This window comes from Diadema antillarum, unplaced genomic scaffold (assembly GCF_040938485.1).
Source record: "Diadema antillarum isolate AM-2024a unplaced genomic scaffold, OU_Dant_1.0 seq00001870_RagTag, whole genome shotgun sequence".
NCBI lineage: Eukaryota > Metazoa > Echinodermata > Echinoidea > Diadematoida > Diadematidae > Diadema > Diadema antillarum.
In genome coordinates, this window is record NW_027272539.1 from 767477 (window position 1) to 839565 (window position 72089).

At 37.0% G+C, this 72089-nt stretch overlaps 2 protein-coding genes across 2 annotated transcripts; both read left to right on the top strand.

Annotated features, from left to right (window-relative positions):
- Positions 1–869: 869 nt before the first annotated feature.
- LOC139712879 (placenta-specific gene 8 protein-like) lies at positions 870–51184 on the top strand. Its single transcript, XM_071624659.1, has 6 exons — positions 870–954; positions 32445–32548; positions 44927–44982; positions 45736–45826; positions 48113–48252; positions 50630–51184. The coding sequence occupies exons 2-6, from the start codon at positions 32527–32529 to the stop codon at positions 50741–50743; spliced, it is 423 nt and encodes a 140-aa protein (XP_071480760.1). The 5' UTR covers positions 870–954; positions 32445–32526; the 3' UTR covers positions 50744–51184.
- Positions 51185–57792: 6608 nt separating this feature from the next.
- Positions 57793–61919, top strand: LOC139712878 (uncharacterized). The gene is made up of 4 exons (XM_071624658.1): positions 57793–58023; positions 58762–58855; positions 60664–60800; positions 61326–61919. The coding sequence occupies exons 1-4, from the start codon at positions 57883–57885 to the stop codon at positions 61431–61433; spliced, it is 480 nt and encodes a 159-aa protein (XP_071480759.1). The 5' UTR covers positions 57793–57882; the 3' UTR covers positions 61434–61919.
- Positions 61920–72089: the final 10170 nt, after the last annotated feature.

The following is a 72089-nucleotide window of genomic DNA, read 5'->3' on the forward strand; positions in this document are numbered from 1 at the left end:
CATTATTTATTTATTTATCAATTTATTCATTCATCTATTTATCTCTATCTATCTATCTATCTATCTATCTATCTATCTATCTATCTATCTATCTATCTCTCTATCTCTCTATCTATTATCTATCAGTCTATGTATCTATCTATAGGCCTATACAAAGCTGAAAGAACGGTGTGTCAAAAACGTTCTTATTTGGGATGTCAAAATGTAGTACGTTGTATCACCATGTATCATTAGAGATAGATAGATATATAGATAGAGAGAGAGAGAGAGAGAGAGAGAGAGAGAGAGAGGGAGAGAGAGAGAGAGCTGGGGGGGGGGGGGGGGAGGGGTGGGGATAGCTCAATTGACTCCCAAATCAGCTTAAGACGGGCACACCTCACTTGTCCGACATTGATTTGACAAGTTTATTCAAAGACCCAGTGATACATCATGCAGAAGTCTTTGAGAAATGTAAAGAGATATTGGGAATGGGGAAAGAGAAAATGAAAGGAGGGATATTACTGAAATGCGACCCTGGGGTAACCTTATGATCTCTAGCCATTGACATCAATATCTGTGCTGAGAGAGGGAGAGAAAAAAAATACAATCATTTTTCTTCTTCTTTTCTATATGTGAAGGGAATAATGGAATTGTTCCCGATATCAGACAGACGCTATTTACTCATAACGGTTTGGCTATTGTGGTGTTGAATAGACTGGCTGTAGCGAATACAGGCGTGGGTTTGACTACGGAGAGAGGCTGAGAGAGAGGGAGAGATGGAGAGATGGAGAGAGAAAAAAAAAACTGAGGACAAAAAACCTACTTCTGCGAGTAATAGCAAATGTGATTCACTGCGTTTTGTATCGTCTGCAACAAGTACACGGTTATACAGCACAAGGCGGGAGCTGTTCCTCAACGCACGCGCATTATTGACAAAGTGCAGATCTTCACGGAGTAACTACATCACCAATTCAGGTGAGTTTTTCTGTTAAATTTCATCGTTTTCCCCTTTTATCTCTTCATCAATTCCTTTAGCCATACCACTGCGTTGCTCCTCAAGTAATTGAGCAAGGCAATTGTGGAAAAGAAGGTGCATATCTGATTTGATGGTTTCCGTTTTCTTTCTGGTGTTGGTAGTATTAAAAGGGAGTGGCTGGGTTGTATCTTGTTTATTCTTTACGGGGCAGCCTATGGTAGGTGGCTTCACATGGGCGTTTTGCTAACGAGCTAATTTTGAAAGGCCCAATCAACGCTCTCCAAAGAAGTGAGATAGGAATTTGATAGTTGATGTATGCACACATCGTCTTGTATGTCTGCCTTTGCTTTGTCTTTCATTGTAAGCGATAATTACTTGATTTCCCTACATTCAGAATGAAAGTCTGGCGTAGGTCTTGCTATATGGGTAACGTGAAATCATACTTCTTATTTTGTGGGGTATCTCGCAGGTGGTTTATCATGGTATATCATATCAATATTGATCATATCATAGCAATGAGAATATCAAATCATAAGCTCCTGTTGTTGGCTTTTCATGTTATTACTATGCTGCAGTTATGGTGAAGTTTGCAACGGTGATGATTCAGCGGGTCATATAGCGATGATGCGAGTAATGCAGAAGGTGATGGTGATCGTTGATGATGATGAGGATGATGATGACAATGATGATGATGATGATGATAGTAACGTTGCCATGACGATAGCGATTGTACAGAAATTCTTGGGGGTCATTGTAGATGACAAACTTTCCTGGAAATCACATGTTGATAATGTTTGTAATATGATATATATAATATAAGCATTATAAATATATAATAGATTGAAATTTCATATTCCCCCCCCCCCAAAAAAAAAAAAACATTACTTATGTTATATTCGTCGTTAATATTGCCTCATTTTAATTATGGAGGTTTAGTTTGGAGCAACACGCATCAGAATTTACTTGAAAGAGTGTCCCTCATGCAAAAGAAAGCTCCCCGCGTTATCTGTCATTCCCCTGTACTTTCCCATACAAATATGTTGTTTGCCTCTAACAAGCTCTTAGACACAATTAAAGATCTGTTTTTGTTTAATTTAGGGCAATTTATGTACAAGTATAGCAACAATTTGCTTCCTTCTATGATATGATTCCATGTTCCTCAAAACTCAATCATGTCATGAATATCCCACCAGGCGTTCCAATGAATTTCATTTGCTCTGTTATCAAAGGAAGTGAAACATATGTTTTGTTGGAAAATGAAATAAACTTTGAATTGAATTGAAATAAATTTAATTCATTTCAATTTGACTCAATCTAATTCAGTTCATTGCATTTCAATTCAATTCTATTCAATTCAATTTAATTCAGTCAAATTCAATTCAATTCAATTCAGTTCAATTCGATCAATTCCATTCAATTCGATTCAAATCAATTCAATACATCCCAATTCAATTCAATCCAATTCAATTCAATTCAATCCAATTCAATTCAATTCAATTCAATCCAATTCGATTCAATTAAATTCAATACGATGAAGATATTGGTGATGGTGTTAATGATGATTAAGATCACACCACTGATGATGACGATGATGATGTCGCAAGGATGTCCTCTACTTTGGGAATTTATGTCTCTTGTAATGATATGGATAGTGTTGTTATGACCAGGACAATGTACACAACAATGGTAATCAAGATAAGAATATTCATTCTATAATGGCATCGATATCTTAGTAATTACGTTATTGATGAGACTATTGTGATAATGACAATATTGGTTGAAATGACGCATTACGGTGGAGCTATAGTATTATGGTAAAGGCCGCTTTGATGATAAGGTCTTCTGGTCACTTGTTGGTGCATGGTATAAGTTGATGTTTTAAGTGTTGACAATGGTTATATACTATGGTAATAATGACAGCCGTGTCATAACAAAATGACGAGGACGATGTCGGCGATGATGATGACGGTAAAAAAATATGATAAAAATGATGGTTCTGGTAACAATGGTGATGCTACACTGATTACGTCGATTAAACATATCGTAGCGTTGATACTGGCAATGTTTTGAACGTATAAGATGATAGCTTTGAATGCTAGGGCGAGGCTAGAGTTGTCACAATGAGTGATGATTCAGGGTAATACCCACGCTATTCATCATCACACTAAACATGGCACAATGCTCTATCCCCCAGCACGCGATTTGCTCTTCATAAACAACATTATGATTATAATGCCGTCCTGTTCAGCTGGAATAAAGACATTTTACAACAATATGTATTGTGAGAGAGGGATCATACTGGATTTCCGTGTTGCTCTTCGGAAAACACTGAATGCAAGCTAGCGTGCCCATAATTCTTGTGATGCCTGCGCATGCATTACAGTCGTTGTCCTGCCTAATTTCCCGGACATAAGATGATCATGTTTGAGTTGAGTTCCAGTACACTTATTAAAATATGAAGAGTTTGTTCGCAAAAACCGATAAGTCTATATTTGGCAAATGGAGATATTTGCGATTAAAGGTCAAGAAAAATAAAGAGAATAATTAGAAAATTTGTGCTTCTTTTGTTCATAACTTCAAAAATGTGCCTTTATATGTAGTGACCAATATGTCATTTAAAAGGTATTATTTTGTACTTTATGACAGAGATCGTACTTCAAAATCTTCAAAAATGGACTTATCGGTTTTTGCGAACAAACTCTTATGTATGCACATACATTATGAATGTATGTATACGTACATTCAAACAGAGTATAACTTAATCGTCGCATGAATTATACCACGGTGAATAAATGATTAAAGATCATGTGTGCTATAACCATTTAAATCTGGCTGGAAGCAGGTAAACCAGGTGAAACCAGATGAAACCGGATGAAACCAGTTGACACCAGATAAAACCATGTCAAACCGAAAAGAAATGTGCTTATGAATGCGTAGAGTATACAGCCCGCTGTGAACGTATTGAGCAGAATCGTTCACTGTTCTCGCCAACTTCGAAGGGGAAATCCGATCTTGACACATGATGAACACATGGCACGTACCAGTCCATGACATTCAGTCATCTTTCACCTGCCATATGCTATACAGAAGGTGGTGGTAGAAGCCTTTATCCACGCGAGAAAAGATGCATCTATGCAAAAAAAAGTTTCACGATTTGTCTATTCGTGTTCATCAATTATTACTTCAAAGGCACCAGAGGGAGGTTATACCAATGATAAATCTCATTTCGCTTTGTATACATCGCTGCAAGAACACAGATTCATGTTAATGATAATAATATTTGAGGCTCCATCCTTTTCTATGAAATTAGACAAAGGGATAAAAACGCCGGTCCTGATGTGGAAAATATCCCTCAATGCTGCATACAAGTGTACAATCTTTACGGCTAGACCTGCAAGACCTACCAGCTGCAATAGCTTTCAGTATTCTTATCTAAATAGAGCTTATGGGCTTATTGTAATACAGTAACAATGATGTGTCAGTTTGTGTCAGTATTGCAAGATTACTGACGAATAAAAAAAAACAACTCCCAAATTTCATCTTATTTGAAGTTTATAAGTTAGTTTTATCTATTCATTTATTATTGAAGCGATCCGTGACTAATCAGTCAATTCAATTCAATTCAATTCATTTATTTCATCCTCATTTTTCTTCCAACAAAACATAACACAAGGTAAATCAGAAAATCTATCATAAGCATATATACATGAGATACAAACTGGATTTCACAGTGAATACATTGTTAAAGATCAGAGCGCAGCTAAACATATATCAAGGCTATAGATGTTTCCAGATGTACAGAGCATCAATTAGCCATACATGAACCATCGCAGATGTTATCCAACCTCCTGATATGTTATATGTTCTTTTCCTTGGATATTAAAAAGAAACAAGAACCTGCAACTGATTATCATTATCACAATTTTTTTTTGAAAACAAACAAACAATGGAGGCACGTCACCAACACGATCGATATATTAATGTATTCAAGGAATGTATCACATTGAATGCATCACACTTCTTCTTCATCATCATCATCATCATCATAATTCACTTTACTTTTATTCGTATCTGGGCAAGTCCAAGATAATGTCCCCTCAGATGCTCAAAATTCATCTTGATTTAATCAAAAAGTTATTGATATCACGTTGTAGCCAAAGAGTTAAATTACATATTTCCAGCAAAGAAAATATTTAATTATGCAAATTTATGCAAGAAATATGACCTTAATTTGCATAAATCAAAAACAAACCTTACGTATGGGACAAATTGAAAATATTCATCTAAAATCAGTTGAATTTGTCCTTGACCTAGTTCCTTTATGGACATGACCCTTGTATGAGCTAGTATGATTTCCAATAGGTAAGTCAAGGTCAGCACATTAATTATGCAAATTATGCTCTTTCCCAGAACGAAGTGTCCCATACGTAAGGATTTGAGTATGTTTTTTTAAGTTTTTTCTGAAGATTTGTAACATTGACCAATCATACTTTAGGAAGTTCTAATTTATTCATTTTAACTCCAGATTAGCAAAACTAAATGTGGAAATTTAATTAGTCCTTCATCTTATAACTAATTAAAGTTTGCTTACGTATGGGACAAATGCCTTACGTATGGGACATTACATGCAAAGTAAATGGGACATTACATGCAAAGTAAATGGGAAAACCGCCTTTTGACATGGATGCTATATGTCCTTACATTTGTTTGGTTAATGGTTATCTTTGCACCTACTCTGAAGGATATGTCTGTATATCTACCTCTCCTACTTTAGTTGACCTCAGGGAGAGTGTAAGAACAGCATTATTGAGTCATTCTATGATTAAGAAAGGAAAATAAAGAATATTCATTTATACCTGTATTTTCTTATTTTCATTACAGGCTGTGCAGCTGGTCGTCAATTAACATTCCTCCTTTTAACATTTTGATATTGGACATTTTCTTAATTCAGTTATCATTTTCAACTTTACCTCTCTACAAAATGACTTTGTCCTAGAGAATGGGATTCTCTGAGTGTCATTTTAGGTGCAGTACACTGTTCAGCATGTACTACAGGCTGTACAGCCTAAAAAGGGAAATCAAAACAATTGTGCTTGTGGCGCTTATCAATGACAACATTACAGGTCTTACTGAAAAGAAAAATCACTTGAGGTGACAGCAGGTAACTTTGTCATTACTTGAGTTGATAGCAAAGGATAAACCCTACGAGAATACTTTTTACTTTGATATGATGTTTAATATTTCAACTGCACACCCTCAGAATATGTCATGACTTATCAAGGTCATGAACATGATTTCTGAAAATCCTGTAAAATGAAGACTATAGTTTACATTTGCCATGAACCACAATATCAATACTGGTTCTGTGGTTGGAGTGCTAATATCACAAATTACACAAACAAATAGGGAATTCAGTTTTCTTTTCTATATTGTGTTTGAAGAGACAGATGTGCTCTGAGACACCTTCATCAACTCATACTTACATTGTACTTTGTACCCCACATCTACACAATTATCAACAAGCATTGCAATCTTGTAGTGTATGATCAAATTAAGTTATTAGAATTTATCAAAATTGTAAGTTTCAGATCAGTGAGTTACTTAAGTGTTTCAAATCTAGAATTACATTTTCTCTTAAGATTATGTACAAATGATAATCTTTCCTGTATCACTACACAAGCATACAGTATGTATGTACAAAGTATAAACACAAATTTTGTCGTCTTTGGTTTCATAGACCTGAAGCCAAGCAATTTGAAAAAAAAAGAAGCCAGCATTGGCACCTACATTCTTCTATCTCTTTGTTCTACCAAGGCTTTTTAAATCTAAAAGTTTCATTAAAATTTGATTGATTTTGCAGAAGCTAAAATTCACATGGCAAAACATGATGATTACAGTGCAAAATTAATCACTCTTCTTGTTGTTTTGTTTTGTGCTGCATCTCAAACAATTACAAAGCTCTATAAAAACTTAGACAACTTGCAAGGTAAGCCTAGAACTACTAAAAGTACCCACTTCAAACTGTATTTGCAAATTACACTGTACATGACATTTGATTTTACAGTTGAAATTATCAAGACTACAAATTAGGCATGGTACATGTGCATGTATGCTACATCAAGGTCGCAAGCTAGAATTTGCACATTTTTTTTTTTTCATTTGATAAAAAATATTGACCAGAGTATTACAAATGGGCTAGAAATAGAGTGTCAGTATACTGTATCTGTATGTGTAGACATCATGAGGACAGTGTTAATGCATGACGGATTCCAAACTAAGACATTTAATTGTAAATTGGTAATTACTTTATTTGTCTTATTTTAGCTTTTGTTAGGTATCTGAACCGGGAAAGTACCCACTTAGAAGTCTATTTCATTTGTTACATGTTGTAGTATGATTTGTGGAACAGAATATGACACTATGGGAAAATTTAAAGTTATTCCCATGAATACACTTGTGCACTAAAGACAAATGTCCCATACGTAAGTTGAGCCATGTCCCATACGTAAGGTGTACTTTCGTTAATTAAACGAACTTCATGAAAATATGCGCCATTCTTTTGCAGTGAAACTTTGCTGAAAGACACTTCAGTATTGTACCTTTCTTCACTTGTAAATAGAACTTGATCAGTAAGGTACTTTCAGAGAATTTTCAATTCAAACTTTATTTTGAAAAATCCAGTTTTTCTCTGGTCCCATACGTAAGTTGCCATGTTTTTCTTAATAAAATAATTAACCCAAGGTCGAATGACATCAAAGTTCAACACAATATTCTTCTCAGGGCTACCAGTCCTCCTGATGATTAACAGTAAAATCCAAGTGCTCCTTCATTACTTTTCAGAGGTTTGAAATCTCTGAATGTCCCATACGTAAGGTGCGCGATATCTTGGACTTGCCCATCTATATGCACTAGAATATAGAACATAATGCATTTACAATGTATTATATTTTGTAGTATTTCACCATTTCGCAAACAAAATACGTATGTGTATGTAGACAGGTCCCTGGGCTGCCACGTGCTATAGGTTTTTCTTATAGTGGCAGTCCTTCTTCCGCATAATTTCTCAGGTAATTATTTGGAAATTTAGAAATTTGGTAATACGAGTTATATTTTGTGAATGGATTTAATTTACACATCAATTTTCCTTCTTTGAATCATGTACATTGTAATCTGCTTACTGATATTCTGTATGACATTACTGAAAAGAATCTTGATTTATGTATGAAATTGTGTTGGAAGAAAAATCAATCAATCAATCAAACAAACAAACAAACAAACAAACAAACAAACAAACAAACAAACAAACAAACAAACAAACTTTCTCTATCCCCCCCCCCCGACACGCATACATACTTTTAAGATACCTATAATTATGCGAAGCAATTCCACTCCAAGGGAAGATATACGAAGATGCTTAGCAGGGGGTGAAGACCAATTAAAACACGCATAGGCCTATGATAGATATACCTATACTTACCTCCATGGAATTCATATTTCTATGCATTTCATACGCATCACACACAATGTGTTCTCCATCAAAGTATATTATCATATCCATGAGTCCTACACACAAACATCTGATAAGTTGCATAACACACACAACAAGATACTTCTGGTAATAGTATCCTAGACATAATAACAATAATAATATGAAATATTTATTTAGCGCTTAATACAACACGTTTCGAAGCGCTTTACAATGCTTAACAACCAAACAAACAAACAGACAAATCAGCTTACAATAACAAATATACAAATGCATACAGGGCCTACATAATCATTAATTCTGCTCTAAAAATAAATGAGTTTTAAGTTTCTTTTTGAAGATGTCAACGGAGGTGGAGGTCTGATTGTGAGTAGGGAGACATGAATCGGATTTGTTGTTATTGTTGTTGTTATTTCCCCTTTGGCATTTATTTATGCAAATTATGCCCATCTTTGCCAGGGTATAGCAACAATAACCACCGATATCGATCTGAGGAAAACACGTTGCCATGGCTACGGAGGACAACGCACAGCAAAGCGATGCGAATCACAAGGTTGAGTCAGTGCTGGCGTATAGTCTCACCTCAATGATAGTTGATTTGTTTTTCAAGTTTTTTTATTTTCATAATTTACATTTCCTTTTGTATCTTAGATATTCGTCCTGGAATGGTAATGCCAATGCCATCATCTTTTTTTTTTTCTTATTACTAATTTAAAGCTCTTACAATTACCTTTCAAAAGAAATTACTGATGTGGTCTATTTATGTCATATTTCAATTTGATAAGGACGATGACCATCCAACACATTACAATACGAAGTAATAGCTACCACAATATGGAGAATACAAGGATTTAAGACAGTTAAAAATTAATGCAAAATTGATGCATGCCATCACTGTTTTCCTGCTTTTACAAAGGAAAATTACGTAATGTGCTATTTCAACTTGTTTGATAATCTTGAATGCCGCTACACTCTCTCCGTTATCAGGGTGGACACGAAAAGCAACCTTTTCACATAAAATAGATACTTACCCATTACGACTTAAAGACTTCTGTCATCTGTTGTCGAGGGACCGAAAACCTTGAAAAGATGATTGCAAAAAGATAAAAGAGCAGTTAATAGGCTACATCTATGCTTTTACGTTTTCGTCCTGCATCTCGACGGACGATTTGCCCAAATTCGACATTTTTTTTCACCAAATAGACGCAGCAGTGCAGTCAGTAAAGGTGTCGTAGAAAAAAGAAAAATATTAGCGTTGCTTTCGTTTAACTTCTTCATTGCCTTTGTGACTGCGTATATTTGACACGCTATGAGACATTGTAATGGGCAAATGATACAGTATCTGTCACTGTAATGTGTGTGTGTGTGTCTCTCTCTCTCTCTCTCTCTCTCTCAGATTCTCAAGGTTTCGCCCTTCTATCTGCTTCTGGAAAAGATTGCTCGATAATACACAGGCCTACACTGACTGAATGAATAATAGATGAATAGTCGCGCGCATAATCAAGGACAAAGTTATTTTTCAAAATCTCATCAAATTTACGAAATATGATGATTCCGAAGAGGGCGTTACCGAATATTTGCATTCAATCGTATAAAGTACAGCTTATTATTTCAAGCGGCCGACACGAATAAATGCTAAATTTTAATGCCATAATCAAGCGAATCCTGATTTTTTTTGAGCCACCTCCAACGATGTGATTGGAACCGTGGTATTTTGTCTTGATTTGACTATTTGTCACATGATTTTTGAAGAATTGTCATCGTCACAGCTGAGGTTCTAGTAAGCAATTATGCAAATATATACATGTACAGTCAAATCTGCCGTAGAGGTCACCTGTCTGTAGCCGAACCCTGTCGCATACCCTCACTAAAAGCAACGTTAAAGGACAAGTTCACCTTCATGGACATGTGGCGGGTACAGTAAATGCAGCAATTTCAGTAGAACACATCAGTGATAGTTTGAGGAAAATCAGACAATGTGTTCAAAAGTTATGAATTTTTGAAGTTTCTACTCAGTCAAGGCTGGATGAGAAGACTACTATAGCTTGTGATGTCACATGTGTACAACGATATAAAGAAAGAATAAAGAAAATTCAACATATTTACACTTTTCTGGCATAACAAAAGAACACTTGACTTTTCTCTTTCAGAAGGAAGGGGGAATGATATTACCCTTAACATTTATGTCGGTAAAAAGTCGAAGAAATTTGCACTTTATTCAAAAATTGAAATTTTGTGAAATTCTCTTTCTATTTTCTTTATATCGTTGTACGCATATGACATAATACACTGTAGTAGTCTTCTCATCCAGCAGTGACTGCGCAAATACTTTAAAAATGCATAACTTTTGAACGGATTGTCCGATTTCCCCCAAACTTTCACACAATCAACATGTATATGAAGGTGGACTTGTCCTTTAACCCTAACTTTAACCCTAGCGAGTTTAAATTCCTGGGGGGGGGGGCATTATGCCCCCCCTTCAGATCTCGGCCGTTGATCTCGCGATCGCCGCAAAATTTTGCAGGAACATAAAGCCGGATGTAATATACAAGACAGTTAAGTTGAATTTTCCAAAAATGTGCATTTACTATTTTAAATTAATTAATTATACAAATATATGCAAAAAACCTCATTTTCGTCTGTAATTGGCTTATAAAAGCTTATGGAATGCTGATTTTTGGTGTAAATATTCCTAGTGACATTCCGAACATTTGTGCGTAAAAGAAATCCACTATCAAAATCATTTTCTTATGTTTTTTATTGTTTTATAAATTTTTTATGTATTTCTCTGTTTTTTCGAACTTTTGTTTTGTTGTTTTTTCCAGCAGAATTTGTCATACACATTTTTTGAAGCATAATTATGCTAAAATAAATTGATTTCAGCCATTGAAATTAAAAATATGAATCTTTAAATGAATTAATTGAAAAAACACAATTTATATTGACTTTGTACATAAAATCACGTTTTTGCGCAATTTTTGGGTTGACGAAAATGTTTTGAAGGGGCGTGGCTTCCGAACGGTATGCCTGGGCGCGAAAAATTTGATCTCAAAAGTTGCGCAAGACTTGAAAGTAAAAAGTCAGCGAGCGGCGCGGTCAAAAAAGTTTTGCCCACCCGAATGGTCGCGGAATTAGTCGAAGGGGGGGGGGGGGCATTATGCCCCCCCCCCCCCATGTAAGTAGGGTTAAAGAACCTGTGTATAGCGGTCACGTGTCAACTACTTTTTTGTCTCTCTTTGATGGCTTCTATAGACAGGTTTGACTATGGTATGGTCCTATATTATGATAATGAAATTTCTTAACGCAAGGCATGAGTGTCTTTTCCTAATAGTGCTTTTGACATTACTGTTGCAATGGGATCCAATGCATGCTTAGGTATTGCGGGGTAGTCGAAACATATCTACCTAGTACAAGGTGTACTATAAAATTATGATGCCAAGAGATGTTAACCTTGACGTTAAGGTAATTGTATTACCCCTCCCCCCCCCCCCAAAAAAAAAAGGGGGGGGGGGGACGGAGTGGATAAGTAAGGAAAGGAAGCGCTTCCGGACCAACTGTCACGGCTGTATTGTTTATCAGCCTGCTCGGCGGATATTGTGCGCGTCGTCCACGATCGAATGAGTTGCGGATATCATACGAAACAGCTTTGATCCAAGGCTAAACTCTTGTTCCGCGAGACTCGAGCGACGGTCAGGGCCATCCCGATCATCCAACAATAGGCGGGCTGTGTGGGCGGAGGATCGCGTGCCTGGGAATCGCTGGCTGGCTTTGTAAGGTGCGACCCTATCAAGTTTGCGAATAATGTAGGTTCATATATGGCAAGTCATTTTGACATTTGCCTTTGAGATTTGTAAAACACAATACAATTGAAAAGTCGGGTGGGGATGTAAAACAAAGTAGAAAAAAAATTCTTTACCAATGAGAGTACCAGAAACTAAATGCCTTAATAAATACACAAAACAATGCATATGTTGATAGATGCAAACGTAGATCAAGAAAAAAAAAATATAGATGAATAAATGAATGAATCAATGAAGAAGTACATGAATGAATAAGTATAAAGATATGGAGATAAAAAGCAAATACCTATAGAAGCAATTATTCGCATTTACAGGATACCGTCTAAAAGAGCGCAGATACATTTTGCCATTTATGCACCGCATTGAATAAACCGATAATGTCCCCTCTCCGAGAAGATTAAGCATTTCATGCAAAACTCCTACCAACTATAGCCAATACAGCACATATTCAGGTCACCAAAATTCAAATGCAGATTCTTTTATTTTTATCTGAGTCAAAGAGGCCACCCCTGACAAAACAACCACAACAACAACACTCACAACCACCACCACTACTGAAAACATAACCAACACCACCAACACCATCACCACCACCAACACCAGCACTTCCACCAACACCATCACCACCATCGTCAACAACTTCGCCACCAACAACACCACTACCACTACATCAACACCACCAACACCACCCACAACCACTAACACCATTACCACCAGCAACACCGTCATCACTACCAACACCATGACCACCACCAACACCAACACCACCAACACCAACACCATCAACACCACCAACACAAACACAGACACCACCACAGGACACCACCATGAACGACAACACCACCACCACCATCACCACACAATTGCCATCATCATTACCACCGCCACCACCACCACAACAACAACCGAACTGGAAACCAACAATCAGGGACAGCATGATTCCAATCATATGAAGGCTGGATACGATGAGTCGGATCGCATTTAGCTAATTGCCCACTCTTTGCCCAGCCCAGGCCAGGCGAGAAGTCTCTAATTGTCAAAGCACTCAGTTAATCCGTTTCCTACGGGGACGTGTGGATTACTGGCACATTTAAAGGCATTATTTACTATGTGCAGATGAAACAAAAACCCAGCTTTAGTGCTTCAAATTAGCTCTAAAATGTGAGTTAGGGATAGAAGAAACCAATGAAAAAAATTTGAATCAGTATAATCAATGTTTAGTATTGTTAAATATACAAAATGTGAACAATAGATAAAAATGTTTCTAGACTAAACCGTCGACAGTTATGGTTTAGCGGGAAAAAATAGTGATATTTCCTTATATTTTAAGATTTATCACAAAATTTCTATATGGCAGGATGTTTTGTGATACAATTGACCCACACATATGCATCAAATGTGATATCTTAAACATTTTTCATATCACTACTCCCAAAGATGAACAGGACCTTTAAAGTGAATTTTCATAATCTCGTAAGGAGAGGGTTAAGAGAGAATAGGACGGAGACAGCCGCGTTGAAAAACTGTATATCAAAATTACCAATTTCGTTTATTGCAATTTTATTTTATTGAGGGGCGGTTCAGTGGTTCAGGTATACAGGCCCATATGTAGAGGTAATGGTGCGGGCACGCTTTTTGCTCATGGGGATGGGGGGGGGGGGGGGGCTTGATATTTCGGACACAATCAACATTTAGGTGGCTCAATGATTATACAGATTGTCACCCAATCCCAACTGAACTGTGGAATCATAAGGAAACGGATACAGCTTAGTAGAAATAATCCCGTAGTTGTAACCATCGATCACTTCAGGAATAGCTACAAACGTGTTTATACGTTGATAATAAAGCGTCAGAATATTGTCAATTCCCCTCTTTTCACCCGGTATTTGTTTCTTCTTCTTCTTTTTCTTTTTCTTTTTCTTCTTTTCCTTCTTCTTCTTCTTCTTCTTCTTCTTCTTCTTCTACTTCTCATTCTTCGTCTTCTTCTACTCTTCCTTTTTCTCTCTGTCTGTCTGGAATGTTCGCGAGGCACTCTAACATTTATTCATACTTCCTTCTTTCCCGCATCCATGTTGAAGGCGACTTTAGAACCCACTCATTGGCATTCCTCAGATAACTATGCATCGGTTCTTTGACATTTCTGTCAAAATATGCTGACTCTCGTTCTGCTCTCTTAAAGGGGATGGCTAGTAACCGATCAGTGGGAATCAGTGGGAATGCTGAGGGATGATTGTTCCAATCCTTGTGGGATTCATTTAAGAGTACATTATATATCTACTGTTGTGTGAAAATTATTTGCTTCAGAACCGTCTCATATTCAAGTAATGTGCAGATTAATGCCCCGTCACTGACCAGGGACGCTTACCTGGAAACGTTAAACTGCACATTACTTGAATATGAGACCATTCTGAAGCAAATAATTTTCACACAACAATAGATATATAATGTACTCTAAAATGAATCCCACAAGGATTGGAAGAATCATCCCTCAGCATTCCCACTGATTCCCACTGATCTTACTAGCCATCCCCTTTAAGTGAGAATGGTAAAGATTCTTTCAGTGCGTTCCAGATAATATTTTAAGAGGGCCTCCGTGTTTCTATTTCCACTGTGCGATGAAATGTCAGAGATTCACTAAGTGTAGAAAAGAAGAAAAAAAAGCAAAACAAAACAACAACAACAACAACAACAACAACAAAACAACAACAAAACGGCATAAATACACTTTTAGATTCATTCAATACTCGTCGAAGCCACCTACTTTAATCTCCACACACTATATTATGTCCCTTCGCCAGCCCACACGTGGCTATGGGAAAGCTCTCTAATGATCATCTGGATGATATGATGACTTCATTCGGGTTTTTTTTTTATCAATTAATTTGAACGCTTTGATTGTAATGTGTTTTGTGGGAATCTTGGGGGACATACATTGTCTACGTGTTCGTTTGAAAATTCTCGGCTTTACTCTAATATACATCGGCATCGGTGTCGGTAAAGATGATTCGCCATATACCTAGATTTTAGAGACACAAGTATTGTTAAATCATCTGACATATCATGGCCGTCTTATCCCTCCCTATACGTAAGAGTTACTGTGTTTGACAGGTAGTGTCGAAGGTCATTTGAATTCCATCTAAATTGTAGGCTACAATGCGCACAGTTAACTCTTCCTAATTTAAAGTTTCCTTTAACATCCGCAATGGTCGTCATGCATGTTTTCCTATTCTGTGGTTATTTTGGCTTTGCCTCTTTCGTTTTCAAGTACTTTAGTAACCGATAATTTTGAATCAGTCGTCCAAGTAAATACGCTGGTGTATGGGGTATAAAATGAACCACATTTTAAGTAGCGGCGAACGAGTTTAAATCACACAGCAGGGATATAAAAAAGGTTATTAGTGAATACTCGCATACAGTTATGCATCCATGTACTCAAATGGCTTTAATTAACGGTAATGTCGTTCCACTATTAGGCCTACTAGCCTATGTCAGTTGCCTATCGGTAGCCATGTTTGCATAGCCTTCAATGCCATTCTATTATAACGCGGGGATTGAACGAGCTCGTGTAATGAATGAATTAATCGATGCACACTGCTGCCCTCGGGTTTTCTGGTTGGAAGTAATTGTTCCACTTTGCTCTTCATACATGTCATACGGCGGATTTGTGCTGAGGGTCTCTGGTGTAATGTTATGCAGAAGGTCACGCTGATATGTTATGTGTGCCTTTTCCTCTTTTTATTATTTTTTTTACATTCTTTTTTACCCATGTAGCTCATTAACATGCGTCTTTGAGGTTTGTCATTGAGGACTGCCTCTGCAGGTCTGATTTTTCGAGATTTGTCGCTGTAGGAGAACCATATAAAGCAAATGTATATAAAGAGAGCTGAAAAAGTGAAGAGAAGTACACATTCCATGGACTGACATAGTTGATATGTAAAGGGTAATGTTAATTCCCCTGCCTTCCGAAACAGGTCTGTCGAGTGTAATTTCAGTGTGTTTGAAAACGGAAATGTGTTGAGAATTCTGTACCGTAGTACATGGAAGTACACTTTCCTTTGAGTGTTATTCCAGAATGCTTGAAAAAAATATGGAAATATTACTGTGTTGAGAATTCCTTTTATATCTTAGTTATTTCATTACCACACTGTAATATAATTGCAGTTTTCTCAATCAGTGATGTCGATACAAAACTTTAAAAAGTTATTATTTTTGAACGGAATTTTTGATTTTCCTGAAACGTCACTGATTTGTACAATTACTATACCTGCATTCACTATAAATCCCGTGTGGTTTGGGTCCAATTCTCCTTTTATGGTCTGTTAGTCAAGGAAAGGTTTGATTGACAAGAATGTCTCTGAATATAGGTGGTAATAAGGTTTCGGTTGAGATGGGGTTTTAGGTTTCCAGCGTTTTTGTGATATAATGAAAAACCACTTAGGAAATATCTATGAAAGATTTATCTATCTATCTATCTATCCGTCCATCCATTGAAATCTACATTTATCTATCTATCTATCTATCAATCAATCTATCGTTCTATCTATCTATCTATCTATCTATCTATCATTCAATCTATCGTTCTATCTATCTATCTATCTATCAATCTATCTATCTATCTATCTATCTATCTATCCGATCTATCCGTCTATCCATTGAAATCTACATCTATCTATCTATCTATCTATCTATCCGTCTATCCATTGAAATCTACATTTATCTATCTATCTATCTATCAATCAATTTATCGTTCTATCTATCTATCTATCAATCAATCAATCAATCAATCAATCAATCAATCTATCTATCTATCTATCTATCCAATCTATCCGTCTATCCATTGAAATCTACATCTATCTATCTATCTATCCATCTATCTAACTTTCTATCCGATCTATCCGTCTATCCATTGAAATCTACATTAATCTTTCTATCTATCAATCAATCTATCGTTCTATCTATCTATCTATTAATCAATCTATCTATCCATCTATCTAACTATCTATCCGATCTATCCGTCTATCCATTGGAATCTACATTTATCAATCAATCTATCTATCTATCAATCAACCAATCTATCTATCTATCTATCTATCTATCTATCTACCCATCTATCTATCTATCAATCAATCTATCGATCTATCTATCTATCTATCTATCTGCCTGTCTATCTATCAATCAACCAATCTATCTATCTATCTATCTATCAATCTATCTATCTATCTATCTATCTATCAATCTATCTATCTATCTATCTATCTACCCATCTATCTATCTATCAATCTATCTATCGATCTATCTATCTATCTATCAATCAACCAATCTATCTATCTATCTATCTATCAATCTATCTATCAATCTATCTATCTATCTATCTATCTATTGCAATCCATATCTATTCTGTCTGTCTGTCCATAATATCTCTACATGCACATTCGACTTATCTTTCAATCGTTTCTCATCCTGTTTCTTTCATGCTTCCGCTCTGTTTCTTAATATCCCTGGAGTAACAGATGATTTGACTCCTCCCCCCCCCCCCCGAAAAAAAAAAAGAGAAGTCGGAACACCTGACATAGGATTTTCGGCATGACATATTTTGCATTGTCTCTCTCTTCGTGTAACGGTCTATCAGTTTTTAGTTCTCTCTGTGCTCTTTCTCTTTCTCTCTCTCTCTCTCTCTCTCTCTCTCTCTCACGCTATACTGTCATATTTATTTGTTGCACATTAAAGGGTTATTATTAGTTTCGGTTGAGATGGGGGATTCAGAGTTTTATTTTTTTTTTCTTTGTGATAATTAGAAACCACTATTGATATGGCACATAGCATACAATTCGAAAGAAATTCAAAGTTTGTTTGTTTATTTTTTGATGAAAATTGGTTTTGGAATAAATGAGATATATGAAAAAAGCAAACTAAAACAAAGTGGTTCTAATAGAAAGTGGGTACCGCGCTATTAATTAGGCCCTTTTTCTTTATAGATATCTATAATTAAAAAAAACAAATTTTCATCAAATATATTTTGAATTCCTCGTAGAATTGTATGGGCTGTAATATAGTATTTCATAAGAGGTTTTTCATTGTCTCACAAAAGAAATTGGAAACTTGAAGCCCCATCTCAACCAAAACTATATCATCCCTTTAACTTTGATTTTCATTGCCGTATTATCCTGCCCACGGTATTGACAATCCAAGACTTGCTCGATGTGAACAGAGATATGTAGAATCATGTTCACGGAACATTACTTTACAACAAAAGTACGACAATAGAAGGACGTGTGAAATTTCACATGATCATCTGAGCTCAGAATGGATGTTCCATGGCACGCTCTGTGCTTTGTTTGTTTTGGACAATACAGCGCAATGTGCTGGGACCAACGCTTGTTCTTGTGATCACGTGGTCTGCATACCCGAGAATAAATGGGGCAGACCCTCATGGATTCGAATCCCACCAAACAAACCACGACACTTTTGTGCTAAGAACCGGGAACATACCCACACCCCCGTTATTCTTGCAGGATGTATAAAAATGTGTCTCTTTTAGAATAGGTGTCACGCTGCGCACCACCAGCTCCTATTAAAGATAATATGAAGTTTTGGTACCTTTACAAAGTTTCCCTGAGATTGCCTTGTCTTAGTTTGTGTTTCAGGTTAAAGTACCTTTCATATAACCAACACAGTGAGACTTACTCGCCCCAAAGTGCTCTCATATCTTAGTAATCATGCAATAATGGTTTCGGAAATTATCGACGCTGTACAACGTCAATAAATACTAACGGCTCGTTCGAATCGTTCGAATCTTTATATAGCTCCCTCAACGATCATTCTGCGTGTAACTCGTGAGAACCGGATCGCCAGCACAGAACTTGTGTAGAGTTCTGTGACCGCCAGTTATCCGGGCAGTGCCGCAGCGCTAACACTCCTCTGAAGCTGTTTGTGCGATGCGGTAATGCGTGCATGCATGCGAGCGGTATGTACAGTGCCGACAATGCGTGATCACAGATTATGGTACATGAGGCGAGGATGTACGACTTGTGTGTACTAGGACTAGTAGTATGGTACACGAAGACGGGTTTGACATAGAGCAGCCATTGCAGGAGGGAAACAAAAACAAATACGAAGACCATAAACAGTGGTCAATCCTGCCGGAGGGGAAAAAAAGACGAGTATAGCTGCGGCAACTTTGAGGCGATCAGATATGCATCAGTATACTTTGTATACTACTAGGCGCTGCGTTTTACTCACCACCGGCCACCCTGGTTAGATCGAGGCTCGTTATGCAGCGAAGCACGGATTATACATACAGATTGTACGCGCACACAACTTGACAACACTGCGGTGGTGAGAAGTGACTTGCTGTGCTGCCAAATAAGACAGTAGTTCCTACATATTTTAATGTAGTTAGATATTTTTAATATTGTCTGAATTCATATGTTGGTAAACTCTCGTGATTTTAGAGGCTCCACCACAGTGCTAGACTATCACGCGGACTTGCTATGAGATAGATGACATCTACCTTGTAAACAGCCTTAGCATGCCCTGTTCAGCAGTCGATCGTTTTACCAGGGAGGTGGTTTACCGGGGAGACGGGAACTCTCTATTCATTCAGTATTGTACATGAAGGAAGACATTACCTCAACCAGCTCCCAGCCCGACCAGATGCATGCATGAATGCAATACCCGCTCGCGCTGGTTTACGTTTGGAACAGCAGGGAGGTGACACCTCCCTGGGAACAGCAACACACACACACACATACACACACACACACTCACATACACACACTCACATACACACACAGTACACACACACACACACACACACATACTCACAAGCACACTGACACCAGGGAGTGTTCCAGTCCACCTGTCTTGACACGGGTACAGAAATAGATCGAACGTTTATTGACCTTGAGTCGGGTCAGACTCACAAAAAAAGACGAAGAAGAAACCACGCCAGAGATGGAGTGATCAGATTGCAGGGAGAGAGAGAGAGAGAGAGAGAGGAAGAGGGAAAGACACATTTTCACAAACCTGCCTCGTTATGACGCAATCGTGGAGAACAGTGCCAGTAGCTCCATGATACAGTCGAGGATGGAATCAGAGCTTGAAGCTCCTTGATGGAATAAAGCCCATCCCATACTCACGACTATAGGACTGACAGAGTTTGGATCCTGAACAAGTCACAGCAGCTTCAGCATAAACGAGTTGTTTTTTGTTTTGTTTTGTTTTTTCAAATCCAAAGTCGGTCAGTCATAGTCGTGAGTCGTATTCCAATAGTGTGCGGCGGGCTTAGGATATGTAGGTCACTCTTTGGCCTTTAGTTCGGCCTGCACTAATTTATTCATTTATTTATTTTTTTTATTTTTTTTTTTTTTTGTATTTCAAAGTTACGTTGGTGTTTTCATTATGCAGATGGTGCATTATAGTAGGCCTATGATAAGTGGCCTATTGGCCCCAAAACATGATTTTAGACTGAAAATAATCCGAGTTACGTGTTTTTTTTTTATTTATTTTTTTTTACATACAGATTATATTCAGATTGACAGTGTAAATCATTAATCGATTGATTTTCAAGGAAAATGGACTTACCGGATTATTTTTTTCTTTCGAACACGCTCTTCTTCCTTCAGAGAAACACAAAACCTCCACATTCAACTCCAAAGGGAGGAAAATCAAGCTGCGCATACCGAGGTTGAGGTAACATAAGTAAATCCAAGTTCTGTGAGTTTCAGAGGAATATCGCAAGATCTTGTGGTTGGTATACTAGTACTTTAGTAAGCTTCAGTTTGATTGTAGTTATGAACTACCTATTTACGACGCCAGTGTAGCCACGGGTATGAGCATGTCGCTGTAATAATATTGTGCGACACAACAGAAGCCTGCAACATTGTGTGCGACATCCTCGAGAATTGGCGACATGCATGTTCTAACTATATAAGTGTTATCAAATTTGTGAAAAACACGTGTAAAACTTGTGGGACGACAAACTCATATGTTGGCTGAACTCTATTTTATTTTTTTTTTAAGAATATTTTATTCTCCATCAATGGTATTTCGTTTATGCATCGATACAAGGTACTCCATCATCTCTTTATTGTTTTAGGGGGTTTCGTGTTGACAAAGTCGAGTATTTGGCTGCAAAAATTGCGGTGAGCTACCTGTGGTGTATGGCTGGTGCGTGTTCCACGTGTTTATAGGGCATAGTGAAAATTCAAGGAAAAAAAACCTACAACCCAAACGAATTGAAACAGAACGCGCAGTGGTACGGGGAAAAGACACTGCGTGCGAACATCTTCTTTAAAAAAAAAAAAAATGTCGCTACGGCGACAGGTGTATGCCTCCGCAATAATGCAGGTTTATAGTACAATGTCTTGACCATGTGTGATGACAGTTTCACACAATTGGCAAGATATTAAAATGACAGGTTTGCCACAAATGTGCTGAATGTTCACTTTCCTAGAACTATCAATTGGATGAATGATTAAAACGTCAGAGTGCAGGTATTTGGGGGAACTGATGATTTTTACTGGACTTTTGACCCTTTTATAAGTTTATGCATTGAGTAATTTTCAAGGTATTGAGAAAAAATATAAATTCAGTATCAAATGGTAAAATAGTATTATCTAAACCTGGCCTTTGACCTTTGACCTCACAGTTCCAAAGAGAATCACTGTTAGGTAGAACATGCATAAATATGTAAGTTTCATGATAATACCTTGAGTTACTTTTGAGATATGGAGGAAGAAGTGCAATTTAGCACTTTCACTTGACCTTTGACCTTTTGGCACGAAACTTCCCGCAGAATATATATTGGGTTATACATGCATACATCAAGTTAAAAAAATCCTTCAGGCATTGCATAAATATAAGAAAAGTAGTGATATTTTGAGGAGTTGACCTTGAACTTTGACCCCTGACCTTTGACCCATGACCCCCAACTTCCCTAGATAATCACTGCCCATCGGTTCATATATATACTAAGTTCCATGAAGATACCTTGAACCATTTGCGAGATATGGAGAAAAACATGAAATTTCAACCTTTTTTCACAAAATAACCTGTGACCTTTGACCCCGTGACCCCGTGACCCTAAAATCCAAACAAAGTATTATCCCCCAGGATATACCCTCATACCAAGTTTGATGCAAAACCACCTCACGGTTCTTGAGATATTGACAAAAACAAAACGGGACGGACGTACGGACGGACGTACGGACGGACGGACGCCCCGAAAACAATGCCTCCGGCCACTTCGTTGGCGGAGAAAAGAGAAAAGAGCAAAATCCCACGATAGCAAGGTGCCACAGACTTGGCAAAGAGGGGGGGGGGGGGGGGAGGGGGAGGGGGAGGGGGAGGGGGGAGGGCGGGGGGTAAACCACAAATCCGCGCGGTGGCGCATTCCTGCTGAGGTCATAAACAGTCTGGGGCCTGCGGGAATGAAAAGGATGTTTCGAAGCGAGCTCAAGTCGAAGACTCCGGGGAAGACCACTGGCAGGATTGCAATCGTTACCTGATTCTACATTTCTTTCAATCAATTGACGTAAAATAATGTCATTTTTTCTATTTTCTTTATATCTTTCCTGAAATATATCCCACTGCCCTCCAAAGGGGGAAGATTCTCTATCATTATTCTTTCTTTTCTGACGGTGACTCAGAGGTGCTTGATTATAAAAAGGGAAAATCATGTTACTGTTCGTCACTCTGCAAGTTCGTTGTTCTGAGAGAGAAACACTTTCGTTATTTTTATGGTTCCTTGATTCGAACACGGGTGTTCGTTCATCCTGAAACGAAATAAATTTCGTACCACGTATAGGACCTAATTCGTTTTCAGAATAAAAATGTTCGGATTATAACTAACGCCTTCATATTCGGAGCAACAAATGGATCTGGAACAGGAATTTGGGGACCCGGATTGACGAACCTTATACATGACGTGTACTTATCCCCCAAAGTAATGGATACCGTGCAAAGAAATTAACGATGTCAAAAAGGGAGATTAGTTTCCCGCCAATTCCCCCTTCCGTCAATACTAAGGCTCCTACTTCGGAAGTATAGGTCTGTCTCTCGTTGCTCGATAAAGAAAAAGAAAAAGAAATGAACAACGTCAAAATAAACAAGAACAGAATAAACGCATGTTCGCCTATCGTGGGGCATCTATGCAATACTGTTACCTTGGATGATATCCTCACCCTCACCATCGTGTAATTCCTATATAAGAAAGCAATTAATAATTATGTTTTGCACTGGATGTTATGAAAATGTATGTGATCTGGTATCCCGACGTAATGTAAATGATTATGTTACATGAAGAGGGCTGTTCGTGGGTGGTATTCGAATACTGTTTTGTATAATTATGATTTCGTTATGTGTAGATTATGTGCGTATAATAAGAGTTTCATTTTAAATGGAGTTTCAATCAATTTTATTATTCATGTCAAATTGGATTCCTCGGAAGACCATCACGACCATGAATGCCGAGTTGCGAGCAGGGCAATCCATACGTTTACCTTTGGTTATAATACCATGTTATTATAGTTGAAATGTATCATTGTTACCTTGGGACTTTACGGTGAATCATTTATTAACAGACAATCAAATATCTCCCACTGCCCAAGGGGAAACATATCAAACTAAGAATGACATTCATTTTTGCTTTTAAGATTTCCCCTCCCGTCTGACAATAATTTTCTGAAACATCCACCAGTGCCGGATGTAGAATGTTTATTCCGAAGGTGATATCCGACAATGAAGTACAAAGGCTTGATACTCCGATGAATTAGAATCACAAGCTTACGCAATGCTATTTTACGAAGAACACTCTTCGGATATATGTAGAAGATTAGTGCCTAAACATTACCTATAAACCAAAACAATCGTAGCATATGTATACTAGCTAGGCCTTCTAAATAACCAATAAAACATTTAAACGAATTAATAATTGCCTATAAATAATCGGCAGCACCCCTCAAGTATTTCAAGAAACAACTATATGTCTTGTGCAAAACAATTCCTGCATATTTTTTGAATGTGGCAAGATATAATGCGAACATGAGATTGTGAGTTATAAGAACAATTTCAATATTGAGCTGAGTTCAGCAGATGTCATAAAATATCTTCGGATCTCGTTCATGAGGACATGCCAGCAGAATTTGGGTAAATGAAATGCAGCCATTTCCACTGGAACTAATGGTAGATCAATGTTATTGCCGTATCCTTGGAGTAAAATGTCGCCGGGGCGCGGGACAATTCATTGTGGTGTCTTCGAAGGAAACATCACCGGAGCAAGTGTTGGTGGTTCAGTCGTCGGCGGAGCAATCATTGTCGACGGAGCAGATGTCGTTGGGGTGATGTTGTGGAGCACATTCTCGCGGAGCGAATTAATGTCAGTGGAGCATAAAGACTGACCTCTCTTTGATACATACGTATACTCATGGACACAAAAGAAACATTAGCCAATGGTATAAAGGGTATAGTGGTCGGACATTTCCATCGCCTTGATGTTACCATTTTGCAAAGAATCTACAAATTTTAGTAACATACATTCACCAAAATTAATGTCATACCGTACATTTCTGGATGCTGAAAATAATTAGAAGCTGACCTATTTCACTCAGCGTGACAAAGGTGAAAAGTTTACGTTTTCTCTGTTGTTCCGGATTAAAGAAAAACAAAATAACGTCACCATGATTAATTTCCTATTATGACAATGTGTGGGAAGGGATAATGTGTTATTCATATTTTTTGCGGTACATCAATGATCATTGATGCGACTTGACTTGACATCATCTTGAAGTTCATCAGGACGTGTTTCCAGTGACGTTCATTTACTGGTGCTATATAGGGACAGCATGTCATGTTTTTACGGAGCGTTGTTCAATCTGTTAAAAACAATATAAAAAACATACATAACGATATGTGCACAGGAAATTACAATCCTCTGATAATTTATGACAATAATAATGAGATGTGATGTTTATGGCTTATTTGCAATACATTGCACTCCCGTTACAACGAACACGGTAATAACGAAGCAAACTTCTGTTCCCAAAATGTTCGCCATTAAAGTCTGTGTTAAAAAAATTCGCTTATAACGAACACGTTTATAGCGAAATTTTCGTTATAACGAAGTCTTTTCCGAGCGCCACTGACAAAGAAAAACAAAAGAAATGTGCTCTGTTATAACGAAATGCGGATCGCTTCCGAAAATACGTAGCGGAACAAGCATTTATAGCGTCTCTGCGTGGGCGAATGCTTCACAATACTGCGCTTTCGATCCGTGTGTCACGCACAAGTTTTCGAGGAGAACTTGCATTATTGTTAAACAATCTGACAATAATCTGAAATTGAGTAAGGTTCCTTATTACAAAACACAAAGATTCTGATACACCTAAATGTCCGTTAGTTCGGAAATGAAACAGTGTTTGTTCACGAACATTTTGGCGTTATTCCAAAGATTCGTTATTCCGAAAAAAAAAAAAATATGGTTCTTATTACGACGGTGCGTTTGTCCGAAAATGATAGGAATTCCAAACATTCATTGATTGGAACATTAAAAAAACAACAACCTAAAACAACAACAAAACAAAAAAAACCCCAAAACAAAAAAACAAACAAAAAACGTTTCGTTAATCCAGAAAAGAAAAGGTAAGTCCACTAACAAATCTTAGGAATTGCAAACCTTATAATCGTCTTATAAGAAAACTGAACCTTCGAAATACGTAACCTGTGTCATTTTTTTTTAATTAACAAACCTTCCACGGAATGACAAACTTTATTACATTTTCGGATTAAAAAACCTTCGCAACAACGAACCTTCGGAATAGTCATTCTTTCTCAGTTAGTAAATTACAAACCTTTGGAATGACGAACCTGATCATTTTAATTTCCGATCGACGAACCTTCGGACATTACAAACAACTTTATGCTCTCTTTTAATTGTAATATTCAAACGAAATTTAAAAGGTCCCATTCCATTTTACATAGCTTTCCAGTGTATTCAGCAAACAGAACATCATAATTTATATGCGTGGTTTCCTTGTTTTCGTTTAATATTGTATTTGTTCGGTTATAACGAAACTTCGTTATAACGAAAGAAAACTGCCCCTATGCCCCCTATAGGGTATAGTTAGTTCTCTTTTCTTTTAAAATGTATATCATCAAGGTTCTGCAGTGACCACAGGTATATTATTTTTTGATATTTGTTTTTAGGAAGGAAACAACCCCGTAACGAGGGGGCATTGGTGGCACGAGAAACTGAAGGGGAAAAAATGCATGGGGGAGCCTTTTTTTCCTATTCAGCCGATTAATCCCGAGTGGGGCACCAGAAAGAAATAAAAAAGAAAGGATGCAATATATATATCTTATATATATATATATATATATATATATATATATATATATATATATATATATACGTGTGATACATACCTGATGGCATACGTGTAGAGCTGTCCACCGTTGCTTGTTATACCGGTCGAACACGAAGCCACCTCGATCACTACTGATTATAGCTTACTATAACACGAAGCCCCCTCGATCTCCATTGGGATTGTGTTATGTGAAAGAGATTGCATAAGATTATGCTCTTGTCATGACATTTGTCATCATGAAAAAAGGGAAAAGACGGTCGCACAATCACAGATGGAAGAGGTCTTTGATTTGCTTTGTTGTTGTTGTTGTTGACAAAATTGTCTCACAGAATCACCTGATAAGCAAACAAACCAGTCCTCTTCACATTAATTTTTTTCTGCCAATTCTCTCCACAAACAAAATTGGCCGCTAAGCAAAAACAACAACAACAAAAAATAATAATAATACAAACAGAACCAGCGCATGACTGTGGTAATCAATTCCATCAAATCACCTGCCCAAACAACAAGCAAACATGTTATACATAAAACGCATATTAGGCCCTACTAATTGTAAAAACAAACAGTCAGTAAAACAACTAGAAAACATAACATTTCGGAATACGTCTTTCTTGGTCAATCAGGCCTGCGCATACTACGCTACGAAACAAAAAAATAAGAAAAAAATGTCCGGCATAAAATGCTACATGCCAAGCGTCAATATCCATGATAGGCCTATGCCTACTCTGATGGCAACGTTGACCATGTAGATAATCGTCATTAACAATCGGATTTTCTATATTATGTTACTTAGCGATTTTTTTTTCTTTTTGACTAGACAGCCCATTCATTGTCAGAATGAGCAAAAGAAAAAAAAAGGCTGTGAAGACTTTTTTTAAAAATAATTTCTTTCATTTTTTTGTTTAAATCTTGACCTGACAGCACATATGTCGAGAGAAGTGTTTTTCTTCGATAAGCATATAAACATGGCAATTGAACATTATTCTAGAAGAACGCTACATGTATACCATCTTGCAGCACAGTTCCATTACACACTCTTTGACTGCACACAGTACACAGGTACCACGTGAATGGAGCAATGAAGCAAAAACAAACAAAAACGAAAAAAAAACCCCGAAAACAATAATAATCTAAACAGGATTAGCATTTCTGTACAATCTGTCGACAAATCATCTGCTCAAACAAAAAACATTGTCGCGTTCTGCACAAAACGCATATAGGCCCTACTAAATCTGTAAAACAACAACAACAAAATAAATAACCCGAACCTTTCGGAATCCATATAATTCTTTGACACTCAGACCTATGCTATTTACGCTAAGAAAAAATGGACAAATGGAAAAATGTCAAGCATAAATGCTACGATGCAACTGATATACGTCGATGTAGGGCAATTTGTCAATCAGCTGCAATGAAAACATCTCGACGGAAGAATTTCATGAATTTGAATAAAATTAATGCTTCGTGCCAAGCGTCATGTACTGCACCAACTCTGGCAACGTATAGTGTATAGACGATCATCAGTAACAACCGAGCTGGGTTTGTTTTTGTTGTTGTTGGTTTGTTGTTGATGGTTTAGTTAGGTTTAGTCGGCGATTGTTTTCTTTTTTTTACTTGACAGCTGATTTATCGACATAATCGGCCAAAAAAAGGAAAAAAAGTGCAGACAATTTTTGATTTCAAACAACAAAACCCAAAATAATATTAATAGTAATCAAAACAGGATTAGTGGTCATCAATATTATTCTGTCAACAGATCGCCTGACAAAACAAAACAAAACAAAACGAAAACACAATTAAACACGTCTTCCATAAAACGCATATAGGCCCAACTAATTTGAAAAACAATCAGTAAAAGTACGCTGAGAAAAAAAGAAGAAGAAAAGGAATGAAATTAAGAAAGAAATGCTCAGCATATACAGGCTGAAGCGTCAACTATGGCAACGTTGACCGTGTGTAGATCATCAAGCTGTTTTTACTTCTGTAGGTTTAGTTGACGATATTTAGTGCATTTTTTTTTTATTGGACTGCTCATTTAGGCTATGGACAGAGTTGGCAAAAACGATGCAAAGATTGTTATTGATTTTTTGATTTGGCTTGTCAGCACTTACGGCGAGAGAATTGCTTTTCTTTCATCACAAATGATATAGTGTAAAAACCATGGCAAATTGAACAAGACCCTGTCGCCATTACACGCCGGCCGCAGTAACTACGCACAGAACACAGGTAGGCCCTACCATGCTGGACAAACAAATCAAAAAAACAAAAAAAACCCCCTAAAACGACAATAACACAAACAGGATTAGCAAATTTGGTTGTCAGTTCTCTCGACAAATCACCTGACCAACAACAAACATGTCCTACAATCGCAAAACGTATCTCAATAGGCCCCACTAATTTGAAAATTACAAACAATCAGTAAAAAAAAAAAAAAAAACAGAAAAAAAGCAAAACAAAAATCCTTTCGATTTCGGATTATGTCTTTCTCTGACAATCAGGCCTATGCAACTAAAAAAATAAATAAAAAAATTAAAATTAGAAATGAACAGCATGTGGTACGTGCGGAAGCGTCAACATCTACCGACTGCATGGCAACTTTGGCTGTGTAGATGATCATCAGTAATAAATACATGAGAGCTGTTGTTCTTTCTTAGGTTTACTTGGCATTTTTTCTTTACTTGATTGTGTGATCATGTATCGTCACTAACAAAAGGATCGTTTCCCTCATTTCAGTCTTGTTTTGCAGATGTGCCTTTTTCAGACAGAAATGTCTTTGAATAGATACAGATGATGAGGAGCAGCAATACCTGAGATCATGAGAAATTTTGTGTCAATCATGCACGGCCACCTGTAGGCCTACATCTCAAAAGCGTCTCAAAGACAGTTTTAGCATGCTTTAGGGTACTGCTTTGATCCCATGATTGTCACCGCAAGCAAGCCGGGAGAAGAACAAGATGGAGATTCGATAAATCTAAAACTATATGCGCAGAAGAAAATAACGTAGAAAAATCAAATGAAGTGAATGTGCAGTCTTGAGGTGTATGTTAGGAAATCATACCTCAAAGCAAACACTTTCGCTAGGGAAAAGCAGGCAGTTTTTAAAAGAAATGATGGAAGAATGATTGTCACTTGTGATCTCAATATTTCACTTTTCCGTAGCATATTCCAGAGCACAAAAAAAAAAAAAGAAGGAAAAAAAAAAAGGATCGGTATTCGTAGAGGACAGGTATATCCTGTAGGGAAGGTATTATGCGTGTGCAAAAATGTGTACGATGAATGTCCTTGTACTAGTAGGCCTATATTAGGTCCATGGCCTGTCAACAAATCACCCGACGAACAGCAAACATGTCCTTCACAAAACGTACAGGCCCACTATTGTTTACTCTTTTTTTTTTTTTTTACTTGGAAGCTCATTTGTCGACAGAATAACAAAAACAAGAAAAATGGGAGGGCTACCTTTGATTGTTTGTTTCAGTTATTTTATCTGTTCTTGTCAACACATAATATGGCGAGAGAATCTTATTGTTTATTATAGCATGAAAACATGGCAATTGAACATGCATTTCGGACCGCCTCTATATAGATCTGCAGAACAGTCCACTAACACGCAGCTCGTAGCTGGTCGTATGAATACTAACAGTACCCAAGTACATAATACGTGTAATACGTTAGTAGCTTGCAACGGGGCGAACGAAGCCAGCTCGCTTGCCATGGCCACGCATGTACCATCCACTAGTACAGTGATTGGCATTGTCATAGCGAACGGAAGCCAGTACGATATCGCCACGGACTACATTGTTCAGTGGACTGAATCCACTCTTTGGTGGAAGCATGACTAGCAAAGAGTATCGACTTTTTGGTGGAAGCAGGGAGGTCTCACCTCCCTGGTGGAAGGCAAAGAGTGGGGAAAGCGCGTGGGGCATGTGTACAATATGGGTACTAGATAGCATGCTCATGGCCACCGTACCCACATGCACAGTATACGGTTGGCCCATCCATGCCCCCATGATACGTACACACAACATACACCGCACAGGGGTATCGTTCGATCGTACACTACTGGACGTCGGACATAAAACGCACACAGTGGTTATACACACAATGTACGCAGTTGTCGACAGCTTGCTCTGCTACAAACGGATCGCGGATCGTAGCCTCTGGGATGCGGTCGCGCTTGTGTACAGTACACTTCAGTAGTATATCACAGAGCTCTCTCAAGACTTCTGTAAGTAGTATAGTATCAGTAGTATCCGAAAACCGACTTTCTTCTCGGGACCGCAAGGGGGCGTAGTGAATCATGCGCTCGAGACCAAATCCTTCCGTTTAAACGAGCCGTTATTTTGCGAGAGTCACTACTGCAGTTCTCATCTAAATTGACGTTCTAGTAATCAAACATGAGTTATAATGCTCCCTAAGCATCATACTGACTAGCAGTTATATCCTGATACTTTGAATCATGGTTTCACTCGGTGAAATGCACCTTAACAGGAACTCCATTTTATCTTTAAAGTGTCATGCATGTACGCAAAAAGAAATACTAGAAACGAGCAAAATGATATGCCTATTAACAAAGCTAATAAGTAAGCTCTAAAGTTTGTTATTTTGTCTGCCACTCTTAACCTATGCAGAGTTCTGTGAACATTTTGAGAATATATTTTATATGTTTGCGAGGGCGTCTGCCATACATGTCGTAGTTAGGCTCTGCTTATAGTAGTTGTCTCCTCTATCATTTTCTCTTCTCTTACTTAATATGATTAATGCATGCAATTTTAATATACTTTGAGATTGTGAATCACGATAGTTAATAGGCCTAATGTCAAGGAATAGACCACTGCTATTGTCATCAATTTGTACATCGTACAGTTGACGTATATTTGACTCAACTCACTTTTACTTCTCTACCCTTTTTGTTTCCCCTGGTTTGCAAACTTTGCATTTTATAAGGTATAAAATCACCCTATTTCTATTCAGCTCAGTGTTACTTTTCTACCCTTTCTCGGGTTTTCTCACCCCCTCCCCCACAGGTCGTCAAACTCTTGCATTTTATAATGTATGTTTGAAATATTGTTTGAGTGATTGTGTATTTCAGTTGGAAAAATAAAAAAAGAGAGAAATAAGCTCAATTCAACTGAACTCAACTCAGTTCAGCTCAGTGTTACATTTCTACCCTTTTCTCGTGTTTTCTTTTTTTTCAACTGGTTGTCAAACTTTAGCATTTTATAATGTATGATTAGACATATTGTTTCGAAGCTAGCGTATTTCAGTAGGAAAATGAAATGAACATGATGGAAATACCCTCATTTCAACTGAACTGAACATAACTCAACTGAACTCAGTTTTCTCGACGAAGTGGTACTTTCCCATGCTTTCACGTGTTTGTTTGTTTTTTTCCGCAGGTTGTGAAAACTCTTGCATTTTATAATGAATGTTTGACATGATTCTTATCATTTGTGTATATCAATTGAAGAAATGAAATGAAATGAAATGAAAAAAGAAGAATAAATAGGCTCAACTCAACGGAACTCTACTCAGCTCAACTCATCTCAACTCAACTCAGCTCATCTCAACTGAACTCAGTGTTACTTTTCTACCCTTTGTAGCATTTTCTTTCTTTCCACAGGTTGTCACACTTTTGCACTTTATAATGTATTTTGACATACTTTTTCATTGATTGTGAATTTTATGTGGAAAAAATCAAATTTTCAAAGTTGAAATATTAAAGCTCAACTGAACTGAACATGATTCAACTCCACTCAACTCAACTCAACTCAACTCAACTCAACTCAACTCAACTCACCTCAACTCAATATTACCTTTCTACCTTTTTTTTTTTAAACCAGACCTCTCTATCCATTGGCTGTCACAAGGCTTGACGTCTCCTGTCCGATTATCAAATATCGCTGATCGATACCGAGAACCATCATGACATCCGCCGGAAAATACGGTGAGTATCGATCAAGACGATACTTATATCGATGACATTCATTCCAATCTGTCGTGGCTAGTGATCTGATCAATTTGTCAGGATGATCCCAACGGTGAAGTAATACATAGATATAAAAACATTTAACACTTTTTTTTAATACGTTCCTAGTAAAGGACCCCTGAAATCGGCTGTGTCTCAAAGCAGAGGTAGAGCTACTTCTAATGATGTTGCAATTCTTGAGCAAGAAATGATAGGATTATTAAAAGCAATAAGAAGTTAGATGTTGATGAGACAGAGTTCTTTAAAAAAAACTTATATCCCAAAAAACACACGGTTGAGGGGGAAAACAATCTGGATCTTGCTTTGCAGTCCGGAACCATGAGTTTGGACATAATTAGATTGAGACAACATTTCTCCTGGCATAATTACGGAAGCTGTGTCGGAATGTCGACATTCACTTTTTGGGAAGTCGACTTGGCAAGATAGCCTATCTCGCCATGTCGACATGAAAGTTCATAATTCGTCGTGGTGGGTTACATATCTTGACATCTCGCCGTAATAATAATACTAAGTTGACTCGATAAAATGATGTATGTTACCATGTCGTCAGGTCGGATGACCCTTAGAACCTTCTGGGATAATCAACACACTGGATCTGTATTCTACGTGCTGTTATACTTTTCCAGTGCGCTATTGTGAGTTAATTGCCATGGGAACTTTAGATGAAAGGCTTGCTACAGCAATGCGTCAATAACATGAATGAGGGACGCAGTCACACGGAAGATAGTTATTGACCATGTCTCTGTGTAGTGGAATATATTTGGGTCAAGGATTTTCGTTTTGACCATCAAGCCTGTCAATGCGTTTGTGCCGGCAATATGATGACAAAACCTTAAAGAACTTTAAAAAAATGACTTAATTGGTCTCGGCAATTATTCATTAGAATATCTCTCTTTGTCTCTTTCTGTATTATGTTATATGATATGTGTTTATTTCTATGTATACATACATAAGCATATATAAACCCTTCATATATATGTATATATATATATATATATATATATATTTATTTATTTATATGAAGAGTTTGTTTGCAAAAACCCGATAAGTCTATTTTTGAAGATTTTGAAGTAAGATCTCTGTCATAAAGTACAAAACAATACCTTTTAAATGATATATTGGTCACTACATATAAAGGTACATTTTTGAAGTTATGGTCAAAAGAAGCAAAAATTTTCTTATTATTCTCTTTATTTTTCTTGACCTTTAATCGCAAATATCTCCATTTGGCAAATATGGACTTATCGGTTTTTGCAAGCAAACTTTTCATTTATAACCGTCTATCTAGAGGTTTTTCCCCGGCTTTGACCCGTTACTACCATTTGTTGACCTATCTGTATAAGGGATAGAATATCAGCTGCATATTTGGGAGGAAAAAAATCCAAACCAACCATCAGAGTTATGTTTAAAGAAGCTCATAAACTCATTTTGCAAAAGGTGTAGTTGAGCCATTCTAGCATTTCCATGTTTGGCCGACGTTAGTGACTGCGTGCATTACACACTGTAATATAGGTAGTGATCCACCAATCAGAAATGCTCTTTAATGCATGAGCAAGATGCTCATGCATAATTCATTTCGAAGCGACGTTAGTTGAACTATTCGAGTAATTCCACTGGTGGACGTTATACTGATTTCACTATTATCTGCTGACCAACCAATCAGCAAGGCTCAGTTCAAAAGAAGCTTATGCATAATTCATTGACTACCGTATTCTAGTAAGTCCATCTGTCAAAGTTACTGACTGCAGTTCTTAAAGGGTGTGTACATACAGTTCTGGTTGAGGTAAGGATCTAGCTTTTAAAGTTTTGCGAGATATTCAGAAACCACTCTATGAGAATGATGTCAAAGAGCTTGCATGCAATTCTAAGGGGTATCAAAAGTTTATTTGATGGAAATCGGTTTTGAAATGGCTGAGATAACCAAAAAAAAAAAGGTGAAACAAAGAGATCCTGATAAAAGGCGTGACCTGTCGCCGTTTATTATCATTACTTTTTTGGATATCTCAGCCATTTGAAAACCAATTTTCATCAAATAAACGTTGATCCTTCTTAAAATTACAAACTCTGTCATATTTTACGAGAGGTTTCTCATTATCTCAATTAGAAGTGTTCAAAACACGAATCCCCACCTCAACCAGTACTGTACAGTCCCTTTAAAGCTGACATTTTCAGTAGCTGTCTATACAGTGTGTGAGGGTTACGCTTTTTACAGGATGATAGATGACAATCACATTCCCACATCTAACAAGGCCATCAACATGGTGAAGCCATCGTTCTGACTCGTGTAGCTTCGGCTCGTTGTGAGACTAGCTCTGCGATTGTCATTGTGTGTAGCGCAGCGTGACCATTGAAAACGGGCTAAGCCGCCGTTTGGAAAGAGCGTGCTCGACGGGCCTTGAACAGGGGAGCCACAATGATATGACAATGCATCACCGTTATCAAAAATCATTTGAGATGCATTCAAGGTCATTTGACAAATAGACCCGTTGATCTTTAGGCGATAAGTCAACCAGACTTGATACTGTTGCCATCATGACGAAATAATCGCTTTATGTACTCACTGTGAGATAGGCATAACATCGAATTCTTTAAAAAGATAGAAACGACTTGTGAAACAGAAAGAAGAAGAGAAAGAAGAAGAAGAAAAAAAAAAACCCTGTTCTAAACCGAGTAATGACAACGCCACTTGTAGCGATTCTTGCCTCATCCAGTTTAACAGGGTGGGATTTTATTCATATATAGTACGTATTATCATTGTTAATATATACGTATACCACTAGTCCTAGGTGTGGGTGAAGCGCAATGTCACGCTTTTTGTTTGTAATTAGAACGTAATTGTATAGATTTAATGTACCTTTTCCGCACAATGAATATGCACAAAGCAGGTTGTTGAAACGCACGGAATTATACTGTCTCAAGGAAATAAGAATGCATGTATCAAATGTAAAATGTATCAAAATAAAAAAAACAAACTTTTTTTTTCTTCTATCAGATCTCACCTGCCAAGCACTATGATCATGATCATGCATGGTCAGTGCAATATTGCCCGATTTGTCACTACGAGTAAAGCGAGTGTTCCCTCTATAAAATAGTCGATTTGAATACTCAATCCTAATATAGAGCAGTAGGATTGCACACACACACACACACACACACACACACACACATACATACACACATACGCGTCTATGCTGGAAACATGTGACCTGTTTTACCCATAAGAATTTTACCACATAACCGAAGACCTGTGTGTCAGTAGGACTCTTGTCAACCAAGGACTCATTCGTATATGCATTTCCCATCCAACCGAGGACTTATTACAATAACACATGCTAATCGATGACCTACAAACATGTATCCCTACATGCAAAAGCAGGAAAAAGCAGACCGTTTGGAATGGTCTGCTTACCGAGGACGTCCTCGGTTCTCTGAGTGTCCTGGCTTTAAATGTAATATTTGTATGTGTGTCCTCGTTTTACACCATGGTTAAGTGCATACACACACACACACACACACGCACACACACATGCACAAACACAAACAAATTTACAATTAAAACAAAGAAAACTACAAAACAATAACATACGATACAGTTTCTGTGATTCCCACGTAGTATAAAGATATACTGATGGTGATGAAACTTTCGAGCACTCATTTTGATTCAGTGTTTATTATATATAATATATACTTGTGAAAAACTGAAATACCCAAAAGAATTTGAATATAAGATAATATCACATATTTAAAGGGACTTATCCTGTTATTGAAACCGTCTTCGGTTTTGATTTTGGTTTGTTTTTTATTCATTGCTTTTTCGGGAAAGGTAATAAATTTGAAAAAAAGAGAGTAGAATATAGAAGTGTTAATCGACACATCGAATACTCAGCAAATGCTTACTATTCAATGAATTTGAAAGGGAAAGTGCCTTGTTGGAACATCATTCCTCCTTAAGAAAAAAAGGTTTGAAAAACAAAAAGATGCAGTTCTAATAAAAGGTAGGCCTATGCAGACTTGGAAAACGAAAGGTAGAGGACTGTTACTAGTTAAAAGTAGGTTTGAAAAGACAAGATGAGAATCTAGGAAACCCAAGAACGTAACTCTGGACAGGCAAAGAAAATCACATTTGTAAGTAAGTTTGCAAACCAAGTTGCATGGTAAGATAAAGGTTAATCATTACATACATCACAGCCTTCTACAAAACTGAGAGATTATGTGTGTCTGCCGCGAGAAAAAAGAGTAACATGAATTCCTTCTACAGCAATGGCAATGGATTTGCCAACTGCGTGGAGTCAGACACTTTATTGTTTGACTGGGACATCATTTACGTGTTTACATTGCTTATCCTGTGCGAATTTCATTCAGCGGTGGTAAATGTAAAGATATTACAGTTGCATGACTCACTGCCCGGCTCACTTGGCAAGATACAGTTGAATTGCAAACATAATTGAAGTGTCCCTGTGTTGCTTGTGAGGTACTTTCGTTACAGGCCTACTAGCAGCAATTTCCAACGATTTTAGTTCATTGATCCGAATCCGCTCAACAAAGGCAAAGAACTTCGTCTTTAGCGTTCCCTCTCCCCTCTCCCTCTCTGTTTAGAAATATGATCGGCGTGGACATATTATTTTTCTCTGCAATCAAGATGGCGCGTTCTCTGCTCTCTTTTTATCTCTCTCAGACGTTCAAACAAACACGCATGCGCGCACATTCACTTGATATTCTTTCGCAGCTACTCTCTCTCTCTCTCTCTCAGCGTAATATGCTTTTTATTTGAATTTCACCCATTAAGTGCTCGCCTATACACGTTGTCTTTCCATTTATTAATCAAAGGGATGTTTTTACGACGCCAGTTGGCTGCCGTTGCCCCTAGCAACGGCGCACAGTGGGCCAGGTGTGAATGAAAGTGCGCCAAAATAGGGATTTAGTCACTGGAAGGAAATTTATTTTTTTCATATCCTAGGCACAAATTACATCCTCCTGAACACCTCTGAATAATAGTTTTTCTTGAAATTAATTTTAAGTGGATTGTTTATCTACAAACAGACTCAAAATTTGTGAATACTGGGTAAAACACGTGTAAATGCAATATTGCGGTTTTCAAAAGGTTTCCGCCGAACAGGTCGTTTGACCCTCTTCAAATTTTCAACACACGTGTCAAATTAACTATCTTAAATGATCATAAACTCTACAGGCCAGATTTTATTCCCTCTGAAAGTAATTTGGGTCAAAACAAGGAAAATTTGGCTAAAAATAGCAAATTTCTTTTAATGTGAAAAAATGGTCATCATTCCCACCGATTCCCGCGCTAAAAATATCACAGTCGCCTTTGCTGTAGTTTCTGCTTTACAATGATACCAAACTTGGCTGCAATCTTCCGCAATCTTGTGAAGAAAACCCAATTTTCCATCCGCATGTTTGCCTGTTTTTTGCCAAAATCTCGCGTGCAGTGGCAGCACGCATCCAATGGATCCTCATACGCAGGCAAGGCACACACAACAACAGAGACCACAGAGAGAGCAAGAGAGAGGGAGAGAGAGGGTGAGAGATGGGGCGGGGGTCTGGGGAGGGGCGGGGTGTCATGCTCATCATGATTGATAGGTGTACAATGTTCACATCGAACCAGCTAAATGACCATAAATGTCTCGATGGTCTATAACCCTATAATGCCTGTGTAGACAGTTACTTGCACTGATTAACAGCATGCCAAGTACCCACATTCAAGAAACCTACAGATCTGACGTTCTCCTCCTGCACGATTCTTTCGACCTGTTTTTTCGTGGTACCACAGTCATATTTTCATATCCTCTTATTATTGATAATCTCACAGTGTTGAATTGAATTGAATTGAATTGAATTGAATTGAATTGAATTGACCGAGAGCATATGACTCTCCTTTATTTCTTTCCACATTTAAGTATATACACTTAAAAAAGACGAAATATAACATAGTTCACAATATAATTCACAAAGGGATGACATAGGTCATCATAGGTCATCATACAATAAACTATAGTACCAAGTCAGACTTAAAAAAAAAAGAAGAACAAAAACAAGAGGGGAGAAGTGAAGTATAAAGTGACAGAAAAAGGTGTCCCGTAAGAGCCTCAAGGGCTTGCAGTGATGGGATTACCTGACTGTAAGGAGTTGGAAAACACGAAAATAACAGAAAATGCAACGCAGTATTGGATGTTGATAGACAGTTCATGATACTTTGTTTTAGCGTGATGTTTTCGCAATACATACCATAGGCTTCTGCTTCTGTTATTGTGTAGGGTTATTGAGGTGTAAGGTTAGTTTCCAGTGTGGGTGTTAATGATCTTTTTTTTCCCCCTGTATTGAAATACCGAGTTCTTCATGCTTTATGCATGCCTGTAGACCACACTGGTCAAGTCAGTTGGAAGGGGGAGGAGAATCATTCGGGATTTTTTTTTCATTACGAAAATGTAGAGTATTTTTTTCTCCGAAAATATATGTATGCCCTAGAATGTAGAATAACCATTATTTTTCTCCCCTTTATCAAATCAAGTAAATACTATTTTTAAAAGGAATGTTTTAACTGAATTCTTAGTTTATCATAATAATATCACCTCTCTGTCTTTCAGTCCTACCTCCGTAGGCACATCTTCCTCCATCATTATGCGATTATATCTATAGTCTTTTAACATCCTACATACTTACCAAAAATTCTCATTAATTCATTTTGAAGAAGTATGAATACCTCTCTAAAACATTTTTAAGGCTTTATATATTATGGCCTTAACGGGCTTAACATAATAACTTTATCAAATTTCCTTTTCAATAATATAGGTTTTCCCGGTCAATTTCATACTTTTGTCACTCAAATTCATTAATGTGCATTCAAATTCACGCAGCGCACGCACGCGAAAATATTGGGGCATTCAAATTCAGAATCCGAGCGATCAATTTCATTTATGAGCGTTCTATTTCGTTTTCGTGAAATCAATTTCACGATTGGGCATTCAATTTAAAAATGCGAGCACCGACTTTCCTACTCGTGCATTCAAATTCATGCGATAGTCACGTGATAGTCCCAATGAGCTTGTTTGGAGCGTTCAAATTCATTTTGAGGCGATCAAGTTCCTACTTCGTGCAATCAATTTAACGAGGAAAATGGAGGAGACTTTTAAGAAAGGAAAAAGGGCCAACACAACCAATGAATGCTTGCATATAGTGTAATTAGGATTGTTAACATGTTCTACATTGTTCTCTGTTCATGTATTCTTTGTTATTCATCTCAATAAATTTCATATTGCAATGTCCAATCAGCAGTGCATCCAAACAACACAACGACGAGTAATCATATTTCTTGATGATACTGCAACGCCCTAACACCAACCACATTAATGACAATTCATCAATTTAAGACAAACTGACACACAATGATCTCACATAGTCCCGCCAAATTAAATCAATAAGACAGCAATACACAACAAACAACACGTATAAAATACTCATGTATGCTTTTCAAAATAGTCGAAATTGTGTTTTTTTTTCCTCGAAAGTGTCAACCAACCCTCCGTATCATGCTCGTCTGTAAACCTATACAGTGCCTAATTTTTGTTTGTTTCACTTTCTATCAAAGAAGATGGCTGGATAACCCATATTCAGCTGCAAAAGCTGGTCTTCCATATGGGGTCCAGTTAGATGTTTTGCTCTTTGCGATGAATAATAAAGTGGGATCTTTTACGTGCATGAGTTGTGACTCTTTTACACGTGGGACCTCCATTTTATGTCTAATCCCAGGGACATGTGCCTGTATATTCCTATTTGCTAAGCGCGAGTTCAAAATTGTCAATTAACAGGTGGACCTCTACTGCAAAATAAATAATAATCATAAATCCCAATATATCCAAAGCCAAGTGAGAAACACATGCATACACTTCCCCAAACTAACTAAATTCAGGACTTCTTTTAAATTGAATGCAGTTATTCGGAACATGGTTGCCTATTCACGAATTTGAATGACCGACGAGATTCCGTCGCCAGCTTGACATGAATTTGAATGCTCAATGATGAAATGCGTGCTCCTCTCTTAAATTTGAATGCTCCGATAGTGAATTTGAATGTTCCGATAGCGAATTTGAATGCTCCGAGAGTGAATTTGAATGCTCCGAGAGTGAATTTGAATGCTCGGATAGTGAATTCGAATGACCGGATTTTGAATTTGATTGCTGATTCAGTGCTGCGAGCGTGGAATGCGTGAAATTGAATGCTCGGAATAGGAACTTGAATGACAAAAGTATGAAATTGACCGGGAAAACCTATATTTGTGTACAATGTTTGTTTCTCACTTATCTCTTATTTGCAATGTTAACGTATGCATTTTCAAGAGGGGACATAATATAGCAAACTAATGACAAATACCAAAAAAGTCCTTAAGGGCGCCCCTCCAAGTGTGACCAAAGTCTGAACCTTTGACGTCTTTCTTTTATTTTTGTTTCTTTTATTTTGTTACTTTTCATGTTGTTTCAGCACACGCGTTATCCCACAGCTACAGTTCGCACTATCAATTTTCTGACAGTGGAAAAATATTGTAACGTGAGAAATATTATATTTCTCATTGGATGTTCACAGCCAATTAGAAATCCCTATATAAATGACGTCATATGTGTTTGAAAATATTTTCATTGCACTCTACGGGTCTGATTACCCCTAGATCGGTCAATTTAGCGTACGTTTTAAGTCGATCTCGGTGAATATGAATTTTGGCGCACTTTGGAGCCATTCTGGCCCACTGTGCGGCGGCCCCCTTAAATATGAGTGGGCTGGAAGAGTGCAGCTGTGATGTAGCTGTGATGAGGGCGTCCTACCTCAGTAATGATGAAACTGACTGAAGTTGAAGGAATGGTATAGTACTGAATGAAATGGGGCTTCAGGTTTCCGCTCTTTTTTTTTTAATAATGAGAAACCTTATGCGGCATTTTTAAAGAGCATAAACATTCTAGGAGAAATTCAAAGGTTATTTAATGAAAATTCGTTTGAAAATGTCTAAGATATCCACAAATAAAAGAAGTCATAATAGAAAGTGGGACACACCTTTTATTAGAACACTTTGTTTTACTTTGCTTTGAACATCTTAGCCTTTTCATCAAATAAACTTTGAATGTCTTTTAGAATATTGTATACTCTCTCATGAGTGGTTTCTAATTATCTCACAAAAGATTGAAATCTCAATCCCCGTCTCAATCAAACGATTCCATATCCCTTTAACATGATATTTAAATGTAGTATCTCTCTAAAAAAAATCGAGTGAAAATTTTCACTCTAAACAGAGTGAATACAAAAAAGAGTGAATTTCGAGTGAAACTGGAGTGAATTTTGAGTGAAAATGCTCATTTTCACTCATTTTGGAGTGACGTCAGGGATCACTCCAAAATCTTCGAGTGATCCCTGACGTCACTCCAAAATGAGTGAAAATGAGCATTTTCACTCAAAATTCACTCCAATTTCACTCGAAATTCACTCTTTTTTGTATTCACTCTTTTTAGAGTGAAAATTTTCACTCGATTTTTTTTTTAGAGATACCATTGGCAATATCATTGCCTATAAGGAATAAGTGCCTAAGACTTTGATTCAGAAAGAGAGCCTGAATCTCGTGTCAGGCAACAGTGTCAGAGTAAAACCAAAATACTTCGGGGGGGGGGGGGGGGGGGGTGGAATCCCCTTTTGTATCCGGCCAAACCTAGGAAGGCGTGTGCTTGTTTTCTTTGTTTGCCTACGTATTCTTCAATCCTTTGTTCAAACCCCGTTATGATTTTGAATTGAGAAATGGATATATATCCCCCTCTTACTAAAGTTTGAAAATAATAATCACATGAAAAGAAAATACCATAATTGTCAAGGAATTGATATTTGATTCCGGTGGTGCTTATGTTTATGATATCATTTTAAAGTTGTATCAATGATATGTCTTGTTAAGAAGTCCTATACATCATATCACAAATAACTAGATGTTGATTTGGTAACCATGGATGCTAGATAATAAAGGTCTCATTACTGTGAATACTACCTTATGAATACATAATTTTTGTCAAACAAGATGATGTTGCGTTTATTGACTTAAACATTTCTATCATATACTGTACCTATATCATACACATAATTTTTGTCAAACAAGATGATGTTGCGTTTTATTGACTTAAACATTTCTGTCATACTGTACCTATTATGACATCATGAAAGAAACATAGACATCTGAATGTCCTTTCAAAACATTCATAAGAATATAACCACTGCTGGCAATTTTTCATATTTCAGTATAAAGCCAACTAAGTCCATTTATTACAAGCTTTGATACTATACAGTCATCCTTGCCTATGACTCCACAGGCACTCGACTAACACAATAGAGTTTGCACCCGTTGATATCGGTCGGTGTATTAAACTTTCTTTTGGGCTTCTTTTTGCGAGGTCGAATTAGTCGAGGTTGACATTAGTTGGTATCACACCTTCGCCATAGTTCCCCGGAGGTAGTGGGTTAAATCACCGTAATCTTCATGCTTTTTGTGTCAGGGACTTAAGACAGTGTGTATCAAAACGTTATGGGGTTTTCTGTTACAATCACTAGGCCCTGCTCACAGCACATAAAGGGTTGCAGATTCTACCAAACAAGTACATAACATACATAATAGTGCACAGTCATAAATATTTGATCTTCCTAAAAACCGATTCAAATTGAAGTAGCACTTTACCACGCGATCTTCGCAATAATGAATGCATCTGTGCATAGCGAACACTGCAAAAAGTCCGGTGTTAAATAGTGAACACCGAGCTGGTGTTAAATTTTCGGTGCTCATTTATGGTGTTAAATTAACACCTCTGGGTGTCATTTCCAAATTTTAAACTGTTTTTTGAAGAGTTTCTTAGTAACTGCACTTCTTGTTGATTTTTTAATTTATAAAAGACGATCAAGAATTTTACATTAAGATACTAGATTTTTGAAAAAATGTGAAAATAAATTTACACCAAATTAACACCAGCTGGTGTGGTCTCTTATTGAAGCTTGACGGGTGTTAAACCATTGATATTAACACCAACAAATATCAAATCAACACCATGTGGTGTCATTTTTGAATTAACACCAGTACAGTGTCAAAATAACACCAGGTACAGTGTCAAATTAACACCACGAAGTGTCAAGTGAACACTTTTCAACACCATCACAGTGCATTTTTAACACCTGTGGGTGTGGTCCTTTATTGAAGTTTGATCGGTGTTAGATTTAACACCCGTGGTGTTAAATCTAACACCGATGTTTTTACAGTGAACTAACAAGAAGCTTGGTGGCTCACAGATCACACAGAGATAAAGATAGACCGTAAAATAGGCACATCGGCAGAAATCAAATTGACATCCTGGAACAAGATGGCAGAATCCCTGCGACTAGTTGCAGTAATGAATTTCACCAAACGATAAAACGTGTTCGTGCGTGTATACCCATGCACTATCAGTGATTAATACTAGTCCTGATAGTATTCCAACCAGCGGTATTGTAGCTGACTGAACATTGCTACAGCCTCACAATATTCAACATATCTTCTGTGAAAAGAGCTGGGAAAGTCAAGGACATCAGCAACAGCGTTGATAGTCCAGCATTTTTATTGTCTATATTGAGCCAATGATATTTATTCAGCAGGGTGTCAGCATGATGAGACTCATGCTTCGCAATTCATTATATATGAGAACGTTACAGATATTTATTTTATTTTCTTTGAAATTAGCCGATATTTTGTGGCCTTGGATGGTGACATGAACGTCTGTCTCGTTCTTTGTGTCACGTGTGACATTTTTTGGTACATATTATCGAATTATTGTTATTCTGAACTTACGACATGTTCTATGTCAAATGTATGTATCTGTCATATATAATTTATGTTTCTGCGTAATGTGTAATGTGTAATGCAAGTCTGTATAACCGGAACGATTTGAAGTTGTATGCTATAGCTAATGATTGCATTTTTCTGGGGTTTTTTTTTCAGTTCCTGTTAAGGAGTGACAGTAATTCGTTCTTTGACATTTTTTTTTCCTGTGTGCTCTTTTGTCATTATTAAATTGGTGCTCATGCTTGTGAAAAAAAAAATGATGTAAACGAAACCAATTTAATTCAATTCAATTCAAACAGAGAAACACTCACACAATGCCATACATACCTATAAAGGGGGTATTTGTGTGTATGTGTGTGTGTGTGTGTGTGTGTGTGTGTGTGCGTGTGTATGTTTGCGTGGGTGTATACTAAAGCCATGTGTAATGTACAGCTAATTATCATTATACAGCTTAATATCTTATGATCTTTCACTTCTTCCTTTTGGTATTAATTCAGAAAAGTGTGAGTCTACCGAAGTGGTGATCACGCAGCCAGCTACTACTGTGATTCAGGTAACCATGGGTATATAATTCTCTGCATTTATGTAATTCTATGCATCCACTGTTATTATACATTAAAAGATGCTAAAGGGATGGTAGAGTTTCGGCTGAAATGAGTTTTCAGGTTTCCACCGGTTTTTTTTTTAATGATGATTTTTTGATGAGCTGAGATATCCAAAAAACAAAGTAAAACAAGGCAATCCAAATAAAAGGTGGGTAACACCTTCCATTAGGATCGCCTTGGTTGGATATCTCGACCATTTCAAAACCGATTTTCATCAAATAAGCTTTAAATTCCTCTTGGAATTGCATGCTCTTTCATATTTCATAAGAGGTTTTCCATTATCTAGCAAAAAAGTTGGAAACCTGAAGCCGAAACTATACCATCCCTTTAAGGATATTGACAAAATCCATACCAAAGTACGTTTGCGTATGTGATATTTTCTGTTCTAAAACACAGACTTCAACGCCATATTCACATTTGCGGAGATCCAAAAAGCTAAATATACGGATCCTTAAAAAGCAATCTTAAACAATTTTCATATGATGTTGATAAGAATTAGAATAACGAACAACTGACAACAATATGATACTACTGAAGATAATACAAAATTTGATAATGATGATGATAGAGATCATAATAATGCTAATAATAACAATGCTGATTACAATGAGAACAATGACATGAAAAATAGCCCTAATAATGATGTTTATAATAAAGATAATAACAGTATCATTATCGATCATATTGTCTCAAACATGCAGGTCACTTCGACCAACAATCCTTTGTACCCGCGCGGTACTCCCAGGGAATGGAGCAGCACACTTTGTTCTTGCTTTGACGATGTTCCCATCTGTAAGTTCACTCCCTTCTTCTCTTCTCCTTCCGCTCCTCCTGCCCTCCACATTATTGTCCGTTTCCCCTGGCATTGTAGTTATCAATGACTCTTGTTATTCCGAAGGTTTGTTATTCTGAAACCTACAAAGTCCGTATAACTTGTTTGTTAGTCCGAATATGAAACAGAGTTCCTTTAATAATCCCAACATTTGTGACATTATTCCGAAGGTTTACTGTAATTCAAAAGGTTCGATCATTTGAAAATGAAATAAGGTTCCTTATTCTGAAGGTTCGTATCCGAAAATGAACAAGGAAAAGTAGAAATTACGCGGTGCGTAATATATGTCCCCGCCGGAAGTAGCATTTAGTAGCAAAATGTACAATATAGGTAAAAATCAAGGTCAAAGGTAAAAGAAGTCAAAGGTCAAAATTCTGTGTAGAAGTTTTGAAGCTCTCACCTAGTGCCATCACATAAAGGAAACAGAATCGAAATCGGGTTAGAAATGGCGAAGGAGTAGCATTTTGTAGCCAATGTACAATATAGGTCAAAAATCAAGGTCAGAGGTCAAAGAAGTCAAAGGTCAAAATTCTGTGTAGAAGTTTTGAAGCCCTCACCTAGTGCCATCACATAAAGCAAACGGAAGTGAAATCGGGTTAGAAATGGCGAAGGAGTAGCATTTTGTAGCAAAATGAACAAAAAGGTAAAAAATCAAGGTCAAAGGTCAAAGAAGTCAAAGGTCAAAATTCTGTGTAGAAGTTTTGAAGCCCTCACCTAGTGCCATCACATAAAGCAAACGGAATCGAAATCGGGTTAGAAATGGCGAAGGAGTAGCATTTTGTAGCAAAATGTACAATATAGGTAAAAAAATCAAGGTCAAAGGTCAAAGAAGTCAAAGGTCAAAATTCTGTGTAGAAGTTTTGAAGCCCTCACCTAGTGCCATCATATAAAGCAAACGGAATCGAAATCGGGTTAGAAATGGCGAAGGAGTAGCATTTTGTAGCAAAATGTACAATATAGGTCAAAAAATCAAGGTCAAAGGTCAAAGAAGTCAAAGGTCAAAATTCTGTGTACAGGTTTTGAAGCCCTCACCTAGTGCCATCACATAAAGCAAACAGAATCGAAATCGGGTTAGAAATGGCGAAGGAGTAGCATTTTGTAGCAAAATGTACAATATAGGTCAAAGGTCAAGGTCAAAGGTCACGACTGAAATTCTGTGTAGAAGTTTCAAAGCTCCCATGTAGTGCTATCATATAAAGCAAACAGAATCAAAATTGGCTCATAAATGACAGAGAAGTAGCAAATTGAAGATTTTGATCACACACGGACGCACACACGGACACACGGACGGACGGACGGACGGACGGACGGACACACGGACACACACACGTACGGAGCCCGTTTCATAGTCCCCTGCTCGAACTCGTTCGGCGGGGACAAAAAGATTCGTTATTACGAAGGTCCTTGATCCGAACCCTAAAATAAGGTCCGTAAGTACGCACCGTCTGTACATTTTCGGATTAACGAAGCTTATTTCATTTTCGGAACCTCAAACTACGTTGGGTTAACGAACTTTCATCAAAACAAACAAAACCTTCGGAATAATGCTACAATATTATGTTTGGACTAAGGAAGCCTATTTCTTTTTTCGTTCTTACGAACATCTAGGTTGTTTGGAATGTATGACGTTTCAGAATATCGAACCTTAAAAATAACAAATCTAATTTCATTTTCGAGTTAATGAACCTTCAAAATAACAAACCTTTGGAATAATTCCACAAATGTTCTGATTAACAAACCCTATTTCATTTTCAGATTAACAAACATCTAGGAATAGGACATCTATGTGTGTGTGTGTGTGTGTGTGTGTGTGTGTTTGGGATTAACGAAGCTTCGAAATAAGGAACCTTATCTCATTTTGAGATTAACGAACCGTTGAAATAATGAATCTTCGGAATAATGCCACAAAATCATCTATGTGGTATGGAATTTATGTGTTTCGGATTAACAAACTTTCAGAATAAGGTAACTTATTTCATTTTCGGATTGATGGACCAACCTTCAAAATAATAAACCTTCGGAATAATGGCACAAATGTTTGGAATAAAGCACCCTATTTCATTATCGGATTAACGAACATCCAGGTATACTGAATTTGTGCGTTTCGGAATAACGAACTTTATTTAATTCATTTTTGGATTAGCGAATATTCGGAATAACGAACGCCACGGGAAGTAAATGCCAACCGACGAATCTCGTTCTTTTTCTCCGTCTGATTGTCTGCTTGTGTTTTCTCTGCCTATCAGGTCTGTGTGGGTTGTTCCTCGCTCCCTGTCATCAGTGTTACATAGCCACGGAGATGAACGAATCTTGCTGTGTACCCTGCTGTGTACCCGGCTCTATGATTGCCATGCGCACACAGGTCCGCGGCCGGCACAATATTCAGGTACGTACACCATTTGTAGAGTTTGAATGCAACAACAGTTGCGGTATACGCCATGGACATCTTTGAAGGTTTCCATGGCGGTAGAATGTTTAGTCGTTAGTTTAGTAGTTCTAGCCATTTTCAAGAGAAAAGCAGTAAGAATATGCTTACCGAAATGTCGATAATAGGAATCCACTTTTCGGCGTCACATACGTACTGAAAGAATGCACCGTGAAGTTTTCTAATACAGAAAGATACACGCCATTTAACAAAGTTTCTAAATAGGGTCATCATGTCATTAAAAAAACTTCTTTTCTATTCTACTGCACGTGTTACACAAAAGGAAGATACTTTCCAATGTATCATACACATTTCAATTATCTTGGTTTTCAAGCGACTTCAATCACAAATCAAGTTGATAAAAAGTAGGTATATCGGATTTCGCATTTGAATTTTGTATTAAATCCCTCCCAACAAATCTGTCTTGAAATGCTAATGTAATAACGTTGTACACGAACATGTTGCCAAAAGCACTATAAAGAGCTAATTACGTTCCCATTACATCCTAATATATGCGCATATGTTAGCATAACTGTTTGTTTTCGTTTAAGAGTGTACTTCAGTATTTGACTTTTTAATAGATTACACAGATACAGACAATGCCATTTTCAGACAAACATATTTGTTAAACAATGTATAAATCACTGTTAAAACAGGAAAACAGAAGAGCAGATCAAAAGAAATAGTGTATAAAAAATCACTGAGAGGAAATTCAATTCAAATTCAATTCAATTCAAATGAATTTATTAGGAATTTTCTGCATCGAATATATATTACGAATTGAAATACAGTCATTTCTTTTTGTTTACAAGACAATAGAACGTACAGTGTGTTCATCCGAATATAAAACTGAGATATACGTGTACAGATTGAAGAGAAGAATAAGAGAACGCGTCAAATGGGAACCACTAGGGATATAGTGAATCAAATGATCTGAGTGAATTATGGCACATGTATTGGGAGTGTGAATGCAGAAGACTGTCGTCAAATAAGCATATAGCTTGAAGATACGACAGCCTTAAAAGAGAAGAAAAAAAAAAGAAAATGGGCAAAACATACATCTTGTATACTAATCGAAAAGAAAAGAAAAAACATTGCAACAACAAAAAATGTATAGGCACTATATATACAGAGAATGAGGTGAGTGAGGTGAGTGCTGATGCAAGTGGAAGAGCCCAGCAGTCGCGCGATACTAGGTGTCTTTTTGAGATAGGAAACTTAAATATGTTTATTGAATAGTTTGATGTAGAGAGACTGGAGGGGGGGGGGGGTATCAAAACATTAAAAATCAATCTATTTAATTTTTGGTTACAAAGGTCGGATATCAGCTAATTCCCATAACTTGATATAATGTACTTTTTCATGTTTTCTTTAAAAGAATAAAGTGATGTGCATGCTTTAATTTCTTCTGGCAGAGAATTCCATATATCCGGTCCATGGTGTTGGATAGATCTATGAGCGACAATTAGCTTCGGGTTATTTGAATGTCATTGCGATGACGAGTAGGATAGGAGTGCACTTTGCTATTGTTGAAATAACTATAGAATATGAAAATATACATAAGAACCTGAGAAAAAAAATATGTTCACATAGCTTGTTTATTGCTGGAATCCCCTTTACCATGTGTTTACCGCAGAGAATACATCTAATGAACTAAAGACCAATATACGAAATAACTAGAGGGCAACAGTAAAAGGAATAGGGGATTATGATTAAAAACTTTCAATAAAAATCCAACGAAAGTTCAATAAAAAAATGACAAGGACACCATTATGTGGTACTAGATGGAGACAAGATTTCATGGAGTGTATACGTTTGACAAAAGCTCGTGCCTAACGCCTGACAGTTATTTCGTTTGTCCTAGTATTACCATCCACATTTCAACAGTCTTCAAATATTATTCTAGTCAACCTAGATATGTATGGACATCACTAACACTCGTTAAGCAATTCATCTACGTCCCTAAATGAGTTCTTGCTTCATTTTCTTAATACTTATTTCTTGAAGTATCGGAGTGCGTATTCACGAAAGCTCACTTTTCGAGATTATCGAACTTTAAAAGTTTGAATGCCTGAAACAATCACATTTTATTGCTTAAAGAGTTCATACGTGGTAATATGAAAAGATGTGAAGCCCTTTTTAGCTGTGTAAAATGAAAGCACTGTCTTTCAAAACTGTAACAACTCTGATAACAAACCTCAATTCCACATCCAGAACAAAATTCCATGCTCAGTTCCTTCTGCCGACTATTCATTGTGACAGGGCCCCTTTTGCCGGCCAGGTCACGAGGACTGATCTTCTTATTTTGTTTTTGACTTCTTTTGCTTCCGGGTTACAGGGATCTATCATGGGCGACTGCGTCGTGACAGTTTGTCCCTGCGTTGAGCCGTTCAGCCAATGCCAGCTTGCACGTGAGGTGAAGAACATCAAAGCCGGCAAGGTGCAGGCCTAGGCCGCTGGAGTCGGGCTGGCACAGGCTGAGCTTACGGCGTAGGAGCATCGAGGGATCGCACTTGTCAACTAGGCAAAATCGTAATAGTTAGCAATGACCACTCTGACCATATTGAGTATCACAATAAGTTTGCCAGTGTTCATGTCGAATATTAATGGGTAGAGTAAAATTGACCGGATAGAATGATAGAGTTTTCACTCAAAGTGCAGATAAAACTAGGAAGTTGTTAACAATTTTGCTGTTCGGTCATCCCCATCGTGAGTATCAATGTCGCACTGGTAGTGGGGTATAAATGCAATTTTAATCTGAAGGACAATTCTTTGGGGATGAGTTTTAGCCAATAGTCATTCAAATTTTCTGACATTGATTGTCGCTTCTTACTCTTCTGGCAAGCCAGATTTCACAAATTTTGTTCCATCTTCAGGCTTGTAATAGAATTATTCAAACCAGACTGGGAAGAACGCGCATGCTGGTTGGAATTTAAAGTATCCCCTCTAGATTATCATCAAACTGTACTATGATTAGACACGATGAAAATTCTGACGAAACGATGCAGTCCCTGAAGGGATGACGTCATGATGTGAAGCCATGACGTCATCCCTCTTTCTCATATATTGAATACAAGCGTGACCCCTCGGCGCGATTCGTATGGTAGATGGCCGTTGGTGGCAGTGTTCTGTCTTACTGCAGATTCGATATAGGCCTAGTACGTAGCACTTGGATGTCTTTCTTTCATAGCAAATCCTTGCAGAATTGTATTTTTCCAGTTTATCTGAATAATGTTGACAGGGGTACAGTTACGAAATAATACTGGTAGTGAAACAAGTTTGTAAATTATAGCCATATTCCGTGTTGTGAGTATGTTTTTTTTAATCACATTAGTCTCAATTAGCAGTCACTGAGGAGTACAACTAGTATAGGGTTTGCTGTTAAGCTTCAAGCATCTTGGTTAGTCGTCTAGTCGCTGAAAACCTTGATATTCAGATTGAGTCTAAACAGATTCACACAGCGCTGGAGCGATCGGCACTGAAATAATTGAATGCATATGAATTAAATTGTAGCCATCTTTTAATTGGCGTATAGATGTTTAGAAATGTTTTCATGTATAGAGAGCAGATAGTAAACAATCATATACAACGAATGGGTAAATTTCGATGTAACAGGAATAGCTGAAGAAGAGCATTGCTGCTACAAATGCTATTAGCAAAGGTGCAGCGCATTGTTGTATGAGGGCGCCATTCTATTACCAAAGGCTCATCCGCAAAATGGGCACTTGCAAATGAAGTGATGGTTTTGGATCATCATGGATTACTCATTGTATAGTAGTATGTAGTTTTAGATGGTTGCTTTGTTCACCTCAACATTGTTTCCTTTAGTAAACCTGAGCATTCCTACTCGCTTCTTTAATCTCATGTCAGCCTGTGACGTCACAAATACAAAATTCATTAGATGTCTGTTTGAAGGATTGAAAACAAAAAGAAACAAGAAAATCATATTGCAATGTATTTGATTCCCCGAAAAAACACAACAGACCACACGAATTTGTGTTGTTACAGGATTAGCGTGATAATGAAACTTGGATAGCGAAGTGCACAATGATAGCAAGATAGAGTAAGATAAGGGAAGGACATTTACGTTCCAGACTGTAGGGAATACAAGGCTGAATTTGTTATAAATTTATGGACCAATACCTTGAGTTAACACTTCGGTAGTACTGAAATAGAAATTACAAACTATACGCAGAATCATCACTTATTTCTTACACACTGCATAATTAACTCCAGCGTATTGTCTGTTGATCAGGTGATAGGACTGGATTTTTGCAACACTTGTTCAGCTAGGAAAAGCCTCACGGATTTTCTAAATGTTGTATTTTGCGTGTATTTCGTAAGAGTGCGAAAATTGGTTATTTTTTCTTTTGAGTGATTTTTTTTTTCCTCGGACACAGTGTAAAATTGTGATGATGCTTATAAATGATATTACTGAAATGAATATGTGAACACTTGTTTAAATCTATTGAGCGCTAACAAATCTGGTGTAAGAAAACAATAGGGTTCAGGTATGATTGACTTTAAAAATATGATGCTTCGGAACATTGGAATATACATTTTTTTGTCACATAACATAATAGTTCTCTAAATAAGAGAATAATAAAAGAGAAGAAGAAGAGAAACACAATAGTTCTTCATTGTCAAAGACTATGAAAACGCACACAGTTAAACATAGTTATCTGCGTAGACCTGTTTGTCACTGCACAATCCATTACAACGCAGGAAGTCTTGGTATAGACCAGAAATAGATTTAGTCAGAAATGTCAACTTCATTGTATTCATAACATTTCCTCGACTTTCAATGGCTTTTAGAGAAACCATTTTCAATTCATCAAAAGAAAGTGTATGCTGCTTATTGACGTCAAAAACACAAAAGAGTTACATTCAGAATGAGACTCAGTGCCTTTGATTTCTACATTGTGTGTGTGTTCAACCTACTTCATTGGTGTGTGTGGATCTTGCGTCATTACAACAATCGCTTGCTTACCCTATAAATGTTCACAATAATCATGATGTTAAGTCTTCTTAGATTAGATTTAGCAGTAAAAAAGATATTCTGCATGACATTGTAAAGTGATTATTTGTGATTCTTAATGTTTTTGTCTCGTTTACATTTTTCTGAAGTTTTCTATTCACCTGCATTTTCTATTGTATTTCTGTCGTAATAAAGTTAAGGAAGTAATGAACTAACGTCTTTTTTGTTCATTTATTCGTGTTTTCTTTCATTCTTGCGCCAGAGAACTTGACAAAATCCTTTTAACTAATAATTACATACCCATGTCATATCCGTATTTTCTGTCTGTAACACATTCGACGATGATTTATCAAGCAGGTTATCTTATCATAATGAAGAATGTCATTAGTAGATCCAGTTACGACACCGTGGCTAGATGTTATTAATAACTCTCTGCCCTAAAAAGGAATGCAAACATAAAGAGTCGGCTGGGTAATCGAGCTTCGTTCTGCCTGAACCGCCAGAAAGTTTCCGTGGCCGAGCGGTTGTGAACTATGATAGGACTTGGCGTTCCATGCCAAACTTAAGGACCCGGGTTCGATTCCTGGGGGAGACGTATTTTTCAAGTTGTGCTCTTTTTCCAAAAAGTAGGAACAGTGAGAGGAATAATAATTCCGAGTTAAGCATCGTTTTCTCTTTCGACGCATATATATATATATATATATATAATATATATGTATATTGAGATAGAAGAAAAAGAAAGAAATAAAGAGAGAGAGAGAGAGAGAGAGAGAGAGATAACTCTATATTCAGCTTTAGGAAGACAGTGTATAAATTAAGTACAAAAAATATCAGCTGTAAAGCATGGATCAAATTTTGGAAACGTTATGAGGAGACACAAACTTCGAGTATCTCATTCTATTACAGTAATTGTGATTGCCCTGTATATCATTGTCTCCTTAAGGTGCAATCCAAAGGTATCATTACATCAAAGATGTAATTAACTTCACAGCACCAAATCGAATTCATTACAGAATTGAAGTCAACAAGGATTTCGTCGTCTACGTCAGCATACAAATAACAAAATGCACAAAAACTGAAGTCCATATAGACAATGTGGATACTCTATGTTCTCAACGAAGTGATAAGAAATAGCTCCCTCTTTGTCGAGGAAACGCACCAAAAAAACACACGTTTTTTATACACCCCCCACCCCTGACACCGAAAGAATTGTGTAGGGTACAATATGCACATCTACCCAACTGTCAAAGCTTTGATAACTATATTGCTTCTTACGTATACACATGATAAATCATACAATCACGAATCATGGCGCATTACTTGTAAAGTAAGAATATAATATTATGTTCAACATTATCTAACGAAGCATAAAAACAACTGATAACAGAGTAAACGTGTATACATCAAACACGTGTACATCAAACAGTGAGGTCTTGTGCAGCAACACCACTCCACAAAGAATACAGGATATGATGATCTGGCATACTTATTTTACCAATACCTAACAAAACACCTGTACTCCCTGACCATTTTAGGATCCTTGCATTATTTGCATCGTACTGAACTTTGCTCTCATTTATTTTGCAGGGCAAATTGATTTGGTTTTGCAGGTGGGAGAATATCACATGCCCAAACGCAATGCGTCTTAATCTATTGTGATAAGCGTATGACGCGTTAATAGGTTTTAAAAATATATGTTTAACTCAACGAGGTGATAACATAGGATTAGCGTACAGGACTCTGATCTACATCGAGAGTCGAATAGACACATTTAATTCAGTTTGACGGAGGGAAAAGAATCCGCTTGGTGTTTGCAGGTAAGTGCTGCAAAATTTCTACTCCTCTACAAGTACAGTTCTAATTCTAAGGAGCAGGAATCTTACAATTCAAGAGGGTTGTTGATTAGAAGTCGTATTATCATTGTCCAATATGTAACACGTGAAACATTTTGAATATAACTTGCTGCAAAGACTTAAAGAAACTCACCCAAAACAGATATTGAGTGTTCATAGATAGCAGTTGTTTCTCTGTCAGTAGAATCTGACATTGACTGATAGATCATATTGAATACTACATTATTATGGTTAAATAAATGTATAATTATCTGAATAGCCAACTAGCATGACAAGTTTATGGATTACGTTTTCTATGTTCTAAGGTTGACCGAATGGTTATGCTGATGGAATATTCGTACACTGCAAAAAAAAAAAAAAAAAAAAAAAAAAAAATCGGTGTTAGATTTAACACCATGGGTGTTAAATCTAACACCGATCAAGTGTCAATAGAGGACCACACCCACAGGTGTAGAAAGTATGTTGTGATGGTGTTGAAAACTGTTCACCTGGCACTTCGTGGTGTTAATTTGACACTGTAGCTGGTGATATTTTTGACACTGCGCTGGTGTTAATTCAATAATGACACCGCATGGTGTTGATTTGATATTGCTGGTGTTAATGTCAATGGTATAACACTCGTCCATCTTCAATATGAGACCACACCAACTGGTGTTACTATGGCGTAAATGTGTTCACACCTTTTTTTTTTTTTTTTAAATCAAGTACTTTATCGGAAAACTCTTGATCGTCTTGTTGAAGTTTAAAATCAACAAGAAGAATAGTAACTAAGAAACTATTCATTCACTATTCATAAAACAATTTTCTATTTTTAAATGACACCAGGAGGTGTTAATCTAACACCATAAATGAGCACCGGAAATTTAACACCAGCTCGGTGTTTCATATTTTACACCGGACTTTTTGCAGTGTATGCTGATTGGTCAAACGACATCGTCAGCTGAGATCCAGATGGTCACTATCGCATTTTAAGATTTATTTCGATCATTGATAAAAAACAAAACAATCAATTTTCATTACATAAAAAGGGGTAGCTTTATAAGCATTGTTCCAAACATCAGCTAAGATAGTGCCCTTGTGATTTTTATTTTTAGAATTTTACTGAAAATGGAAAAAATGTGAAATTGACACTATAATGTTGAAGAGATTAAGCTTTATAAAACTGATAATGATACCAATAACTCAATTCACGCTAAAAATTATGATAACACCGTTTTGGTTCTCAGCAAACATGATATTATAGATCACCTGCCAAACACTATATAGGATATAATGAACGCTATAATGCACCACGTTCGCACGCCCGACTCAGTCGACGGCATGTCAAGTTCGCATTCTGCTCAAACGCACAAACCCGCACAAACCAATCGATAAATATACAAATGCAAAAGTCCATTGAAAGTGAAGAGTTTGTTTGCAAAAACCGATAAGTCCATATTTGCCAAATGGAGATATTTGCGATTAAAGGGATGGTACACTATTGGTGGAGATGAGAATTGGGCTTTTAACTTTTTGCGAGATACCAAGAAAACATTATGATATAGTACATAGCATACCATTTTAAGAGGAATTCAAAGTTTATTTGATGAAAATCGGGTTTGGAATGACTGAAACATCCAAAAACAAAGTAAAACAAAGCGATCGTAATAAAGTGTGGGTCCCACACTTTATCAGAATTGCTCTTTTATGGATATCTCAGCCATTTCAAAGCCAATTTTCATCGAATAAACGTTGAATTCCTCATAGAATTACATGCTCTTCCATATTTCATAAGAGGTTCCTCGTTATCTCACCAAAATGTTAGAAACCTGAAATTAGGTCTCAACCAAAACTATACAATCCCTTTAAAGGTCAAGAAAAACAAAGAGAATAATAGGAAAATTTGTGCTTCTTTTGACCATAACTTAAAAAATGTACCTTTTATGTAGTGACCAATATATCATTTAAAAGGTATCATTTTGTGCTTTATGACAGAGAGCGTACTCCAAAATCTTCAAAAATGGACTTATCGGTTTTTGCAAACAAACTCTTCAAGTATTCCTAGCGATTCCATTCCTGTCAAATGAACTGCTTGCATTTTTACGTGGTGATTGACTATCAAGCCGTGTTTCCTACTGGATCTGCGAGTAAACCCTAAGTTTCTGTCACTGTTTTGTGTGCCAAAAATCATGCCCCTAAAATGTACCTACTCATTACTTGAAAGAAAAACAATCATAGATTTTTCATACAATTTACATCAATACATCAAAGTTTGGCATCTTCTCTACAACTTTGTTTACAACATTTCGAGGGTAATAAGAATCTAGAAAAGTTAAATTGATTTGAAAACAACAACAACAATGCTGTATCAGAATATTGTGGTACACCGAGGGGTTACACCTATATGGAACATAAAGAGTTAATTGTTCCTGTCATTCGCAGGAGTTGTAGAAAGCACAATGGCAGTGGCAGATAAAGAGAGTGTGCACCTGGGAGCGCGCCCTTCTTTATTTGTTGTTAAAACAGAAGAAATAAAAAGAAAAAAAAATGAATGAAACCCGGAAGTAGCACCAGAAACATTGTTTGCGCCCCGTCCCCCTTTACGGAATTCTTGGATCCGCCCCTAATTCATAAGGTTTGTATGAAAGAAAATTGCATCAATTATGTTTATTTCAGTGATTTGAAATCATCGTGCTTTTTGTCACCGATGAGATTTGTTGTTGTTGATTTTTTTTTCATCCGCAGAGTGAAATTACGAAGTGGTTTATTTTAGGCCTGACAATGAACGTGGATCCTGAGAAAATGCCGATTAACAGCACAGCGGAAAGGGGGTACCCACCTTACAGTGGGCAACCCCAAGCTCCACCTTTATACCAGCAACCACCTCCAGTGCAATCGCAGCCTCAACCCCAGCATCGACAGGTGAGACTAACCCACTGATAACTATAGGAATTAATGTGGATACATCATTTACCCATTCACGCTGTACAAAAAATTGAAGAAAAATTGGAAATTCAAAAATGAAAAAAAAAATGTTATTTCGAAGATTCGGTAAACCGAAAATGGATAGAATTTCGTTATTCTGAAGGTTCGGTTATCCGTAAATTAACACAAAGATTCGTTATAAAATTCAAATTTGAAAAAAAATCGTTATTTCGAAGATTCATTTTCCCCCAAAATGCAAAAGCCCCGATATCCCGAAGAATCGTTAATCTGAAAATGAAAGAAGGGTTCGTTATTCCGAGGATTCGTTAATCAAACATATGAGAAAGAAGATTCATTACTTATAAGATTTGATAATGCGAAGATGAGTTACTCCGAAACATACAAATTCCGAATACCTAGATGTTTGTTCACCCAAAAATTAATGATGAAAAAGATTGTCTTGATCCGTACTTTTTAGCATTAATTTCAAGGTTCGTTCCTGAAGATTTCGATGATTTGATTGGCAGCGTATGAAATTTCAAAAGATTGGAGGGGTTGTTCTTGCCTTGACAATATTTCTCGTTTCATGGCCGATGGCAGATTTCAAGCGTATTCGACTACAAAATAACCCATTCCTTGTATTGCGGTTGCTTGAACTGATACGTGACATTGTCCTCTTCTTGATTTATCTTTATATTAATTTATTATCTTTTTTTTAATTTTTCATCTTTTTAGATAGTGCTTCATGTAATTGACCCAATGAGACCACGTGGTATTCCGCGCCCATGGACAAGCCCCGCTACTGGCTGCTGTGACGACATGCAAATATGTAAGTCTTAATTCAATTTCAGTTCAATTTCAATTCAATTCATTTCACATCTTTCAAAACCCCCCACAAAAATAGACATATGTATAAAATGTACAGAACAGAACACAGAAATATACACAAAACAAAACACAAGCAGTACAAGGACAATTAGAGTAAAATATAAACACAGTAAAAACAGTAAGATCCGCAGCAGATGTGTGGGAATGACAAAAGGCCAATGGCCTGTCAAAGGTCAAACCCTTGATGGACTGCATCTTACAAGTTTGCATTTTAAAAATTGTGCTTCTTAAAGGTAGGGGATACCTTTTACAGACCTCCCAAAATGCAGCAAAACATTAAATATGAACCTCAGGGGACTTGCTTAGGCCACTGCTTAGAAATTTGGAAGTCAACAGTTATCTAAAATTTGAATGATGCACAAAACTCAACTACTCAGTAGTTCTGTGTGTCAGCCACACTTAAGCCTTTTTGTTGCAGTCTTCTGCATTTGTTATCTATAAACACAAATCTAAAAGTACAAGAGCTGATGTAATAACATATAGAGTGTGTGGCAAGAATGTATATAGAACTGTTTGTAAGTGTTGAAGAACTTTCTTCACAAAATATACATGATGGACACACATGCAGCGCATGGGTCTGCAAAGGTAGCCTAGTAATGTACTGGAATTTACGGTGAGCCCCGAAAAAAATTCAATTCAAAATCTAACGGTCAAAAAAAAATGTACTAAATGTTACCTTCCACTTTCAATACTTTATGGGAGTTTCTAAAATGATACTCTCTTCAACATACCACTGTATTTATACAACTCTTCATTTAAGGCATGCAAATGGGATTCCCTACCTTTAAGTTACAGAACATAAACGGAGACAAGGAGAAAGACAGTAAAGAACATGGCAAGAATAAGATGAAAAGAAACATTGACAAGATTTACAGATAATAAACTCAGAAGACAAATACAAACAAGCTAATGAGCAGCTGCTACAACAACATAATGAGATAATGTCTGGTGTTGCATTGTATCTTTACATTTGTTTCTTTGTTTTGATGTCTAGTTACTTATTGTTATAAATACTTTCCTTTGTTACTATGATTATCTAATTAGTTACTCATTTGAGTATCCATGTTTTACCTATCAATGTATGAATGTATTTATTCAGTTATTCATTTACTTACTTATATTTATTTATTCATTTATCCATCCATGTATCAAATATCCTTCTATCTATCTATCTATCTATCTATCTATCTATCTATCTATCTATGTTTATGCTTAAACGTTTGGCAGCCTGCCTCTCTTCCAGGGATTCTTTGGATCTAAGAGAGAATTAGTCTCAAAGAGTCAAAGATATTCAGAGGATCCGACATAACTTACATCGGAGCGTTGATCGTAATTATAATACCAAAAATGATTAATAATTATGTTTCATTAATGAATTTAGGTGTCTGTCTAGGTAATCCAGTTAGAACACTAAAAGGGATAATTATTGTTTTAATGTGAGATGGGGCTTCATCTTTTTTTTGTGAGATAACGAGAAACTACTTCTGAAATACGAAATACGATACAATTTTAAAAGGAAATCAAAAGTCATTTAATGAAAATAAGTTTGAAACAGAAAGGTTCGTCAAACCTTAAGCAAAACAAGGTTCGTCAATCCGAAGAGTAAACGAGTTACGTACTAAACGAAACTTCGGAATAACGAACCTCATTTCGTATTCGGATACACGAACATTCGGAATAACGAATCTTCAGATTGATGAACTACAACCGTCAGTGAATGGGAAACAATGTGTGTTCAATGTCTCACAGGCCTGATGTCTACATTCGTGCCTTGTTACTCGTGTTGTGTGGCGGCTGAGATGGGCGAAAACATGTGCGTGCCATGCTGTGTGCCTGCCTCCTCCATAGCTATGAGGGCGCTAGTCAGAGCTCGGCACAACATTGAGGTATGCATAGTTCATTGTGGAGCTCGTAAAGAGAGTCTCGTAGATTTCTCTTGACACAAACGTGTAGAAAAGAAAAGAGAGACCAAAAACAAACAAACAAACAAACAAAAAACAAACAAACAAGGGGGGTATGATGCATGCAATATCAAGTAAACAAGATATTTCACAACAACTGAACTCAATAATTTATTGTTCTATACAGGAGCACACCTTTATTTTGACATGGATAGTTCACATGATGTTGACAATGAATAAAACAAACACAAAAACCGGTAAATATCCTAGAAGATGAAGAACTACTATATACAGGACAGATATATCACATTAGAAACGGAAGAATACTGTTTCCTTAAATTCTTATTAACCCTATCTGTATCAGAGACTTTGGACCATATATATGCACAACACCATATTGTGCTTTTCTGTGACTTTCGACACTCAACCCTACACAAGGGGTTTGATACAGGTCTTGACAATTATCCTCTTCTGTTTTTTCTTTTTCTAATATTTGTTTTGTCTGTCAAGGGAAATTTGATGAACGACTGCGCCATGACGTGTTGTATGCCATGCTGTTCGGAATGCCAGCTCGCCAGGGAGATAAAGTACATCAAAGAAGGAAAAGCCTTGCCATGAATCAGTAAATCCTACAATCTTTAAATTGGCAACTTGAGCTACGAGGTCATTGAAAGGCGTACTGTACTCAAGACATCTTTATATTTTTCCACGCCTCTGCTTTGAATTATGCTGCATACTGTAAACTAAGCCCAGCACAGATTTACTATCGAAGGATTCTCAATATATTCGTAGTAGAAACATTGCGTGATAACAGATATTCTTAAAGAATAATTTGTAAGACTTTAATAGGTAACTTTATAGGATGAATTATGTGTTTTGTTTTGTTTTTCGCCCAACATAATAGATTCATCCCACAAGCTAAGAGCTTGGAGGTTTCATTAGCTAGACAGGATTCATTTATGATTATAAATAAGTAATCACTTATGTTCTCCAAATTCAATAAAGGGATTTAAAAGTATATACGATTCAACACTAAATTAGGGGCCCGATTACCTATGAAACCATAACGAAGTATTTTTCGGTATTAGGTTATCATTTTATGAAAATGAGTGTAGGCTTACATCCTTGTTTGTCTGTATATGTGCATGTGTAGGATTTATGTATATTTGTTTTCATTAGCGCTTAATTTCAATTGTCCTATAATACACTCAAGAAGCTACCGCTGTTGGAGTGATATGTTAGTTGTTGAATTTTAGATAAAGCGTCCTTTCCAGTGGAGGGATTTGGAATAAATTGTTTGGTATTTTCATGTGTTGCTACACATAGTCCCTATCAAATAGATTTGTAGATGTGCCCAACCACGCAATCAAGCTAGATCGAAGGACACTAACTTGCTTAATAACAACACACTGGGCAGGCGACATCGTCCCCGTGCTGGTGTTTGTTTCATTCAACAGCGTTGTTGAATCGGTGCTAGAATAAAGAAAGAAAGACCGACAGAAAAAAATAGAAATGCATTTTACTATGTGTGTGCACTGAATTTTCAGACAGCGCTGCGGCACTTTTTACCATATCAATATGGACAAGTACAATGAATGATTAATATTGACTCAAGAAACATGCAAACAATTGAAAAAAAAAATGGGGGGGGGGGATCAGACATGCATGCAGAATAAGAGGGTTGTAGATTCAGTGTCTGCTATTGTGCCATAAGGTCTTAATTGGTGAAAGAACTTCTGATCTCCTTGCAGAAAGACATATTTGAGCTTAGTTCCTGAGTCAGTTGAGTGGTCACCTTTTTGAATTTCAGTTGGTTTCATTTTGTGACTGTGCTTTCAATAGGGAATAAAAAGGTCAAAGGTTAAAGGCATACAGCTTGAGTAGACTGTCAAACATTGGTTGGGAAGTGAACGGGAAATAGATAAATTGACCCATAAAGTTTTTAAGGCAACTTTGCTGCCAATATCACCATGTTCTCATTTAATTAGATACTATGAAGAATCTTGTATAGTGGTTATCAAATAACCTGGAAGTGAATGCATTCATTAGATCTTGACGAAACAAACAGAAAAAAAAAACTTGTTGCAATGAGATAATACAATATTCTTTAAACTCCACTAAATCATAAAGTTTTTTTGACATTCAAGGATAAGTTAAAAAAACAATTTAGAGGCATCGAATTTTTCTCTAATCAAAAAACAAAACTTGAAGACCAGAATGCAGTTGAAATAATTGCTTATCTTGTTCAATCCAGTTTTATTTCTGCATGTCATTATAAATACAGACACACTAGAACTAACAAAGTGCCAATATCATTGTATAATGAAACGTGTATTATCTTGCTATATGAGAAATACATTTAAAGTAGAGAAACAATTAGGTACTATATAGAAAGAATGATAATGAATCAAAAACAAAACTTATCATGTATGAAGTCACTAAAATATGATATCTGGGACACATAGTGTGTTCCGCCTGCATCGTTGGTACAGGGACGGCCAATTAGTCACAAATAATTCAATCTTCATTATTCGCTACTAATACTAGGAACAGGTACAAGGGCATTAGCATGACAGTATAAATATCCTTATTTAATATCAAAAAGACATTTTTTTTTCGTTTTGTTTTAGATAGTTATCTGCTTCTTGAGAACTGTTTAGTAATACACGATCTTCATTTGAAGAATAATAATGGAAAATACAGGTCTCCAGACAACTTAGGTTGGGTTATTAATGTTTCTGGATCAAGTTCATAAACAATGCGCAATATATAAAAAAAAAAAGAACTGCTTGTGTTGTAAGGTAATTCCGAATGGTTCCCAATTTGATACCTTGATTATTTGTGCTTGATTACATGTTTTATATATATTTAAAATATGAAAATAAAGTTTTCAATTGATTCGAATCTAGAATGGTGTTGATTAGTTTCTTTCCATTGAGTTTTGTAACATGTAGATAAATGGCAACAATACTATAAAGCGGCATGCCTTTTTCTTTCTCTCTCATTCAAGATCAATAACAGGAGGGAGGTTTGATACACGGGGTATTTACATTCTGTAATAATGACTAGTTGTATACGATTGCAGATCAAATGAAAAGAACAAGAACAACAGCAACAGCAACAGGAACAGCTAGAACAAGACTGAGTGCATACTCTGGGTTTTACAGATAAAGGTTTGATTTCGTTTTCTGTATAGAACTACGCAGAACAGCACAACATTCCTGATGACGGCCTCTTGAATTCGAGCTGTTGCGTTATTGAAACAGGAGTTATTTCACCATTTGGCAAACCAGACCCGAACTTTGAGCTTTACCAAATTTGTCTTTTGTCTGTGACTGCTGGCTCAATAGTACTGTGACAGTGCCAGTATGGACAATTCATCATAACCTTATGAAGTATTGATTTCATTGTCATGTTTCTGCTGCCCGCATTGGCTAAATGCACTGTGTCACCCTTTATTCTATGTGGGGTAAATGGGCTTTGATACCCCATGGTAAAACGTGTACAGAGATTGGTAGATTTATTTATAACTTCACTCAAGCTAAATCTCCACTCATGCACAACATCTCAAACGGCATAAATGTTAAGTTCAAAGAATGAAAGCCCTACTGTTTACTATCACTATGACAACGGTGCATGGGGTTGGCACGAACGGGTGACGAAGAACAATGTTAAATATCTATCGGAGATAAAAAGGCAAACAATGAAAAAAAAATCAGATGAAACAGTACTTTTCCAGACAACAATAACAGCAGCAACAACAATATTGTCAAATAACACTATGGTTATCACTAATTTTCGTACGCAGTATAACCACGAAAAGATTATTGCGTTCCGTATTAGCGTATTACAAGTTGAATCTATAATATGCGTGCACGAGTAAGCACTAGCAAAGCCCCCTCTCCATTGATATCATGACAGGTTTTTTTTTTCCGCACGCATCATCCTATAGACCCCTGGTACCAAACAATAAAACTTATGTTGGCTACAACTGGGGTCTTCCAAAATGAGATGAGAAAGTATTCAACGGGTTACACGATGAGTCAGGTGCATCGCTACTTGTCAGCATAGAGGCATACCATGAATTAACTACAGTGTATTCTGTGTATAAACCACGATTGACAAACTGGAGCCCTCTTGATCCCCCCCTCCATTTTAGCTGAAATAGACATTCATTTTGTCACGTCTATACAAAGAACTATACAGCGCCAATGCCGAGCAGGTCTATTGAGTATTGATAACAAGGGGTTTGTAACTCCCTTTCCATGCTCTCCCCTTTCTCATTCTCCACATTTTAGCTAGAAAAAGAAGAAAATACATTTCGGCTTCAATGGTATAAAACCTGAAAAAGGAAACTACCAATACCCAGTCATTTACACGGGATCCGCCCATATCCATTGTCTGGTCTTTTCATTATGTTCCCCATTTCACGATTTAATTTTCTGACGTCAACTGGGCAAAGTCTAAATTTCTCCCTTTCTCACAAAATTTGCTTCTGTCTATTGGAGCAATGCGGTGGAGCTCTCCTATAATATTCGATCACACTGCTTGAATATATTTGTCGACAAACAATCTATATTACTCCCCCCCCCCCCACCACCACCAAACGTTCCGCCATAAATGTGCACTGTAGGGGTTGTCGATTGCATAGAAATATCACTTCGAATATAACACACCGCCATATTTTGCTCGGAGTACAACCATCAACGCTGCGTCACACCAAGGCGGAAACAGTACATGGGAATCAGCAGTGGAAACTCGTAAGATCACATTGTTAAAGTAAGTGAAACTTGAAAAAAATTTTAATTTATTTGGTTCCTCCCTATACATGTAACAAAGGCACTTTATTCTGGATATTAAGTCGCGAAAGCTTCAGGTTTTCTTATATCTATACATTCCTCAAGTAATTTCCATTACAGTAACTGTTCTGTGTTGGTTATCCATAGATTTAGTTTTCTTCTTTTTTTTGGTTTGGATTTGATCATGTATAAAAAACATCATCTACTATGTATTCATAACACGTATTTATTTTATCCATACATCATTAATATATGACTGTTATTTGTTGTGTCTTTACTCACGTTTGATAATCTACGTCACGAACTAAAAAAAGATAATCCTTCACGTGAACATGGTGAATGTTTGAAATGCAAATCGATGTAAACTTCTTATGACGACTTTCTTGACTGTAGCGAATGCAGAATTAAAATCGCGCTTGCTTTTATAAATAGAATATAATTATCGTGTATTGATGAGAAATACAGTAGGACCTTGATTATCCGGCCACGTCAAGGACCGGTGGGCGTCCGGAAAATCAATTTTGCAGGTATGCTCAATTACAACACTTTCTGTATAGGGGTATACACATGTAGTTACCAATTAAAAAATTATAATTATGATTATGTCTCGGCGTGTATTCGCACGATAATGGTTGAAAGTGTGCTAGTTTTGAGTGAGATTTGGCCATGCTGCTCCCACCTTATGGAATAACTTACCTTCAGCCATAAAAAATTGTTCTTCATCAGACTCCTTTAAAAGCAGTCTAAAAACTCACCTGTTTAAGGCCTCAATTTGATTACTCATTACATGTATTTGATATTTGTGTGTCCTTTATCTCCTTCACTTTCTCTTCCTTCCGCGCCTAGAGCACTCTGCAGAGTGGATTTGGCGCTTTATAAATCATACCAATTATTATCATTATTATCATTATTTTTTTTAAATACACAAAAACGTAAAAAAAAATGTAAACCAGTCGACGTCCGGATAATCGAGGTCCTACTGCATGATTCAATAAAAATACAAAGTTCTATATATCTACTTGAAAAATAACAACGTGCCTAATGTTAGACAACACTGAAACTTTTTTGCGTTGCCTGAAATTCACAGCATGCAGGGAAATGTAAATTACATCATGCTTTGTACTAAGAAGGTGAACCACAAATTAAAACGGTATGAATATATGAAGAGTTTGTTTGCAAAAAACCGATAATTTCATATTTGTCAAATGGAGATATTTGCCATTAAAGGTCAAGAAAAATAAAGACAATAATAAGAAAAATATTGCTTCTTTTGACCATAACTTAAAAAAATGTACCTTTATATGTAGTGACTAATATATCATTTAAAAGGTATTATTTTGTACTTTATGACAGAGACCGTACTTCAAAATCGTCAAAAATGGATTTATCGGTTTTTGCAAACAAACTCTTCGTATAATAGAACTTTAATTCTGTACAATCGAAGTCTTTATCACAATTGCGGAAGGCACGTTAGGGCAAGCTTTTTACCCTAAGATGTAGATTTTGCCGGAAATAATTCAATAAAAGATAATTTTAGATTTGGGTAAAAGAAAATTATGATGAATTTTACAAAGATTCCCGTTTGCATCGATTTGCCCTTCCCTTATGCACACTATATTCTTAAGAGAGTCACCTTTGATTTTAATAGTTTAGAATCGGTAGGGGTTATTCCTCCCCCCCCCCCCCCATCTAAGAGGGATCGTATAGTTTTGGTTGAGACCTGATTTCAGGTTTCTAACATTTTTTGGTGAGATGATGAGAAACCTCTTAATAATAGTATGGAAGAGCATGTAATTTCATAAGGAATTCAACGTTTATTTGATGAAAATCAGTTTTGAAATGACTGATATAGCCAAAAAAGATCGATTCTATTTAAGTTTGGGACCCACACTTTTCACGATTGCTTTGTTTTACTTTGTTTTTGGATGTTTCAGTCATTCCAAACCAGATTTTGATCAAATAAACTTTGATTTCCTCTTAGAATGGTATGCTCTGTACTATTTTGTAAGTGTTCTTTTTTTTTAGCAAAAAGTTTAAAAAGCCCAATTCTCATCCCTACCAATACTGTACCATCCCTTTAAGTCCGTTGTCAATGTTACAACTTGCCTTACATTTCTTCTCAGTGTACATGGATAATTTTGTTTTTCGTCGTCTTGGTCGTGGTCGTTGTCGTGGTCATCTTCCTCTTCTTTTGTTTATGTTCACCATCATCCCACTCAACCACAGCTACCCTCATCCCCTTAAGTCCCACGGTGAATTGGCTCAGTCGGTAGCGCGTCTGCCTCACGATCCTAAACGAAGGGCCCGGGTTCGAACCCGAGTCTGGACAGTGAGCAATGTTGTGTGTAATCATACCATCCCCTCTAGCAAGAGGCAAAACACTCTGTCCCTCCGAGAGGACATATTATAATGGAGGTCCCGTGTATGAGAGAGTAACAACTCATGCACGTAAAAAAATTCCCTCTTCATTCACTCATAGCAAAGAGCAGGGTGCCCATTTTCCCGGTGAAGTGGTCCCACCTCACATCCAACTGGACCCCATGGAAGACCAATAGCTGAATATGGGCTATCCATCCATCTTCTCAGATCAAAGAAGGAAATGAACAAACATGCAAACCCCCTTCGTTCAATACAATTTCTGAAATTGCCTTGCCACGCGTTTGTCGAATGATCGAAAGCCATTCATATGACAAACACCAGACAATCCCTGAGCATGACAATGATGAAAGAATGAACTCACCGAGATAACGAATAGATTCAAAATAATCATGGAAGCGTGACAGTATTTCATGCATTACCAGCGTTTCTTTTTCTGGGAGACGTATATCCCACAGTGAAGGGATCACCTATTCGAATTACGATCTTTTTTATAGGATGTATGCAAGTTCAATTATTCCTGGCTATTCATAGACCGGTTCCCTGCTTGCAAAAATGTATAAGTATTATGTTTTTTACTGTTAACGTATAATCAGACGTAACCGCCAATGAAAATAACAAAAACCAATTGGACAGTAATATTGCAACGCCTATTCACTGTATTATGAATACAAAAAGGGCCGTGGTGTGCAATCATAAGCGACAGAGAAAAAGGAAATACGGCCCATTACAGTAATTCCTTATGCGAATGTAGTTTTTGTTATTTCTGAAAGCACCGTCTTGTTATATCGGGCTGGCTGCCAACTGTAAATGAAACCAAAGCAGGAAACCATGATTAAAATGCTATTATAACGCTTTTGACAAAAACAGGACTTTAAAGTAGACCTCGGGATGATTTTTAGACTTTTACATTTGAACAACTGTATTAGTTATAGTGAGTATAGTGTTTCAAAATCTATAGTGGTTGAAGTGATAAAGTGATTGGGATGAGGAATAAGAATGTTTTCAAAATTTGTAACAAATTGCAATGAACAATGATGACATGGCAGCCTTACCATAAGAACGCATAAGCTGAGGCTCAAGGAAGCAGGACAAAAGAAGAAGGCATACAGAGATTCTACACAGCTGAACTTGTTAAGCAAGCAGTATTGTAATGGAATTACACTGCTACATTTCTGAAATAATATGTGAGGCTCCATAGTCATGAACACTGCTCAGTGTAATTTGTTTAAGATTTGTCAGAGTTATTGGTTTCTTGGCACATAAAGGACCACAATAAATTCCACAATTCTATACATGGAGTATATGTAGACCTACTACATGATATGAAATTATGGAAATCGTCTGGAATGCCCCTTTAATGAATTAACGAGCGATGGACGCCCTACGGAAGAACGTTTCAGGTATCCCCACCTGTTCATATTTAACAAGCCCCACAATGATTCTCCTTTGTTATTTGTAGGTCTAACAATATACCATGCATGGCTGGACGTACACCTATCCATATTCAGGCATACGCGTGTGTATACCTCACTGTGAATGGCCATCCTGTAATAATAACAAAAGAGTCAACTGTATGAATGAACACATGACAAAAGAACGCCAACGTATTCACACCTGCAACTACTCCAAGTCACAGCTTTTACTCTCAAAATCGTCTTTTTTATCATTCGTGAAAGGGGGAACAAGGACGTTTCATCATGCAGAAGTACCAGGAACAGCCACCAAATTACGGGGATCCTACCCAACCGGTAATGGTCCAGCCCGCTCCACTTGTGGCTCCCGGACAGACCGTTATTCAGGTTAGTCTCTGTCCCTATACAAAAAGCTGCTACCCAGACGATAACTCATTCACTTAATATCATGCACAGACGGTGATGATAATGATAATGATGATGATGATGATGATGATAATGGTGATGATGATGATGATGAAGATAATGGTGATGATGATGGTGATGATGACGATAATGAGGACAATGATGATGATCACAACAATGCCAACGTTATTAAACTTGCTGTGCTGATTTTGGGTAGCCCCAGAACAGTGTAGGCACATGTTATAGTTCTTCCAAAGCCCCCCCCCTTTTTTTTTAAATTCTCAATGAAGGGCTTTCATTAGCAACGTGCAATGTGCCCATCCGTATAAAAATGGTACAGAGGCAGGTGGTAAACATCTCGTCAAAATTCCTTCTTACCTCGTAGGATTCGAGTTCATTAGGATTCCTCATGCACGAATAGACTGTTTACAATAATATGGATGTTTCTTTTTGCTATAGTGAGAGTAACGAAGCATTTCATTCACCCGCTCTCTCCTATTAAAGTTCCATAGACAGGATTTTACTCAGCTGTTGCTAGGCAAGGGCAAAACTTCATTAAGAGTTGATTGAACAAAATGGCTTATGTCATTTATGTTTAAGCCGTGTGTGCTTCCCTTCCTTGTATATGTTTGTTCTGTGTATCTTCCAATTCCAAGGTGACCAGCCAAACAATGAATCCACTGATGCCGAGGGGAGTTCCCCGACCCTGGTCCACTGACCTTTTCGCCTGTTGTGACGACATGACTATTTGTGAGTTTTTATTGTGACACTATGAATTCTGCTTCTTCTCGTCAAAACATAGAAATTCGGACTTACACCTTACATACAGTCCCACCGGTGTAATAGGACCACATGTGTATAGAGGGCACTTGCCGTACACGAGACACTAAACACAATTCCCCCAAAGAAAAGCAACTTTAACCCGTAAATTGGCCTTGAGTTACATATTTTGTCATTTTGTTATTAAGAACAAGTATTTAAGTGAAAACTAATGCTATTTCACTGAAATACATTTAGTTTTAACAAACCAAATCAGAAAAAAATAAGTTTTATCGTAAAAGTGAAATTTTTATAGCCAAATAAGATGTCAAAATATGCGTTTTTGAACAAAGTGCCACAGTAAAGTCAATATATGGGACTACACGGACACTGAATACATTACTCACAATTATTCAAATATCTCAGCAGTAAAATGACCTGAATTTCTCTTAGTAGTGTCCTAACATACCAATCTACAAAATTAGGTAGAAAATTTGGAAAACGATTAAGGATATTTTGAAATATGTCATAATTTTTCATATTTTTGACAATTACGGTATTTTTCAATACGAAAATTAATTTTTTTTTTTGGCGTAGAATATGAAAATTATATTCGAAATTTACTGGAAAATTCTTTTTTTTTTAGTTCAAATTTTCAATCTATCCTCTTCAAAATGACACGTAACATCATATAAAAACTAGAAATATAATATTCTTAAATAATTTCCAAAATATCTGTGTGGCCCTACAACTATAAATGCCAAATATACCCTCAGCAGTTTACGGGTTAATGAACCTGTCTATAGCGGCCTTCTGTCGATAACAATTACTTTTTATATCGTCTCCCTTGGTAGCAGCTATAAACAGGTATGGGTTAACTCGATAATTTGAAATTTGGATCGATGTCGGAAACAAACATCACTTCATGATCGTTCCTAAGATTTGAATGTATAAGTTGTTCTTGTTTGTTTATATTCCTATCAAAATGATTGCTTAAAAAGACACGATTTTGTTTTTCAATAACCTTTATTTGATTTTTATGATTTCACATGACAAAAACATGCATCATGAATGTATAAACACAATATACAATCAGCAGTGTTTGATCAACTAAACAAAACACAAACAAAAAATCAAATACACACACACACACACACACACACACTGTTACACACACACACGAATGGTATAGAATACATTTTCTTTCCCGATGGTATAGTTGCCTGATACATGTTTTCCATCCAGAAGGGTTTCGCATGATTTCTACCTTAACATGACTCTCATATTATTTTGTATAGTTAACATTCATTCGTGAACGTTACGATCCTAAAATTATTTGGATCTTAATGAAACATAATACTATACAGAGTCAACGGCGTAGCCAGGATTTCATTTTAGGGGGGGGGGGGGGCGGTTAGTCTGCGAGGGAGGGAAGCGACCGAGCCCGAGCGAGCGGAGCGAGCGAGGGGGGGGGGGGGGGGGGGGGGGTGTGGGAGGGTGGTGTCCCCCCCTCCCACGGT

Bases quoted from the DNA above. Each gene is read 5' to 3' on its own strand.
- LOC139712879 (XM_071624659.1), top strand. From the start codon at position 32,527: ATGACATCCGCCGGAAAATACG. The intron at 32,549-44,926 runs GTGAGTATCGAT...GTATTAATTCAG, and splicing joins GACATCCGCCGGAAAATACG to AAAAGTGTGAGTCTACCGAA. The intron at 48,253-50,629 runs GTACGTACACCA...TCCGGGTTACAG, and splicing joins GCGGCCGGCACAATATTCAG to GGATCTATCATGGGCGACTG.
- LOC139712878 (XM_071624658.1), top strand. From the start codon at position 57,883: ATGAACGTGGATCCTGAGAAAATGCCGATTAACAGCACAGCGGAAAGG. The intron at 58,024-58,761 runs GTGAGACTAACC...TCATCTTTTTAG, and splicing joins CTCAACCCCAGCATCGACAG to ATAGTGCTTCATGTAATTGA. The intron at 58,856-60,663 runs GTAAGTCTTAAT...AATGTCTCACAG, and splicing joins CTGTGACGACATGCAAATAT to GCCTGATGTCTACATTCGTG.